Source organism: Macrotis lagotis, chromosome X (assembly GCF_037893015.1).
Source record: "Macrotis lagotis isolate mMagLag1 chromosome X, bilby.v1.9.chrom.fasta, whole genome shotgun sequence".
Lineage (NCBI taxonomy): Eukaryota > Metazoa > Chordata > Mammalia > Peramelemorphia > Peramelidae > Macrotis > Macrotis lagotis.
Window position 1 is genome coordinate 503,249,478 of NC_133666.1, and position 72,089 is coordinate 503,321,566.

The window sequence follows — 72,089 nt, forward strand, 5'->3', positions numbered from 1 at the left end:
TATGTATGTATTTGTATACATATATAAGTATGTATATGCTTGTGAATGTATATCCTTCTCTTCTTAAACCAGTTCAGATGAGAATGAGAGTCAAGTATTACTCACTCCCCTCCATATATCCTTCCATTGTTTAAACTTTCTTGCACACCACTTTTGATAATTTTCCTATTCCTCCTCTCTCTTCTTCTCCAAGTATATCCTTTTTCTTCCACCCTTTTATTCTTCTTTTGAGAGGATTCCAAGATAAGAGATTTATATTCATACCCTCTCTAAGTAGACTTCTAATTGCACTAAAGTGGTAAAGCTCTTAGGGGCTTACATGTATCATCTTCTGGTATAGAAATCTAAATTGTTTAACCTTATTAAGTCCCTTATTATTTTCACTTGTGTTTACTTATTTATGTTTCTCTTGAGCCTTGTATTTGAATATCAAATTTTCTATTTATCTCTGATATTTTCATTAGGCATGAATGAAAGTTCTCTATATCTCTCTATATTGCTATATATATATATATATATATATATATATATATATATATATATATATATATTGCTACCATAAAAAGAGCTGCTACAAATATTTTTGTCATGTCTCCCTCTTTTTTAAGATCTCTATGGGATAAAGACCTGGTAGTGGCATTGCTGGATCAAAGGGTTTGCACAGTTTTTATTGCTCTTTGGGCATAGTTCTAAATTGTTCTCCAGAATGGTTGAATCAGTTTACAACTCCAACAACAGTGCATTAGAGTTCTAGTGTTCCCACATCCTCTTCATTTTCCTTATTATCATGTTAGTCAATCTGATATGTATGAGGTTGCTCAGAGTTATTTTTAATTTGTATTTTTCTAATCAATAGTGATTTGGAGCATTTTTATATGCTTTAATTTCTTCATTCTTCATTATTTATCATTTGGGGACAAGTCATTGTCTTTTTCTGAATTAGTAGATTGATCTTTCCTGTCTTCATAGATGCCTTTTACAGTCAGTTTCCCCAGCTTATTTCCTTCCTTTTGGTTTTTATGTAAGAGTTGAGTTACCCTCTCCCCCAGGATAGGGAGGATGTTTGACCTGGGTTTGTCTTTTGTATCCTTTTTCTGCTTTTTACAACTCAGTGTGAGGTTCTAAGTCTTCAGTGCTTCTGATGTGGTGCAATTTTGAAAGGGGTTTCCTCACTGCTAAGCTGCACTTTGGCCTTTAGTCAGGTAGGGTCCCTACTTCCTCAGGATCACTCTTTTCTTCACCCTGGTACAGTAACGGGTTTCAGAGTTGTCAAATGGCTCCTAATCCTGTGCTCAGTGCAAGTATGGGGTTCCCTGGGATCTCTTTCTAAGTATGCTTTCTTCTTGCCATTCCTGGGTGTTAGGTTACTCCCTGACACTGCAATCATTGCCATACCCAGGTATTGCTATCGCCCTAAATGCTGATTCTGTCGTGCCATCCTCAGTTCCCTACTTCAGTACTATCCTTCTAATCTAATCTGATAGGTTTGTTTCTTTAAAGTGGGTTTCTTTAGAGTTCCCACCCCAGTACTGTCCTCAGATCCTCTTTTTGACTTCCTAAACTGTCCTAAGCTGACTCACTGTTATTTTCGATTGATATCCCTGCCCACAATTCCATTTTACTCATTTTTAGGGGTTTTGTGGGAGGAGGGAGCAGTATTGGCACTACTTAGAAAAATATTGCTTTTATTCTTATCCTGATTCTTCCCTCTATAATAATTCTACATCTTAAAGAATATCTTGGAAATAATAACTGATAGTCTAGGAAAGAGACAAGTAGCAGTGAGAAAAGAAAGGAAGATATGGATTTTAAGAAATATTTTGAAGAACTGGATATGAGAGGTGAGAAGCATGACAATGGAAACCCATGAGCTATAGACCTAAAGAAATAACTGCAACTCTTTAAAGCTAAGCTTAGTCAACTGAAGAGAAATAGTACCTGACTGCCTCAGAGATGTCGTGGAGAAAGGGTTTTGTAAGCCTGATTTTGTAAACCTATAGTTTACAACTTTGTTTATATGTGAGTTATCATTTTTTTGGAACTGTCTGCAAGTAGCAACAGTTGAAGTTCTGAGAGATGATGGATCTTAGAGAGAGAGAGAGAGAGAGAGAGAGAGGAAAGAATAGATCTGAGATCCCCCTAGCTACAGGCCTTCACTAGAGTAGCTGTCAAAATAATATTGTTTGGTTTTTTTTAAAAAATAAGTTTTTAGAGCAGCTAGACGGTGTAGTGGATAAAACACCAGTCCTGGAGTCAGGTAGACTCAAATCCAACCACAGATACTTGATATTTATTAGATGTGTGCCCTTGGACAATTTACTTAAGCCCATTGCCTGACCACCCACCCTCCAAAGTTTTTTTGACATTTTCTCTTTCTTATATCAGCATTGCAGCATCCTTTCCCCTCCCCCTCCCAGTAAGTCATTCTATATAACCCAAACTACTTTTGCTATGAAATGAATTAACCAAAATCTCAAGATTCATCCATGTTCAAGTTGACAACATCTAACCCAACTCAATCCCAATCTCTAATTCTAATATAAAAAAATATTAATATAATCTCAATATATTGTATATAGCCATTCTCAATAGCCCATTGAAAAGTATGGTGAAGGACTACTAGAACATAAAATTAGATGCATATATTCAGCTACTCTATCAGACATTTTTTCCTTTTTTCAAAAGGTAGGATTTGATATTAAAGGGGCACAAAATGACTGTGATAAAAATACAGAGCATATCTCTAAAATGTATTTTCCCCAGTTGATATTTCATTTTATTTTTCTGATTACATGTTTTTGCTTGACTTTTTCTTTTTTAGAAAGATTTTATTTATTTTGAGTTTTACAATTTCCCCCCATCCTTGCTTCGCTCCCCCCCACACCCCACGGAAGGCATTGTTAGTCTTTACATATTTACATGGTTATATACATTGATCTCAGTTGAATTAATGAAAAGTATAAGAGATAGCAAGATTACATAATTAGATAATGGGCTTTTTCCCCTAAATTGAAGGTAATAGTCTTTGGTCTTTGTTTAAACTCCACAATTCTTCCTCTGGATACAGATGGTATTCTCCATTGTAGATGGCCCAAAATTTCCCTGGTTGTTGCACTGATGGAATGACCAAGTCCATCAAGGTTGACCATTGCCCCCATGTTGCTGTTAGGGTGTACAATGTTTTTCTGGTTCTGCTCATCTCACTGAGCATCAGTTCATGTAAATCCTTCCAGGCTTCCCTGAATTCCCATCCCTCCTGGTTTCTAACACAACAATAGTGTTCCATGACATACATATACCACAGTTTGTTAAGCCATTCCCCAGTTGAAGTACATTCACTTAATTTCCAATTCTTTGCCACCACAAACAGGGCTGCTATGAATATTTTTGTACAAGTGATGCTTTTAACCCTTTTTCATAATCTCTTCAGGGTATAAACGCAGTAGTGGTATTGCTGGATCAAAAGGTATGCACATTTTTGTGCATAATTCCAAATTGTTCTCCAGAAAGGCTGGATGAGTTCACAGCTCCACCAACAATGCATCAGTGTTCCAGATTTCCCACATCCCTTCCAACACTGATCATTGTCCTTTCTGGTCTTATTAGCCAGTCTGAGAAGTGTGAAGTGGTACCTCAGAGATGCTTTAATTTGCACTTTTCTAATAAGTAATGATTTAGAGCAATTTTTCACATGACTATGGATTGCTTTGATTTCCTCAGCTGTAAATTGCCTTTGCAGATCCTTTGACCATAAAATATATTTTAAAAAACCAAAATGTGTATATAAGGAATTTAGAGAAATTTGGGGAGATAAATATGAATTGATATAGAGGAAATAATCAGAATCAGAGGGGGCAGAGCCAAGAAGGGATCAAGTCTTAGGTGCTCTCTGATAAAACTTGAAACTAAGGACTCTAACTAAACTTTTGAGAGACAGAGCCCACAAAGGGACCCAGTGAGGCAGTTCTCCTACTCAAGGTAACCTGGAAAAGAGCAGAAAGGCTCTGCTCCCTGGGGTTGGAGGGCAGCCTGCCAAAGGGGTGGCCTGCCAGAGCGAAAGAACCTCAGCCTTCCAGAGGCAGCCCCAGGGCGCTGGGAGCTGCAGCTCACAGCAGCAGGGGAGTCTCCTGAGATGCACCCTGGGGAAGCACCAGGCACAAAGTGGGGGAACAGCAGGGGACCTCTACCAGAGCGAGCACGTGGAGCCCAGCCCTCAGGGCACACAGCAAGCAGCTTGGTCTTTCGGCAGCCCAGCTCCAGAAACAGAAGCAGGCCAAGCCTGTAAGCAGGAGCCTCCAGGGCATGAGCCCATTGAGGTGAGGGAGGGGAGTGAAGAGAGAGAGAGACTGCAGAGCTCTGTCCTCTGCCTCTGGGACAGGACTCTGGGGCTCTGACCACATTCAGGTCCTGATAGCAGTCTAGGCCCCCCAATAGAACAGCAGGGCCCCCCCCACCTCAGCCCCATGGCAGAGGGGGGCACTTATGGTCATTCACAGACCAGGAGGGAGGACAGAGCCTCACACACTGAGATCCTTGTGGGAGTGTCCCAAAAGCTCAGGAAGCACCCCCCAAAACAGGCTTAGGCTGGGAAAATGAGCAAGCAGAGAAACAAGAGGAAAACCATTGAAAAATACATTATCTATGATCCCAAGAAGGATCAATATACTCAGTCTGAAGATGAGGAAGCACAAGCTCCTGCATCTAAAGACTCCAAGAAAAACAGAAATTGGGCTCAGGCTATGACAGAGCTCAAAAAAGACTTTGAAAATCAAATGAGGGAGTTGGAAGAAAAACTGGGAAAAGAAAGGAGAGAGATGCAGGAAAAAACATGAAAATGAAGTCAGCAGCTTAGTTAAGGAAATCCAAAAAATGCTGAAGAAAATAGCATGCTAAAAACCAGCTTAGGTCAAATGGATAAAACAATTCAAAAAAGTTATTGAGGAGAAGAATGCCTTAAAAAGCAAAATTGACCAGCTGGAAAAAGAGATAAGAAAACTCTCTGAGGAGAACAGATCCTTCAGACAAAGAATAGAATTCAGGGAGATTGATGAATTTACCAGAAATCAGGAATCAATACTTCAAAACAAAAAAAATGAAAAATTAGAAAAAATGTGAAATATCTCATTGAAAAAACAACTGATATGGAAAACAGACTTAGGAAAGATAATTTAAAAATCATTGGAATACCTGAAAGTCATGATCAGGAAAAGAGCCTTGACATCATTTTCAAAGAATTACTACAGGAAAATTGCCCTGATATTTTAGAAGCAGAGGGCAAAATAGAAATGGAGAGAATCCACCAATCCCCCAGAGAAAGAGATCCCAAAAAACCAACCCCTAGGAATATTATAGCCAAGTTCCAGAATTCCCAAGTCAAAGAGAAAATATTACAAGCAGCCAGAAGGACACAGTTCAAATATCATGGAGCTGCAGTCAGGATCACACAGGACTTAGCAGCAACTACACTGGAAGCTCGTAGGGCTTGGAATATAATATACTGGAAGGCAAAAGAGCTTAGAATACAACCGAGAATCAACTACCCAGCAAGGCTGAATGTCCTCTTCCAGGGAAAAAGATGGACTTTCAATGAACCAGGGGAATTTCAAATGTTCCTTTTGGAACAGAAGGTTTGATCTTCAGATACAGGACTCAGGTGGAAGCATGGAGATTGGAGGAGAAGGGGAAAATAAGAGGCACTTAATGATGATGAACTGCATGTATTCCTGCATAGAAAAATGACACTGATAATACTCATATGAACCTTCTCAGTTAATAGAGCAGGTAGAGGGAGCTTTTGTAGTTGAAGCACAGGAGAAAGCTGAATTCGAAGATTAAAATATGGTGTAAAAATGGAGTCAATAGAAAAAAAAAGGAAATGTAATGGGAGAAAGAAAAAGGAGAGGGGGAATAGGCCAAGATATTTCATAAATAAGATTTTTCTTTATTACAATGAGCTATTGCAATGATATGGACAGGGAGAGGCAAGGGGGAATGAGGGAACCTTTGCTCTCATCAGAGGTGGCTAGGAGAGGAAACAGCATATATACTCAATGGGGTATAGGTATCTGGAGTAAGAAGGGGGGGGAGCAGGGGGAAGGGGTGGGGATGTGAATAAAGGAGGAGAGGATGGACCATGGTGGGAGAGTGGTCAGATATAACACATTTTCTTTTTTACTTCTTGCAAGGGGCTGGGATTGGAGTGCCTGCCCAGAACCATAGGGCCAGGTGGATTCTGGGCCTAAGGGGTCGTATTGGGGCACAGGGCTTCTTGGCCCCAGGACCAGGGATCTGTCTGCTGCGCCACTCAGCTACCCTACAGTAGAGTCAGAGTGAAAGGAGAGAGAAAATATAGTACATGGTAGTGGAGAAATAAGAAAGGAGGAAGTTGCGATCAGCAATGGCAACATTGGAAAAATATGGAAGTAACTTTTGCTATGGACTTACCATAAAGAATGTGATCCACCCATGACAGAGTTGTTGGTGTTGGAACAAAGACTGAAGCATATTTATTATTATTATTATTATTATTTGGGGGAGGGTGCAGGGCAAAGGGGGCTGGGTGGCCTGCCTGTGGCCGCATAGCAGGGTGATCTTTGGGTGTCTGAGGCCGGATTTGGACCCGGGTGCCCCTGGCTCAAGGGCCAATGCTCTGTCCGCCACCCAGCCACCCCTACTATTATTACTATTTTATTTTATTTTGGGTCTTTTTTTTCCTTCTTTTTGGTTTTTGCAGGGCAGTGGGGATCAGGTGGCTTGCATGTCACACGGCTGGGTGATTGTTGGGTCTATGCGGCTGGATGTGAGCTCGGGTGCTCGTGGCTCCAGGGCTGGTGCTTTGTCCATTGCGCCACCTGGCCATACCTACAAATATTACTATTATTTTTTTAATTTTAATTTTTTTTGTCTCCCCTTTACTTTATCGCCCAAGCAAGTCTATATTCATGGGGGGAGGGATATTTTGTTTACTCTTAAACAAGAATATTTTATTAATGTAAAAAAAAAATTTGTACAGAATCAGAACAATATAACTACTACAATTTGAAAAAAAATACTAAAAGGAAGCCAAAATCTGAGCAATTGCAAAAGTCTCAAAGAACCCAAAATGAAACATAGTTTCCTTGTCTACAAAGAGTATAAGATGACCAGAAGAGAAGTATTTTGTAAACATCATCAAAAATGGTCACTATAGTAATAGTTTTTGTTTAATCATTTCTTCTTTGTTATAATAGAGAGTTTAATTTTGGGGGAGTCGGATATATTCAGAAAGGACAAGGAAATTAAAAAAAAAAAGACATCAATAAAACTTTAAAAGAAAACCAATCCCTAACAGAACAAAGAGTCTGATGTTGGATAAGGTCAGAACTATAGGTCTGGAAAAAAATATTGCAGGCATAGGTACATACACACACACACATATATATATATATACATACACATCATGTACACATACATACATATGTATATGTTTACTCATACATATATAATTACTGTCTAACAATCAACATACATATGAACACAAAAGACAGCATTTCTGAGCATTTCTGACCTGCTTCTAGTTTAGTCTTCAGAGCCATTATCCCAGAATGCTGATCCTAGGAAGAAGAAGCCATCCATTCCCAATTGCCAACCAACTGACACTCATAGGGCAGTTAAGTCAGTCTCCCTGAAACAGTACAATACCCTTAGGGAGAGGCAGAAAAGTAATATCATTACTACCTTGACCACCATTTCATCTCACATCCTGATGGAGACAATCTAGGACCTTGGATTGGAACAACAATGAACAATAAACATCCCATGTAAGCTATCATTCCATGAAGCATCCTCTGTGGAGATAACAGACTGGTATAGTATATACATAGTATAGCCATAGTTACTGAAGATCCAGAAGAGAAATTTTTATCCACCAAAATTCTTGGCACCATCAAATGGCACTATATAAGAAATGACATTAAAGAAGTGAAGGACCATGAGACTTTTCCATCTGATACAATTGAAAACCTTGCATATGCATTATCTCTTCCATTAAAATGTGAACTCCTTGAGAGACAGGTATTATCTTATTCTACAGTTATTCCTGCCACATCTTGGGGGTTAGAAGCATGGCAGTCCTGCAACATGAAAAATTAGGGCAAAAAATTTTTGACCCATCCCTTCATGCTAGAGAAGTCTTGAATTTTTCTTTTTTGAATTTTTTTTGAATTTTTCTTTTAAAATATGCTGATATTTTATAATAATACTATATATATATTATGCATTTCTGAGTTTCTAAACTTTTTCTGTGTCATTTTCTGGTCTTCACAAGTCATCTGTGGCTTCCACAAAACTATTTAATTTCTTATGCTGACCCACAATATAATACAATCAAGACTGGAAAAGTCATGATGTGGATAACCATACTTATATCCCCAGTATTTAACCCAATGCTTTACTCATAGTAAGCACTTAAGATATGTTTCTTTCGTTCATTCATCCATACTGCTATGAGTTGCAGAATATGGAAGTGCCATTATATCCACAATTGGATGATTTAATTAGTAGCACCTAGGAATCATATGAAGTAATTAGTGGAAAAGCTATATGATCAAACAAGAAAGGTACCAGAAAGAAGAGAAGTAATAGAGTCAAAAGATATTTGCTTGGGCAAAATATACTTGAAAACATTTTCTTCATCAGTGAGAGAAAGTTGAGGTGAGAGGAGTAAGATAATAGGTGAAATATATGAAATCATTCTACATGACTTCTTCAAAGATTGGAAACAGGTTATCCTTTGTGGCCCAAATCAGTATTCCAACTCATAGAGCTTTAGCCAAGAGAGGTAGAGTCACTTGTGTCTGGTTTCCTTGAAATATCACAGCCATATCACAGACTCTGCAAATACAGACATCCAGAACCATCTTAAGTTAAATAACAAGGAACTTGGTTTAGTGAGAAGGGTTATTTAATTTGTCTTTCAGAGAAAGTGGGTCTGCAAACCACCTCAACTACATATTGTGTAACAATGCTATAAATGATCTAAATGACATAGAACAAGACATTTACAAGCTTCTTGACCCTCAGTTTTTTTATCTGTAAAATTACAGGGGTGTACCAGAGAATCTCTAAAGACACTTTCGGCTCTAAATCCTATGACTATTTAATACATATTTAGTCTTATATTTACAACAGCAATAGACACATATTAAACAATAAAAATAATTTATTTGTCTAGGTGAGGGATAAATTAATTCAATAAGCATCTATTGAGAGCTCTTATATGTAAACAAACTCTGCTAAGTGATTCAAGGAACAATAAAAGAGTACCTGCTCTCATTCTTACCTTCTATGGGAAAATGCAATGTGTTCATGGATGTTAAGAGTTGGAAAATCATGAAAATAAAGAAGACATTCAAAGTGTTCTGAGAATATTTGAGAAAGGATATTTTTGACTAAGGTATATCTGAGTTGAATCTTGAAGGATCATGAAAAAAAACAGAAAAACCAGTCCCAAAGGATGGAATGGGCCTGTAAATCTGTACATATATACAGGAAGAGATGGCATGTCAGTTTTGAGGAACATCTTGGCTCAACCTTGACTACAGTTTAACTACAGAAATATAATAACTACTCCGAACTTACATAGCTCCCTAGGGTTTCCAGGGTGCTTTACGAATATTAACTCAGTTTATCATTACATATAATTCTGGAAGGTAGGCATTATGATTATTTTACAGATGAGGATTTTCAATTGTGTTCTCCTGTCTTCTTGTAGGTGCTTGGGTCATTCTGAGTTGTTAAAGCACTTTAGTTAGGCTCATAGAAGTAAGTTCATCCAACTCTTCCATTTTGTATATGTGGAAACCAAGGGGCTAAGTGACTTGACCAAAGTCACACAGCGGCAGAATGTGGGCCCGCATCTTTTACTCCAGAGCCGCTGCTTCTTTCATGGTACCTTGCTAATCAGAATACTTATGGGGCAAATTATAGGACTTTTTAAAGCTCAGGAACCTGAAAAACCCATAACCCCATTTTAAAAATCTCTTGGGTAATCTTGAGGTTGCCAAGCTCTAAGCACGCTTCATTCCATAGATGCCCTAGTCTTCGTATTTCCCAAGGATGAATATGCATGACTTAACATCAAAGGATTTTTAGAGTGGAATGAGATCGAGTTCAAAGCCCACAATTTACTCCCAAGGAAACTGGAACTAACAAGGAGAAAGGAGTCACACAGCTATCCAGTGACAGAGTTTAGATTCGAAAGCAGATGCTCTGAAGTCCAAATAAGTCTTTCCACTTATTTTTTCTCCTATTTTTTTGTGATTGATATTTTATTTTTCCAATTACAGTCTTTCCACTTATTTTAGCAAGAGTTGCTCACAGCTGCTAATTCTTGCTTATTCTTTCTCTCTCAACCCAGGAGAAACACTTTTCCCAACAGATCAAAGTAACTGGCAGATAGAGGCAAACAAATTAATTGGGGACGCCTATCCTCCGCCACCCCCTCTGTACTCTAAGCGGGCATCTCCAGCTCGCCGCTGCCCCCTCCCATTTCTCTTTCGCCTTCTCACGCCCCAGCAAATCTACTTCGATGCTCCGATCCCATTAATCATGCTCCTTAACCTCCAGTTCACGCGTGGGGGAGCAGGGCCTAGTGAGGGAGTTTTTAACGAGGATTCCTACGGGGGCAGGGAGAAGCTCTGGGAACTGGCACCCCCCCCCCGCCCCGGGCGCGTCTACACCTCTGAATTCTGTGTAGGTTGGAAATTTTTCGCTCCCGGGTCCAGAGACAAGGCACAGGGTTCAGACAGCAGGTCAGGGCTGCTTTCTCCGCTACGACTCTACCTTGGTCCAGGAGACCCAAGACCACCTGGGCAGCGCCATCTAACGGCCACCCGGCGCCCGGGAGGGGGATACGAGCCAATAGGGTCTGGCCGCTACTCCTGCACGATTTTCTTTTTCAGCTTCCCGGGCTCCTCCGATCCGGGGCGGCAGGTAAGAAGAAGGGGTGCTGGGGGGAAGCATTTCGGGATGGGGGGTTATGGGGGAACGATGTGGGTCTGGAAAGATGCAGTATCCACGGAAATCCCGGTCATGCAAGGGTGTGGGTTTGGGTTTTCCTTTCCGATCGTCCCAAAGTTGGACGAAAAGCTGCAAAGGAATCAACTTTGGGCTGGGAGCCGAATAGGTCGTCGCGCTCGGAGATCGTGCGTGTGTTTGTTTCTCCCCCCCCCCCCCAAAGCGGTGGGATGCTCGGGCTCCGGAGGGGATGGTCGGGGGCGCCCCGCTCCTCGGGGTCGGCTCCCGCCTCGCTGGCCGGAGGGTGCAGCCTTCTGAGGCCGGGGGGAGGCGGCCAGACTCGAGGCACTTTTTCCCCTTGGACTTGGAGGCGGCGGCGGCGGAGCGGCGTCTCTGCGGCGGCTGGAGAGGGGTTGCACCGCGTGCTGCAGAGAGCGGGGTGCGGAGGGCGTGGTCCGAGGGCTCTGCAGCCCCGCTGCACGTGCTGCGCGGGGGGCCGGGGAGAAGGGGTCGGGGGCGCCGGGCTGCCGAGGAGAGGGACCGGGCGCCGCTCTCGGGGCTCTGCCAGAAGAAAAGAGAAAATGAGACGCTTGAGTAAGTGTGAACATCTGGGGAGGGGGCCGTGTCCAACCGCTGCGTGTGTGTGTGTGTGTGTGTGTGTGTGTGTGTGTGTGCATGCGCGTGAGAGTGGGTGTGTTTGGGCGTGTGTGGTGTGTCAGAGGGATGGCATCTGGGGTTAGGGGCTTGTCACCCCGGCCAGCGAGCCGCGGAGTGAGGCTGGCGCTCTCCTTGGTCCTGGCGGCTGCAGAAGTGCCGCACACGTGCCCCTGGGCTAGGGCAGGGTGCAGCAGAGCTGCTGCCCTTCCGCGGGGTCCCCTCTCCACTACCTGAGAACGGACCCGCGGGGACCGGGAAAATGCCCGTTTTCCTCCTGGTGGAAAAGAGGCGCACCCCGGAGAGCCGCTGCCTAGATCCCCAAGCCTCTGGAGGGAGGAGGGCAGAGGAGGCAGGAGGCGGGGGCGGCGAGGGGGTGTCGGGGCGATGCTGCCGCCGCCGCTGTGGGGGACACGCACCGGAGGGGGCTTGTTCTCCTACACAGCTTCGGAGTGCATCCCAATTAGGGGAGCAAAGTGTGTTCGAATGGGGGAGGGGAGGCGCGGGGTTTTCGGAGGCGGGAGAGCAGTTGATCTTGGTTTGCCTTTTGGAGTAGGGGATGAGGGCAAAAAAAGAACAGAAAAACCTCCTGGTAATTTAAGGTTCTTCGGGGGAGAAAGGAGAGTGGAGGAGATGGCGAAGAGGGACCGAATCTTTTATAAATGCCCCGAAGTGATGGCTGCGGGGGCGGTTGTGCCAGCTTTTCCTGCGGCTATTTCTGACTGGGGCGTGGGGGCGGGTGCGGGAGGGGGGAAACCCACTGAGAATCGGAGCTGCAAAAAGTTTTAAGCTAGGAAGCCGAGATCGGCCTCTCCTCTTCATCTCTGTTGGCAGCGGAAGACGAGGTACAGGTACTGACTTGCTCCACTTTTCTTTCTTTCTTTCTTTCTTTTTTTTTTTTAAATTCTGCGAACCAGGCTGCTGCTGCTGCAGCTGCTTGGGTAGAGGAGAGGAGCGCTTTAGTTTTTCCTCTTGCAATGGGAGGTAGCCTGAAGAGAAGGAGGCTAAGCTAGATCATGGAGCTGCTTTAGGAAGCTTTGCCCCAGTTATCCCGAAGTCAATGGAGCCTTTTGGGCCCCTTGGAGGTGCCCCGGACAAAACCTCTGAGGGCAGTGCCCTCCAAGTTGGGCTATTAGTTATACGATCATCATAACGTTGTCTCGAGACTAGGTTTCTAAGATGCGATTTCTAGACTACAGAGAAAACAAGAAACATTTGGAAGTGGGGATATTCCTTGTCCTCCCCCAATGGGCACCTCCAGCTTCAGAGGACTTTCTTTTCTGGTATTCAAAAAACCCAAACCTGGATTTAGAAGTACTCATGTAGCGACACAGCCGAGTTTCTTCCTTCTTTTAAAATAATTTTTCTTTACTTTGTTGAGACCAAACCTGTGAAAACCCAATAGAATTTGTACAAAATTCAATAGGCTACACTAGTTCTTTCTAGACATGGATAGAAGTTGCTTGTTTACCCAGAGACATTTCATATTGGTTGTGTGTGTCTTCAGAGGATGTGAAAATTGTCATTTTATCATTTCTTACTTCCAAACTTTATCAAGGAAATAGCTCAAAAGCTTACACTTGGCTTGGTTTTGGTATTTCCTTCCAGAGTGGATGATCCACTCTTTCCCCAACTTACTAAAGGAGGAGCATTCATCATGAAAGATGGTTTGAAAGCTCCACTCCAAGAAATCTGTAATCTGAGTCTCTGTATTGATGCTCAATGTTACAAAATGAGGAGAATAGTCTTTAGAATCATGGAAATATAAATATGGTCATCCTCCTGTTTGTGATGCCTGGTAACTAAAGAAGTTTCCTGTCTTTCCACTTATTTGCACTTAAGTCAGGGTGATTACTTCTCCCAGTGAAGATCATAAATCTTCCACCATCACTTATGTTTTCAGGATCTGCTGTGGTTAAAAAAATCTATCACTCGGCTACTAATGTGATGATGAATCTCTCTAAATCATTATATTTATCTTAGACCAATAGATGTTCTAAATATAACCAGAGTCCATACTACTTTAATAGGGACACGCCAAAATTTGTGCTCTGCAAGACATAGCCTTTGAATAATAATAACAAGGCTAACAATAACAATAATAAAGCTTTGTAACTTTGGTCTGGTCATCAGCAATGGAAATTATTAATGTAGAAACTGCTTCTACTATGTAGATCAGCAGCTGCTCTCTTACCTCACTGAATATGTAGGCTCTTTGAGAGCAATACTTGACTTTTTAGCATTTTTACCTTTCATTTTAACCCAAGTCCTTACCACAGGACCTGATACATGATAAGCATTTGGTAAATGCTTGTTGATTGATTGAATTGTTCTTTCTGTTCCCAGAATCAAATCCTAGCTATGATGTGGACTCATAATATGACTTCAGTAATGAGGTCTTGTCTTTAGACATCTTAAAATAGCTCTGCATATGGAAAGAGAGAAAAGAAACAAATTTAAAAGAAATAGAATTTGCTTCAATTTCTGCTAATTTAACTAATTTGTGAAAACTTAGAGAAATGACTGGAAACATGGAAAGTACTATATTTAACAATGTAGCAACTATAATTAAAACCTCCAAACTTCAAGGTTTAATTTTTTTACTGAAAACCAGTTACTTCTTATGTGATGAGTTATTAATAATAATTCATGTGTATATTGCTTCAAGATACAAGGGGTTTTCTTCACAACTAGTGAGGTACAAGTGGTATCAAGCCCATTTTAAAGTTTAAAAAAAAATTGAGGAGATGCTTAAAAATTAAGGTCTTATGAATTTAAAGTTTTTTTCTCCCCAACAATGCTACCTTAATTATGTGACTTTAGTCTGAATTGAAAATGTCCTAAAGTCAGTGGAGAGGAAAAAAGGCTAGAGTCAGGCCAAGAAACACAGTGTCTCTAATAGATACTTCCCTTTCCTTTCTCTGTAGGCAAAGATGAGCCAAGGAGGCCTCACCTTGCAAGGTTGGGGGAAGAGCTGTTGAACTCTTTAAAAAAAATAAAGATCAAAAGAACCTTTATTAAATTTTTGTTTACTGAATTTAGCATAGTTCGTTACTGAATGTTTACTGAAAACTTTTCCAATTTGCTGGATTAATATAATTTATTTCATACCTATCTCCTCTTTTCACTTCTTGCCACCATCCCAATCCAGTTAATCATTACAATTCACTTCAGGTTGCACCCCATCCCTAATCTAATCTTCATACTATTGTCAGAAACAAAGGAAAAGGCCAAGGATAGAAGCCTGGAATTCATGCATATTATGATAAGTCATCAGAGTAGGACTTAAGTTGAGGTATATTTAGTTAGCATTCAATAAACATTAGTTTGTTGGCCTCAAATCACTAGGCTTTATTCTGAGTTCTCAAAGAGCTAGGATTTTTTAGTTATGTAACTGGCTTTGAATGAATGAATTTTAAAAACGTATGTTGTTAAGTGCTGGTGAATACAATAGAAAAAGAAGTATGTGTGAGCTGTGATGACAGGACTTATCCTCAAGGAGCTCTTACTCTATTTTAGACGACCACATATGAAGGAAGGAAGGTGCTTTTACAGAGTGAATGACAAGGTATTGCATCCTTTGGATATCTCAGGAGAGTGACCCACTCCTATTGGAAAGGGAAGGAAAAGTGATGATGATGTTTGTCCTTGGTTTTTGAAGAAGACTATGATATTAGGGAGGTGATGTCATGACAAGCATGTGAATTGGATTCGAGTGGGGTGCTCTGTGCTAAGTTACCAAACTCACTTTCTCCTCCAGAGCCTTCTGCGTCCAGATATGAATCAGGACAACTGGAAATAGACCTGGATTTGAGGCAATCAGGATTAAGTGCCTTGTCCAAGGTCAAACAGATAGTTAGTGTTTGAGACCAAATCTGAACTCAGGTCCTTCTAACTTCAGGGTCTGTGCTCTACCCACTGCACCACCTAAGTAGTCTTAAGGGATCATTAGTGGAGAGGATATTTTGGGTTTGCTTTGGCAGGGATGGAGATGGGGGAGGTGATTAGTCTGGCTCAAAAGGGGAAAGAAGAGTCTACTGATAGGAAGACTGTAGGTGGGGAAAAGAGAAAACATTCCCAGTTCTGCTATGGACCCTCCAAGCATCTATGATGTAGTCCCTCAGAGGAGGGAAAAGTTGACTTTTAACACTTAAACAAGATTTTCATGACATTCAATAAATCCTCAATCCTACAAGTGACCCATGAGACTAGGTTGTTTAAAAATGCCCCAAATTGCTTTCTGCTGACTCCACCATATTCCACAAAATGAAAACACAAAGATTCTTTCAAAAACATGGTGCTGTCCTTTTGCCTACATATATATGTGAATGTACAACAAAAGTGATATTGTGTATATCAAGAATGTTTACATGGCAAGACTAGATGGGTTTATAATACACAATATGCTGTGGGCATTGTTGTAAACAAACAGGTTAAGGACAAGATTCTAGCCAAGAGAATCAATGTGCATGTTGAAGACCTTAAAATAAGAGCAGAGATAGCTTCCTGAAGCAGGTAAAGGAAAATGATCAGAAGAAGGAAGCCAAAGAAAAAGTAACTTAGGTTCATTTGAAACATCAGCTTGCTCCACTAGAGAAGCATACTTTGTGAGAACCTATGACAAGGAGCCTAAGCTGTTGGAACCAATTCCCCTATGAATTCATGGCATAAATGACTAAAAATAAAAACAAAAACCCAATAAAAGATTCCTGGATTATGAAAAAAAATTGTCCCAAATTGGCAGAGGGCCAAAAATCACTACCTTTGACTTTATGTTAAGAGTTTATTGTCAGGGTGGCTAGGTGGTGCAGTGGATAGAGCATCAGCCTTGGAGTCAGGAGTACCTGGGTTCAAATCCAACCTCAGACACTTAATAATTACCTAGCTATGTGGCCTTGGGCAAGCCACTTAACCCCATTGCCTTGCAAAAATTAAAAAAAAAAGTTTATTGTTATCTGTTTACCATTTCCTTTATATAATTTATTCAGAAGTTCCAAGCCAAAAAAGATTAATCAAACAACAAAAGATATGTATTCATTTAGGACCACTATGTGCAAGGGGGCAGCTAGGTAGGTAGTGGATAGAGCACCAGCGCTGGAATTAGGAGAAGCTGATTTCAAATCTGGCCTCAGATACTGGACACCTACTGACTCTATGACTTTTGGCAAGTCACTTAACCCTGATTACTTTGAATCTAGAGCCATCTTCAGTTGCCCTGATTCATTTCTGGCCACTGAATTCAGATGACTCCAGAGAAGTGAGGCTCGTAATTTAGCACAGCAGACCCTCATCCAGGCAAAGACATGAGAAATAAATTGTGGTATTTAAGGAGCAGAGAGGAGGTTAATTTAGTTGGATCAGAGAGTGCAGGAAGGGGTCAAGGGGAGTAATGTTCAATGAGCTGAAAAAAGGTAGTTTGAGGCTAGGTAGTGCAGGGTTTTAAAAGAAGAGTTTGTATTTGAATTTAGGAAGTCACTGGAATTGGTTGAGAAATGGAATGACCCATGGTTAGATCTCACCTAAGAATTGGCAGCAGATAGAGGATGTACTAGAGTGGAAGGGAGGCTCTTGAAATAATCTAAATGAAAGGCGATGAGGGACTGAACTGGCTAGTTACCACCCTCCTAAACTATCTTGTATTTAACTATTTTGCATGTATTTGCATTTATTCACTTCATATTTCTGTTATGTGTAACTGTGTGCATCATAGGTCTTTCTTATTAGAATGTAAACTTAAGAGCAAAAATTGTTCCATTCTTTGGACTTGTGTTTCTCACTGCCTGGTATCTAGAAGGTTCTTAATAAATGATTGTTGAATAGTTATTCATATATATATATATATATATATATACATATATGTATGTATGTATAATCTATATTAGATTGCTTTCTAACAGGAGGAAGTGGGGAGGAAAGAGGAAAGAGGAAAAATGTGAAACTCAAACCTTACCAAAAAAAATTGTTGAAATCTATGTTTTCCTGTAATTGAGAAAATAAATAAATAAGTAAATTTAAAAAAAAATTAAAGAGTGTTGAGAAAATGCAGAGTGCTGATACTGGGTAGATTCATTTTACAGGGTCAGAGAGATTAAAAGTGACTTCCTCCAGGTGATATAATAGCAAGTGGGAGCTAGGATTTGAATTCAGATTTTCCTATTCCTAGTCCAATATGCTTTCCAAACTGAATCTAATATCTTAGTTGCAGTTAAGAGATTAAAATTAGCAGATATTTTGGTTTGACGTTCTGATTTCCAGATTTCCTTTTTTTTTTTTAAAGGGTAGTCCTTGAAGACTGGTTTCTATCCCTGTGATTACTTCTAATTCTTTTAAAAGATTGTGGGTGTTAGCTGTGTTTCAGAATTTTTATTTTTATTCTCATGTTCAATTTGGTACATGCTATAAGTTTCGTGGTGGAAAAATTTCATTGAAATTTCTGTGCTCTGCTCTTTCCCTTTTCTCCTCTATCTTTTTTAAAAGCTCTTTTGTGAGTTTATATATAGGCTCTGCATGTGGCCTGTCACTTTATTTTTAATGAATTCCTGTGGTGGGTCCTGAATAGCATGGTAAGTAGAAAATGAATTGATATATAACTGTTTTCATGGGAAATCATTTACTCAGCATGTAGTGCCCCCACTGTGTATTGTGGAAGAAAGAACGTTTTTCTGTCTCCTTTTGTCTTAAAAATTTGTCTGCATTTTCCAGCAATCTTACCAATATGATAGCATTTTGTGTTGTTGGCACAAGGTCTTTAAAGCAGTCTTTGCTTTTTTGACAGACATTGAATGAAAAATGGCTGAAAGTCCTATGTGGGAGCAAGTTGGAGCAAGTTTTGTGCATCTCTATTACCGCCACTTTGATGCTGACAGGGTACAACTAAGTGCTCTCTATGTAGGTACCAATTTGAATGTGATTAAACTTTTTTTTCTTCTTCATTGTTGATCTGCTTGAGTGACAAATTTTATTTGGGGACTGGTGGGCTTGGTGTACTTTATAAACTGACAGAAAAATTCCTTATAAAAGGTAACAATTTTAAGAGAAATGTATATATGAACAGAAAATTCTTCCTCCCAAACCATATGACCCTTAATTTTTTAGTCCAGTGCTTATATTTGATATCCTTCAGCAGAGCTATTTACATGTGTTTTACTTTTTTCCAATTTCTAATTGAGATTGGAATGGGAGCAGGAAGTTTATAGGAAGTGGGACGAAAGGAATCAGTTATTATAGATGTTCTCAGTAAATGAACAGTAAGATCTGATGTTATGCATTTGGTCTGGAGAATTGCAGTGTAATTGTGAGTATAGTGGGAATTAACTTGATTTTTAATTTTTTTCAAGTTTTTAGGGTCTCATATTAGCTTACAGTTATTGGAAGCTGCCTGTTTTTGGCAAATACTTGTTCACAGGTACTGCGGAAAATGTAAAGAGGAAATATATGGGGTTTTCTTTCCCCTACCTCCAACATTCTTAGGGTTCTGATCCTCTTGTCTAGGGTTTTATATGACCAGCTGCCTTTTTTTGTAAAGAAATATTTAATCATGACCTGCCGTCCACCCTGATGTTATCCACCCCCCCCCTCCAAACACTGTATTGAGGGAATTATCCCTAGATAACACAAAGAAGGGAAATAAAGTACCTAAAACTTAAATCAATTATTGTGTTCTTGAATAATTAAGCCTCTTTCTTCTTTTTTTCATTTAGACCAAATTTTATTTTCAGATCCACATTCTTCCCTACCTCCCCATCCATCTCAACCCCACCAATTGAGAAAGCAAGAAAAAAAAACCCTTGTTATAAATATGTATAGTCAGACAAAACAAATTGTTTTGTTGACCATGTCTAAATAGATAGATACACAGGTTTTGATAGAGAAGTATGCCTATACCCATATAAAGACATATATCAAAAGATATGGATATACCTATCTAGCTTTCAATACCTATCTATTTATCTATCTATTTAAACATAAATACAGAATACATAAATACATAGATACAGAAAACTAACTATATAGTATGTATTAATCTTCTCTGGATCTGTCATTTCTGTCTATCAGAAGGTGGGCAACATGTTTAATCTGGAGTGCTCTAAATTATGGTTAATAATTGTATTGATTAGAGTTTCTTAGTCTTTCAAAATTGTTGTCTTTCAATGTAATGTGTACATTGTTTTGCCAGCTTTGCTCACTTCACTCTATATCAGTTTGTACAAGTTTTCTATGATTTTAATCTAATACTGGTGGTTTTTCTGAAATTATCCCCTCCATCATTTCTTATAAAGACAATAACATTCCAACACAAACATATAATTTGTTGTCATTTCCAATTAACAAGAGATCCTTCAATGTCCAATTCTTTATCATCACACAAAAACAAGTTGCTATAACTATTTTTGTATATATGAGTCTTTTCCCTTTTTCTTGTATGTCTTTGGGGTATAAATATATGAGTGGTATTGCTATATCAAAGGGCATATACAAAATAACTGGGTCCATTCATAGCTCAATCTATAGTACACTAATTTACCTATTTTTCTGCAGTCCCACAAGTATGTGTCAATTTTCCTTTTAGTTGGTCAACTTTGTGGATCTAATGAGTGAGCTTCTTTAAATATTGTGTTATAGCCTGCTAGTGAGAAGTAGGCTCATTTCCCCCATTTCATTATCTTGATGAATAAACAAAACCAAAAACATATTACAGTTTTTGAAATCTAGTTTCTTCTTTGGACCTTTCATATTTTCTATTGCTTCTGTCATCTCTCTTTCTTGTCATTTAATAATTAACCTTAATAATTAACCTCAAGCCTATCATAGTATTTTGAATAGATAACTTCTATATATCTTCATTAGTATGACTAATAATTTCTTTGCAGATTTTACCAATTATGAAAACTTTCATATATTAACCCAGTTGCTACAACAGCCATATGAAGGGGGTAAATATTATTAATCTTATGTCTACAAGAAGGAAACAAAGGCTCAAAAAGGTGAAGTAATTTGATCAACTTCATATAGTTAGAGAGTGAAAGAGCTAGAATCTGAACCCAATCCTCTTGACTCTACCCAGAGTTCTTTTCAATAATTCTACAGGTCTTCTAAAATGACAATATTAATAATTATTTTACATCTCAGAAGGGAATTGCATCTTCTCTTGTCAACTGACATTTATTTCATACCCACTATGTGCTAAATACTGGAGATATAAAGAAAAGCAAAAAAAAATTCTTTCTTGCAATATATAGGGATCAAATTCTGAAGGGCTTTAAAAGCCAAAAAGAGGCTTTTATATTTAATCATAGAGAGATAATGTTGAATCACTGGAGTGTTTTTGAATAAGAGGGTAATATAGATAATCCTGTATTTTAGGAAGATCACTTTGACAGATGATAGATTGGAGTGGGGTGATTCATGAAGCAGGGAGACCAACAAGCAAACTATTCTAATAGTACAGGCATGAAGTGGTAAGGACTTGATAAACCAACTAGGAAGATTGCTTTAACAGAAGACAGAATGGGAAATATTTGAAAAATATTACAAAAATTGAAACAACTTTTCTGTGGGATAGAAAAAAATTATAGAAATTGCCAAGTCCATGGTAGTTCATTGGATATGGAGGAGGAAAGAGTGATGAATCAGTTATAAATGATATCTAAATTGCCAATCTAGGGGACTAGGATTATAGTGATGCCCTCTATAGTAAAAAGGAAGTCATGAAGAAGGGAGGGTTTTGGGGAAAAGGAAATGAGTTCAGTTTTGGACATATTGAGGTTAAAATGTTAATATCCAATTTGAGCTATCCAATAGGCAGTTGAAAATTCTAGTCAAAAGGTCAGCAGAGAGGTTAAGGCTGAACACATAGATCTGAAAATCATTTGCTTAGGAATGATCATTAAAGACATGAAATCTAATAAGATCATCAAATGAAATAATATAGAGGGAGAAAAAAGGGTCTTGGGAGATAGAACTTTGGGAGACCTTGATTAGCAGGCAAGGATGAAAATAAACAAAGTAGACTGAGAAAGAGAAGTTGGGCGTGCAGAAAAAAGAAATGGAGGAGAGCAGTCACAAAAACCAAAAGATAAGAGACTATCAAAGAGAATATCAAAAACTACACAGGGGTTAAGAAGGATGGGGGCTGAGAACATGTTAATGGATTTGGCAATTAAGGGGTTATGCGTAAATTTGGAGACAGAAGTTTTACTTAAATGATGAGGTCAGAAGTCATTCTGAAAGGAGTTAAGAGAAAAAGAGGAAAAGAAGTAGACGTACCTAATAGGCCGCCTTCCCAAGGAATTTAGCTAGGAAGGGAGGAGAGATTTGATGGACAAATCAAGTAAAGATTTTTTGAGGATGGAGGTAACATGGACATTTTTGTGGGCGGAAGCAAAGCAGTCAGTAATTGGATAGAGAATGATTATACATTGATGGAAGTAGCAATGACAGAGCAGGCAATATGCTAGAGAGAGGTGGAATGGGATCACTTGTGTTCATACAGAGATCAGCCTTGACAAGTGCATCTACCCCTTCATGTGCAATGGATATAGTTGGAGGTAATGGCAGAAGGCATCTCAGTAATGTGAGACGAAAAAACAGAGAAGAAGGAGCACTTAGTGAATCGCCTCAATTTTTATGGTGAAGTATGAGCAAGGGGTTTCACAGCTGAGAGTGAGGGCAGAAGGAGCATCTAGTCATTTATGTAGTACCTTCTATATTCCAGGCATTCATAAGCACTTTATAAATATTATCTTACTTGGTTCTTCCAACAACTCTGGGAAATAGATGATATCACTAGCCCCATTTTACACTTGAGAAAACCAAGGGAAACAGAAGGTAAGTGACTTGACTAAGATCACACAACTTAGACATATATGGCACCTTTTTTGAACTCCAGGACAAAAAAGGTTTCAAAAACCTGCTATGTAGAATGGGGTAGTGAAACAATTTTGGAGTCTGACAAAGATTGCTTTGCCAGTGTGAGGCCCCATTTAAGATTATGTAACAAATTCAGAGTGGATTCAGTCAGTTTCCTTGAGTACCTCTGGTGTAAGAGCAAAGCAGTGGGTGGTGGGAGTCATTTAAGGTTGGGAGTGGGAAGGGCAAGATCTTTGAAAAGAAAAAGTACCAAAGGACTCATGAAAAATGGATGATGTAAGGGTTAAAGTGGGTCATCAAAGGGTCAAGATAGGGAAGTAAAGAGAGTATAATGAATGAGTGCAAAGGTAAAGACCTAGGAAAAAATTGCAATGTGCAGGGTATTAGAGAAGGTGGTGGTGAAAAAATGAGGGAGTTTTGGACTTGCTACACAAAGTTAGAAAGGAGAGTGATAATAGATTATGAGCAGACAAAAGGAATTTTAGAGTTGATGATTTTAGAGCAATTATGGATGAGAACAAAATTAGTTATAAGACCATCTTTATGTGTGTTGCTGTGGTCATGAGAAATGAGGAAACTAAGGAAATTAAAGCATTTGACCAAATTTGGTATGTATGTTGAAATTTCTTAGGGTGAAGGCAGGAGTAGAGCAGAAGACAAAACTGTGAGCCAGGCACTAAACTCATGAAGGAAGCAAAGAGAATTTCCTGTAGATCTGGAAATCAAGGGATTGGTAGGGCTTCAAAAAAAGGACTGGAAGGTGCACAGGCAGAAGGAAGGTAAGCCCTTAGGAGTTGCAGATGGCTAGAGGATATGTTAACCTGAAGGTCATCTTGTCACTTGTCTTCTGTGGGTATAAGACAAAACAAGATGGTGTTGGCAGGAAGCACTAAGTAGTAAAGTAGTTATAAAGTTTCTTAGTTGTGAGTCTGTGACATGAAAAGATTACAGCAGTTGTCATATTTTCACTGCTTCTAGATTCCCTTTGCCTATGGGAATGGAGTTACTTCCTCCACTTTCTAAATTGAATGAAAGAAATTGTTCTTTTCTTTAGAAAAGAAAAAATGTTTTATGATTTATAAAACAATACAACATTCTGTGACAAAGAGAAGTATCAAAGGTAACACAGAATGCAGTTACTGCAGAATGTGCAAGCTCACCCGCTGATTAGAATATAAAATGGTAATTATATTGACTTGATCATCTGTTCACAATGTGCCATTGGAGTATATGTTCTACCTCATTTCAGCGTTGTAGTTTTTGTTTTGTTTTTTTAAGGATCTATGAGGAATAGATTGGAATTGCATCTTAAAATACATTTGAAGGGAGGGGAAATTGGTATACAAATATGTTAATAAACCTACAGATAAAATCATTAAGGAAATGAGCATTTACAGTTTGTAGCATCTAGGTCTTCCAAATGTTTCCCTTCTTCCAACTCTGCCCCTCTCCCTCAACCTCCCAAATATTTAAATAGGTAATACTGTAACAATCCAGTACAAGAATCATAGTATTGAGGCAGCTAGGTGGAACAGTAGATAGAGCACTGGCCTTGGAGTCAGGAGGACCTGAGTTCAAATTTGGCCTCAGTGTCTTAATAATTACCTAGTTGTGTGACCCTGGGCAAGTCACTTAACTCCACTGCCTTGCAAAAAAACCCAAAGAAAGAAAGAAAAGAATCATAGTATCTATACTGGTTTGAAATGGGAAAAGACCCAAAAGTTCAGAAATATTTGTGATTTACACAAATCTTCACATTTAAAAAAATAAAGTTTTCATTTTACCCACAATCCCAATTTATATATATATATATATGTATATATACATATATATGTATATATACATATATATATATCACCATGTAATATATAATGTTGTAATTGTATTATAAACAGTCTGTCACAGCACCAGTTTAAAAAAATGTATATAATTGTTGTGTTAAACAGCATCAAAATACCCAGAAATTCTCCTAGTCCTTATTTATTCTCCTTTGAATATCCTCTATTTTTTAAGTGGCATAAAAATGCTTTTTTAATTATTAGTCCTATTATAATAGATTCGGTTAGCATAAACTAAAAATCTTACTGATTGATATGATTAAAGAATATGACCTTTTCATTTCTTTTTCCTGTGGCAAAACAATGTTTCCTGTGTTCTTAGATTGAGATTATCATAATTACCTATTTGTAGTATGTAAATTAATTGCTTCTTACAATTATAATCATCTATGATTTCTCCCTCATCACATTCAATTTGAATCAATGCATACCATGGAAACAAAGTAAAGACTTGCAAATTGCCTTCTGTAGAGGGTGGGGGGGGTGGGAAGTAAGATTAGGGGAAAAATTGTAAAATTCAAAATAAATAAAATCTTTAAAAAATAAAAAAAAGAATTATAATCATCCTCCATTTATTCTCACAAGTAGATAGTCTCAAGGTGATCTCATTTTATAGTTGGAAAACTTGAAGGTCTTTTTGAGGGATTTTTTATTTATATTTTTAGTTTTATTTAAGGCAGTGGGATTAAGTGACTTGCCCAAGATTACACAATTAAGGGACTTTTTTTAAGGATTTGAGGTAAGTATAGGGAGAGTGACTTTTGCAAAGACCTAATCATAGAGATATATTGAGTTCTTCTATTTTTCAGCCCTACAAAAACATCCTCAAGAAATTTACTGTTGTTAACTAGGCTCAATTTGTTGTTCCACTCATATAATAAATGTCCACATGAGAGGGAAGGAGAGTGCTATGGTAAGACTGTCAGACACAGTTATTCTTCTGTGTTCTAGGATACATTTTCAGCCTGGCAGGTCCTGAAACTTGATGACATCCATTTTCCCCAAGGGGTGATCAGGCACTAAAAAACTGATTCATAATAATCAAATTCATAAGAGCTCATAGCCAATTTACTCATTTGCATGAAAAACTAAAACATCCCTATGTCAGCACAAAATGTACTTGGAAAAGAGAATTAGAATGAGAAAGTTGCTTGGTGAATATAAAATCAGAACAAAGAGAACTGGATGCTCTTAAAAGACACACTAATCAAGCTGTTGACTGTCAATCCTCTACACTTAAGAGCTAGTTATCAGGCTATTCTTGAATAGTATTGGATATACACAGTAACTTTACCTCCTGAATAGATTGTGGGATTACATTGATTTCCCTGAAAGATCCAGTCTCTACTCTTGGTCTTTGCTCAATTCATCTTAAAAAACTAAAGACAAAAATAAAATCCTTTGGTATTTTTTTAATGTCTATTAGTCTGAATGCCAGAACATGGCTAATATTAGAATCCACATAGTTCCCATTGTCCTTTGATCCCTTTGCTTTTCTTCCTTTCAACTATTTTTGATGGTGGTGGTATGGGAACATGTAAGAAACTAAGATTTTTACCTTTCTTCTTTATTATATCTACTACACATGCAGACAGAAGCTTCTTGTTTGTCATGGGAAGGAGAACAATTCCAAGGAAAATCAGCAATCATGGAGAAGATGCTGGTATGTGCTTTGGGTACAGCATGAAAGGGGAGTTGGGAGCTAATATACATAGCATTATACTTCAAGTCAGGAGACATGTTTGAACCATGGGTACTAACACAATTCCCATGTGACTTTGAGCAAAAGAATGGTTTCTGAGCATTCTGAGGGAAGCCATGATCACTAAAATTTAACTTAGATTCCCAAGAACAGATAGTCAATGTAATTAATTTTTGATAGCGTTACTAGACAGGTAAATCAGTGAAATGCTCTAGCATTTTAATCTAGATTTTAATAAAGTATTATGATAGAGTCTATATATGAGCTTAGTTGATGTAACTATATGAATTCAAAACAGAATGAATCAATAAGATACCCTAGAACAATTTTATTGATGATATGGAAAAAGATCTGGGTGGGATACTTGTCAAATTTGTATTTCACGTAAAGCCAAAAGGACATTGTGACATTTTAAAAGTTCAAGAGATGTAGTTTCTAAGGAATTTAATCATTTTATTACTAAGGCAAGCATGTTTATTAATAAAAAGAGGTCAGTGATACTCTCAAATAGTGGTGGGTTCATGGTTTATATATCCTTGGAAGAGCGGTGTTCCTGAGGGTTGCAATCAAATCTTCTTAGTTAACAATTAATGAGAAAAATGAGTATCAAAACAGGAAGTGGGCTATATTACAATAAAGGTGGGGGGTCCATGACTTGAATTACCTGTCTTATTCAAAGAGACATCAATTTTCATAGCATCTATCTGATAAAAGGGAGAAAGCATATTTTCCTAGATCTGTTTAAGTATATAAGCTGGAATCCTCCACTTAGCCCAAACTTAGAATTTCTTTGACTGTCTGATTAGATCTTGACCTGGATAAATCTTTGCCTAAGATTTTCCACACTGGTTGATTTCTAGATGTGGATGTAGAAAACAGGAAAAAAAACCTTTGTCTCAATAAAATAAAAAAGTTATTAATACAAGAGGGAAATAATCATTTTTCTCAGTTGTTAGCACATTAAATGATAGAATCAATATTTTTAAAAATCTGAAAAAAGTTAAAATGTTTATCTACTTCTAATAAGATGAAATTTATGTGTGAATAGATGCGCTTTTAAGTTTCCCATTTGAATTCTTAAAAAATCAACTTCATAGAGGTAGCATCATAGCTAAACAGTAGTGTCTGAAAAAGGTTGTAAGATTTAAGCGAATTGCAAATTCAATATGATTCAACAGTGTGACACAGAAGCCAAAAAAGTTATTGTGATCTTATTCTGCTTTGAGAGATAGAGTTCCAAGATCATGGAAGTGACCATATTTGAAGGATTTTATTCAGTTGTGTGTTCCATGTTTTTGGAAAAACATTGATTAGCTGGAATATAAACAGAAAAATGAAGCCAGAGACAATTTCCCATAAGAATGGACTAAAGGAATTATGAATTTTTAACTTGGGGAAAAGAAGAATTGAAGTTGAGGTGGGTGTGGGAAGGTATCATAGCTTTTAAAATACTTAAAAATGTGTTGTTTGTTTGAAAGAAGTTGTTTCAGAGGAAAGATTAAGCTTGATAAGCTTGGCCCCAGGAAAGGGAAGTGAAAATAAGGAGTGGAAATTACAGAGATGCAGACTTGGTCTTGATATAAGAAAAACCTTTCCTAACCATTAGAGATATCCAAAAGTAAAATGGTCTTATCTCCAGAAGGTTGCAGTTCTCTCTCTCTCTCTCTCTGTAGAAAACTTCAAACTATGTTAGGGATGTTGTTGTGTCCCTGTTCAGTGTGGTCAAATAACTTCAGAGTTCCTTCCTACTTTGCTTTTGTTGTCACTTGTACTCACTGGATTTCAATGTTTTCATCTGTAAAATTAGGACTTTAGATTAAATGATTCCCTTCTAATTCTGAATCCTATGAATGTGTAAGTAGAACAGTATAAATTAGATCTTTTCCCTCTAGTATTGAACTCTTACAATTAGTTAAAGGCAGCAGAGATAATTTTCATAATACCAGAAAAGAATCAGTATGTTAAAAAAAAAACATTTAAATGTGTGAACTGTTGCACTTTGTTCATGGCCTAGATAGATTTACCTACTAAGTGATAACTTTTAAAAATTATCGGGGCAGCTAGGTGGCCCAGTGGATAGAGCAGCAGCCCTGGAGTCAGGAATACCTGAGTTCAAATGTGGCCTCAGACACTTAAAACCTAGCTGTGTGGCCTTGGGCAAGCTGCTTAACCCCATGGCCTTGCAAAAAAAAAAAAAACCTAAAAAAATTATCAAAAAAGTTTCAGTGAAATGTTTAAAATTAGGGTTTTCTATTTGTAAAGAATATGATTGGAAGAGTACTATAATTAGATGGAAAAAATCATGTTTTTGATAGACTGATACATCACTTTATCCACATCTTCTTGACCAGACAGAAAGAATTTTTAGACAATGTCCATACCCAGTTCAATGAGAATATCCCCCAATCAGGAAAATTTATATTATATTTAGGTAGTCTCAATTTCCCATATATTTACATTATTAATATATTTGGTTGATATGAGGGTGTAAATTTCTGTAGGAGAGGAATAACTGTTCACACCTGCAATATTACTAGTCTTTTACAGGGTAGGAGTCCATAAGTACTATGGGTAGTGGATAATTGTTGTTCAGTTGTTTTCAGTCATTTCTGACTCTTCATGATCCCCTTAGGAGTTTTCTTGGCAAAAATACTGCAGTGATTTTTTATTTCCTTCTCCAACTCATTTACAGTAAGAAACTGAGGCAAAGAGACTTAGGTAACTTGCCCAGTTGGTAAGAATCTGAGGCTAGATTTCAATTTAGGAAGAAGAGTCTTTTCCTGACTTTAGACTCAGCACTCTATCCACTGTGCTACCTACCTGCCTTTGGGTAATGGGTAAACTATGATTGATTTATTTTGAGAATACAGAAAATATCTGTCCTGTACAATGATTATAATTTTGTCTCCTATTATTTCCATCTCAGTTGAGAGTAGAATAAAATGCGAATGATTTCTTAAGTGGGTTGACCAATATACAAAGTAATAGAGTATGAGTCACTATCCTACAAAGGCTTCCTGGTAATTTCTAGTCCACCTTCCCTTCTCCAAACTCCTAGACCACTTGTTAGTAACATTCATTTTTTTAATTCCCACACTGTTGTTTTTACCTTTTATACCTTTGTTATCCTTCACAAAATTTTACTTGGATGCAGAGGAAGTGACCCTGAATCTTTGAAGGTTATGCAATGGAGCACAAAGGCTAATCATTTCTAACATGCTGGAAGGGTTTTAAGTAAGGTAAGAAAGATTGTAGTTGTGTTAGATGAAAAACCTAGCTAAGCACACAGAGATATATATCATTAGGAGGATGGCTACATGGTACTGATTCCTTTGGTCAGTAATCCATGAAACAAAGAAAAATGCAAAATGGCCCTAAATCCAGTTGAGTACTCATCCACTTCTGCAGTGATGAGACCATAAGATGCTATGGATCATATGTGCACACACACACACACACACACACACACACATACACACACATATATATATATATATATTTATATATATATATGATTCGATAAAGATATTGTAAGTAGAAACTTAACTACGTATACCCTAAAAGTGAAATCTTCATCTAATGACTAAATAAACTTGTTTTGGGAGTAGCTTTATCATACTAATCTTGGCATTCTTGCTCTATCTAAACAAATCCAGAAGACAGAAGGAAAATGCAGCTATATTAAAGAATAGATCACAAATTCTCCTTGGAAAGACAAAAGCAGGATCTGATGTGATCATCCAAGGCAATAAGAAACTATTTCTTTTGTCACTACATTGGTCACCCTTAATTTTTTTTTAAGGTTTTTGCAAGGCAAATGGGGTTTAAGTGGCTTGCCCAAGGCCACAAAGCTAGGTAATTATTAAGTGTCTGAGACCACATTTGAACTCAGGTACTCCTGACTCCAGGGCTGGTGCTCTATCCACTGCGCCACCTAGCCGCTCCCATCACCCTTAATTTCAATATTTATGATCATTATTTGCAAAGTGATCAATATGAAAATAATCACATCTTATATATCTACATTTGTTGCAGAGGATGAAGAGATGTAAAAATACTACCAAAATATGTATTAAGACTTCTGAATTAAGTCAACATTTACTGGATTGTTAAGTCACTTTAGAATAAAGATGGGAATGTGAGAACTTAGGATGGGCAATATAGCATAGGAGTAAAGACTGGCAAAAGACAAAGTTTAGATCATTCAGAAGCTTCATGCCTTTATATCATGAATACTTTCTTCAACATCATATGACTAACGAGATGGCATATGAGATAGAAATTATGTGATAAAAATAAAGCAATTTCAGTTTTCTCAATAGTCTAGGAAACCAGGGATCTCAAAAAAGATTAAAAACTCCATGAACTAGTGCTTTATTTGACCTCAATCATAACTTTCTCCCCTACCGCTACCAGCAGCAAGGCTACACAAGCTGCCCCACCGCAGGCTTGCAATAAAATGCAACTCTGGTCCCTCTTCTCTCTTTCCTGTGCTCTAGAGAGCCAAGCTCCAAATTGTAGAAATTTGCTGAGGGTTCAATAGTCAGCACCATGGCATCATTCTGTGTTGTTAAAGGAAATGTATCAAGACATATGTGGGCTTGAAATAAAACTCAACCATATACCTTAACACCACGACCCTAGAATCAGAAGATCTATGACAGAAATCAGTACGGGCCACAATAATACCAGCATGACAATGTTCTATATTGTTGGGTCAGAGAACTGGAAAAAAGAACAAATAGATTAGGATACTGTAGGGAAGGGAGGGAGGGGAGAACTACTGGGTGGGGCTAAGTAGGCTTCCACTCAACCTTGTGGAAAGAGTCCAGCATTCATCTTGGACCAATTTTGTCCTCCTCAAAAATCATAAAAGATCTAAGCTGATAAACTGTGTGAATTGTTTAGTGTAATAAGAGACTGAGAAGGTGTGAAATGTAGCCCCCAGGGGAAACCAGAGAGGAATACAAAAGTGATTAATTGAAAATAAGGGAGGAATGCTAAAGATCTTAAGAAAAAATCCTTTATAGAACGTAATTCAATAAAACAGTCATTTGTTCAGGGAACACAAAAGGCACAGACTCAAATGGAGTAAAAATTTTATTTATTTTTTAGGTTTTTGCAAGGCAAATGGGGTTAAGTGGCTTGCCCAAGGCCACACATAGCTAGGTAATTATTAAGTGTCTGAGGCCAGATTTGAACCCAGGTACTCCTGACTCCAAGCCCAATGCTTTATCCACTACACCACCTAGCTGCCCCATAAGACTTTTTTTTGTATCTAGTGAGGTAAACATTTTAGTTAGGAATGTTTTGATTTTTTTTAAATTTTATTTAAGGCAACGGGGTTAAGTGACTTGCCCAAGGTCACACAGCTAGGCAATTATTAAGTGTCTGAGGGCCAGATTTGAACCCAGGTACTCCTGACTCCAGGGCCGGTGCTTTATCCACTGTGCCACCTAGCCGCCCCAAAAACAAAATTTTAAATAATAAGTGGAACAAAGAACAAATCACAGAAACAATAATAATATGAAAGAAACTGATAATATGAAACAACCTGGTAAAATTTCTGGGATAGAGGTAAAGCAATTCTCAGTGGACAAGGAATCATAACCCTACAAACATATTAACAAAATAGAAAAAAAATTAATAAATTGAAAATTCATTTAAATAATTAGAATCATAACAAATAAAATAAGCACAAAAGAAGAGATATTAAAAATAAAAGTAGATGAAACAGAAACCAAATTAACTGCATGGAAATATTAAACAAAACTAAAAGTTGGCTATCTGAAAGACTAATAAAACTGATATAAACTATTAGCTGATATAATTAAAAAGACAGAGAAAAGCAAATAAAAATAGAAAATGAGCAAGTTTAAATCACATAAAACCAGAAGGAATAAAAAGAATAATCAGAAAATATTTGCTTCTGCTTCTGTGATAACAAAACAGAACAAAAAATAAAGAAAATATCCTCAATAATATAAAATATTCAAATTATTAGAAGACCAGAGAGATAATTTAAATGACTCAACTTCAGAAAAAGAATTGGCATTAACTTTAAAGTAACTATCAAAGGGGAAAAAAACCTCTCTTCATTCTGATGGATTCATAGAATTTTTTCAAACTTTAAAGGAACAGTTATTAACAATACTAAGAAACATTGTTCCCAAAATTTGAGAAAGAAAGCACCCCTTCAGATTCTTTTTTATGAGACAAATATATTATCACAATATCCAAATTAGAGAATAAAATAAAGAAAATTGGCTATATTATTAATGAATATTGATTTCAAAGGTTTAAACACAATCCTATCAGATTGACTAGAGCAGTTTAATCCATGAAATCATTCATTATTGCCAAGACAAATTTATTCTAGACTGCAAGGTTGGTTCAGTATTAGGAAACGAGTCAACATAATCACATTAAAAATCAAAACATTTGGGGCGGCTAGGTGGCGCAGTGGATAGAGCACCGGCCCTGGAGTCAGGAGTACCTGGGTTCAAATCTGGCCCTCAGACACTTAATAATTGCCTAGCTGTGTGACCTTGGGCAAGTCACTTAACCCCATTGCCTTAAATAAAAGTAAAAAAAAATCAAAACATTCCTAACTAAAATGTTTACCTCACTAGATACAAAAAAAAGTCTTATGGGGCAGCTAGGCGGTGTAGTGGATAAAGCACTGGCCTTGGAGTCAGGAGTACCTGGGTTCAAATCCGGTCTCAGACACTTAATAATTACCTAGCTGTGTGGCTTTGGGCAAGCCACTTAACCCCATTTGCCTTGCAAAAAAACCTAATTAAAAGAAGTCTTAGAGATAGTATAACATGCATTTCTGTTCAAAACAAAACAAACTAAAAAATTCTCTACAAATATCATAAATCTTAATATCATAAAAAAGGATCCCTCTCAAACAAAAAGCATACTTTATATGCAATAGAGATACATTAGTACCTTTTTCTAATAAATATAGGAGTAAAATAAGGATGATTAAACTCCCCACTATTATTTGATATAGTGCTGGAAATACTAGTAACAACAATAAGACAAGAGAAAGGAATTAAATGCAAAAAGGTAGGTAAAAAGGAAATAAAACTATTGATGATGATATACTTCAAAAATTCTAGGGAATCAGCATAGATACTAATTGAGACAGTTTCTGCAAAGTTTCAAATTTCAAAATAAACCCTCAAAAATCAACTACATTGTTGGAACAACAAATAGAAGATTAGCATTGCCCCTCTACAAAGATTATATATTTGTAAAGTATTCCATATTTTTGTGTTGTTTATAAGAAGTACTCTTGAAAGAGGAAGATTTATAGACTTAAAATAAGGGAAAGTGCAGAAGCTATTATGCTTCAACCAAAGTAAAAAAAGAAAAGACAGGTGGCAATCTTACTCCCAGACAAAGCAAAAGCAAAACTAGACCTAATTAAAAGGGAAAAATAGTAAAATACATTTAGCTAAGAGGTATCATAGATAATGAATTAATATCAATTCTAAAAATACGTATATGGCATAGCATCCAAATTCATAAGGGAATGGGTTATAGGAGAAAATGTAGGAGGAAATAAAATTATAATAGTAGGGTATTTCAATTACTCTTTCAGATCTAGATCAGTCTAACCATAAAATAAACAAGAAAGAAGTTAAGAAAATGCAGAATTTTAGAAAACTTAGATATCTAGCTTTCCAAAGAATGTTGAATGTTGAAGGAAATATACCCATTTTTCAGCTTTGCATGGCACCTTCACAATAATTGGTTATGTTTTAAGGCATTAAAAACTCCATAAGCAAATGCTGACAAATAGAAATAGTAAGTACATCTTTTTTTCTTGCCATAATGAAATAAAAATAATATTCAATAAAAACCTATGAAACATAGATTATATAAATAACTTAATCCTGAAAAATTATAGAAACAATAATTTCATTATATATAATGACAATAATGAGACAACATATCAAAGTCTAGGGGATGCAGACAAAGCAGTATCTAGGGGAAAATTTATATTTCTAAATGTTCACATCTATAAAAAAGAGAAAGAGATCAGTGAATCAGGTATGAAACAAAAAAGAAAAGCCTTAGGAAAGCAACAACTTAAAAACCTCAAACAAAATAGAAATCCTAACAAAGAAGTAACTGATAAAAATAAAAGCTTAAAAAAATTAGTTGAAGGAATAAAACTAGGAACTACTTTTTAAAAACAACACAATAAAAGAGATTAAACTTCAGTGAGTTTAATTTTTAAAAAAGAAAATTAAATTACAGTATCAAAAGTTAAAAAATGGTGAATTTACAGCCAATGAAGATGAAATAGAAGCATTATTAGGAGTCATTTTGCCCAACAATATACGAATAAAATTGTCAATCTAATGAAATGGATAAATATTTACAAAAATATACATTGTCCAGCTAAAATACTTAATAAAAATTTTAGAAAAAAACAATGAACAAACCATAAATGAGTTCCCTAAAGAAAAAAATCTTCAAGGACTGGATGGATTTGCAAGTGAATTCTACCCAACATTTAAAAACAATTAGTTTAAATATTATATAAACTACTTGGAAAAAATAAAGATGTTCTTCCAATTTCCTTTTATTACATAAATATGATTTAGATACCTAAGCTATGAAGATTAAAAATCGAGAAAGAAAACTATAGAATATTTCCTCTAATGAATATCAATGTGAAATTTTAAGGTAAAATACAAATTTTTTGCATAGAGCCATTGTAACTAAAATTAGAAGAGCAAGAAACTGAGAATAACTCTTTGTAACAAGTTTCTTGGATAATTATCTCATTTTCAAAATATATTGTGATCTGAGTCAAATTTTCAAGAACAGCCATTCTCCAATTTATAAATGGTCAAAGGATATGAACAGATAACTTCAAGAGGAAGATGTCAAAGCTCTCAATAATAATATGAAAAAAATGTTCTGAATCACACTAATTAATCACACATTAAAATAACTCTGAGGTACTAACTCACATTCATCAAATTGGCTAAATGACAAAAAAAGAAAAATGACATGCTGAAAAGAATGTGGGTAAAACAGGTCTAATATTGCATTATTGGTAGAACTGTGAACTAATCTGATCAGTCTCTAAAGCAATTTGGAATTATTTCTAAAGGACTTTTAACCTCTCCATAGCTTTGTTCTATTATTACCAATAATGTTTGTCCTTCATTGTCAAAGAAGATTATATCAGGGCTGTGATGCCATGACAAGCATATGAACTGGATTTGAGTGAGGGTGTGCTGTGCTAAGTCACGAACCTCACTTTCTCCTCTAGAGTCATTTGGTCCAGTGGCCAGATATGAATCAGGACAACTAGAGATGGTCCTGGATGTAGGGCAATCAGGGTCAAGTGACTTGCCCAAAGGGATACAGCCAGTAAGTGGCAAATAACTGAGGTCAAATTCAAACTCCTGTCCTCCTAAATCTAAGGACAGTGCTCTATCCACTGTGCCACTTAGCTGTCTGCGTTACCGTTATTATCACTACTAAGTCTATATCCCTAAGACATCAAAAATAATGGAAAAGGATCCCTATGAACAAAAATATTTATAACAGCTCTTTTCATGGAATTGGAAACTGAAGAAATGGTCCTCAGCTGAAGAATGATTGAACAATTATGGGATATTATCTTGCCTTAGGAAGTGTTGAAAGGAATGTGTTCTGGGAAAAAAAAAACCTAGAAAGAATTACACGAATTGATGCAAAGTGAAAACAGAACCAGAACAGTTTACCTAGTAACATGAATATTATAAAAATAATAAACTTTGAAAGGCTTGGTAACCCTATCAAACAATAATCCTCTACAATTTCAAAAGACTCATGAGGAAACAAATTATCCACCTCAGCATAGAGAACTGATGAATTCAGAATGCAAATTAAAACGTCTTTGTTTCTTTTTGCTTTCTTTCTCTATATCTCTTTCTTGTCCCTGTCACTCTCTCTCAAAATACATGAAGTATATGAATATTATTCTATCAAAGAACATAGAATACTTGTGTAGATTTAATTACAAAGAATTCCTTAAAGAAATAAAGACTTAAATAGCTTCAAGAATATTCAGTGCCATACCAAAATAATAAAAATGGCAATGTCTAATAATATATAAATCAAATTGCTACATGAACATTTTGTTGAACTTAAAAAAAACAAAATTCATTTGGAAAAACAAAAGATTTGTTTGCCGTGTACCCTGAGATTGACTAGTCATGCTTCTACTAAAGATGCTGAGGTCCAGAGAATTAAAGTAATGTGGCCAGACACACACAGCCTCTGAACCCACAGCCAAGTAAATTTTCCACTTTATCTCAGGTACAGTGTAACACGGCTTAAGGTGCCAAGAAGCATGTAGCAGCTTCAAAGCACTGAATGCTGAATAACTTAACAAGAATTTTTGCTCCAAGACCATCCACAGGTCCCCAAAAGCTGAGAGAATGTCTCATCATTTTCCTGGGAAACAGACTTAATTATGCCCTGATTGGAGATGAAGTAAAGAAGATCTGCATGCAACAATTCATCAATATTGATGGCAAGGTCTGCACTGATATTACATATCGTGCTGGCTTTATGGATGTCATTAGCATTGAGAAGGCAGGTGAACACTTTCATTTGGTTTATAACACAAATGGATGCTTTGCTGTTTATCATATCACAGTTGAGGAGACTAAACATAAATTGTGAAAGTGAGAAAAATCTTTGTGGATACAAAAGGTATTCCCTATCTGATGACCCTTGATATTGATATGATCCATTACCCAGTTCCTCTCACTAAAGTGAATGATACAATATAGATTAATTTAGAAGCTGACAAGATCACTGATTTCATCAAGTTTGGTACTGCTAACCTAATTATAGTGACTGATGGAGTTAACTTGGTTTAAATTGGTGTGATAACAAATAGGGAGAAATATCCTGGCTGACTTAATGTTGTCTATGTAAAAGATGCCAGGGGCAGCTAGGTGGCGCAGTGAATAGAGCACTGGCCCTGGAGTCAAGAGTACCTGAGTTCAAATCCAGTCTCAGACATTTAATAATTACCTAGCTGTGTGGCCTTGGGCAAGCTACTTAACCCCATTGCCTTGCCAAAAAAAAAAAAAAACCTTAAAAAAAAAGATGCCAACGGCAATAGTTTTGTCCCTATGCTCTCACACATTTTTGTTTTTGGCAAAGATAATAAACTTTGGATCTCTCTTCCCTGAAAGGATATCTACCTTAAAATTTCTGAAAAAATAGAAAAGAGATTGACAGCTAAGCAGAGCAGGGGTTAGATGATTGATAAGAATTTGTCAACATAATTATATTGAAGTGTTATAATTTTTAACAAAAAATATGATTGTCCTACAAAACTATAAAAACAGAAAATAAGAAAAAAAGTAGCTTAAACAACTCAGTCTTAGAAAATAAAATTGAACAAGCCAAGAATGTTTTTCTCTTCTTTCCTTGAATTAAGGTATTATAGGCATAAATGATGCAAAAAATGTTAGAAGATGTAGCTGTATTACTTTTACTTACGTGCTTTTCTTTGTTACATGGGAAGGCTCACTGCTTGGAGGAGGGGGAGAGGCCCAAAATGACTGATGTAAAAAACTTCAAGAAAGAGAAAGATATAGAATAGCAAGAGAAATGTTGAAAAGGGATAGGAATGAATGGAGAATGACACCTTGAGACCTCAAATTATATTATAAAGCACTAGTTCTCAAAACTATCTTATACCAATTTAAAAATAGATAGACCAATGTTGTGAAACTGTTTGATAACATGTTGATATGGAAAACATAAATTACCTAAGGGAAAAAAACTCCTTTTTTGATTAAAAAACTGCTAGGAATATTGGAAAGCAATTGAGGAAATTGGAAAGCAGTCTAGTAGGAATGACATTTGGATAAATATTTCACATATTATTCCACAACACAATCTAAATGAATGTGTGTCCTTAACATTAAAAACCAATTGATTTTTTTAAAGACCAATTGATTTTTAAAAATTAAAAGAGAAGCAGATCATATACATTTCACAGCCATGGGTAAATAATATCTTCTTAACCAAACAAGGGATATAATTGCAAAATATGAAATAGATAACTTTGATATCATGAAACTTAAAAGCTCATGTAAAGACAAAGTTTATATATGTAAGATAAGGGAAGTAGTTGAATGGGAAAAACATCTTTGTATCAAATTTCTGATAATGTTTTTTTATCCAAGAAATATAAATTATTAATATCCTTCTGTCTGTTTAATAGTCATTCAACAATAGATAAATGCTCAAAGGTCATGAGTTCTTAAAAGAATCACACAGTATTCCCAAGCATATCAAAGAATGTTCCAAATCATTGACAACAGTAGTAACTAGGTGGCAAAGTGGCACACACTGGAATCATGAGGACCTGAGTTTGTATCCAGACAAATCATTAAAGAAATGCAAAACAAAAACACCCTGAGTTTTTACCTCATACCTTGAAAATTAGCAAAGTTAACTAAAAATGATAATAATGTTGGAAGGATTGTGGGCTAAAAAGAATACTGTTACATTGTTGATCAATCTGTGAATTGTTACAACCATTTTTGAAATCAAATTAGAGTAATGCAAATAAAGTGACTAAAATGTCCATACCCTATGCCTAAGGAAATCATTGATAAGGAGAAAGGTCTCTATAAACCAAAATATTTGTAGCAGCACTTTTGGGTATAGCAATGAATTGAGACTGAACTAGATGTTCATCAATTGGGGAATGGCTAAATGTGAATGAAATGGAACGGAATGGAATGGAATGGAATGGAATGGAATGGAATGGAATGGAATGGAATGGAATGGAGTGGAATGGAATGAACTAATGTAATAAAATATTATAGGACTGTAATAAATAAATGTGATGAATACAGAGAGATCTAAATGGACTGATATAGATTATAAGTAAGAAGAACCAAGAAAATGATATATACAAGGACTTCTGCAATGGAAATGGGAAGAACTACTAAATATACAAAATAAAAAGTGAATTAACAAAATTATAAAGATCAAGTATGAGTGCAGTAAAGAGATATGAATAAACCCTCCTCCCATATCAACCTACCCTTTCATGGAGAGGGAGGCCCATTAATATTGCACATTGTATAGGCTTTCAGACTTTTTCAATGCATTGATAGGCATACTGAATTTTTCCTTTTCCTTTTTCTTTTTTTTTTGTTTTTGAAAAATTCTATTTGTTGTATAGGATAGTTCTCTGAGAAGGGGAAAGGGAAATATTTCATTATTGATGTAGAAATTATTCTACAATTAACTACCTCTGAAGTTAGATCACCAGTTGGATAAAACAAAGACTGAAATTAATACATAATAATTAGAATAAAAGTGAAGCTATGGCATCTTTCCCTCTTTCTTATGGTCCCTAATCCAGTTTTTCATATTCATCATGACTTATAGTCCCTATAGCCTTCATTTCTTTCCCAAGTCATATTCTCTATACTTGTTAAATTTTCTCCCTTTCCTTCTTCAACCCTTTAGAAAATCACTCCCAATTCTACATTATCCTCAACACTTGAATCTCTCCCCCCCTTGTTCTGTCACTGATCATGTTTTGGATTACTCACACCATCAACCTTTCCTCTTCTCTTATTCACTTATTGCTGAATGGAACTAGGAAAAATTATGAAACTCCATTGATTGGGTCCACTTCAGTATAAATTTTTAGTACTTAATTTCACCAGGACCTTCACTATATTCTTTTATATGTCTTTAATTGATTTGCTCTTTCTTTTAAGTACAGTAGTTAGTTTTTCATCTATCTGCAATCCTCGCATGGCACTCCTCTCCTATTCTCCCACCCTGAGGACTTCTCTTTGTACATCACTAAAAAAATGGAGGCCATTTGACAAGAAATCCTTCTACCTCACATAGCACTCTGCTTCCATGATTTCCTCTTCCTCTGGTCTACAGGAAAGAGGTAGCCGTTCTCCTTTCCAAGGCAAATACTATATCCTTGATCACATTTTCTCATGATTCCTCAATCAAATTGATGATGCTGTCATCCCCACACTGTCCCTTATCTTCAGGCTCTTCTGGATCCCTCTCTGATTTTAAAAAGAAAAGAAAAATCCATAAACATTCCTCTGTCTCACTCACCCTTGAAAAATCCTCTCAATCTAATCATCCTTAGAACCTGTTATACTATATCTCTTTTTCTATTTTCAGTTAACACCATGAGAAAGAAGTCTTTAATTGGTACCTCTTTTAACTTTCTTTTCAGTCCTTTATTTTTTGTATTCTGGCTTCCAACCTCAACATTCAATTGAAATTTTTCTCCAAAATTACCAATTATCTCTTAAAATGTGCTTACATATTTTTTTGTTTTTTAAAAGATTTTATTTGAGTTTTGAATTTTACAATTTTTTTCCCAATCTTAATTCCCTCCCCCCACCCCCACCCCCCCACGGAAAGCAATCTGTCAGTCTTTATTTTGATTCCATGTTGCACATTGATCCAAATTGAGTGTGATGGGAAAGAAATCACATCCTTAAAGAGGAAATAAAAAGTATAAGAGATAATAAGATCAAACAATAAGATGTCTCGGTTTTTTCCTAAATTAAAGGGAATAGTCCTTGAAATTTGTTCAAACTGCACAGCTCTTTATGTGGTTACAGATGGTATTCTCCATTGCAGACAGCCCAAAATTGTCCCTGGTTGTTGCACTGATGGAACGAGCAAGTTCATCAAAGTTGAACATCACCCCCATGTGGCTGATAGGGTGTACAGTGTTTTTCTGGTTCTGCTCATCTCACTCAGCATCAGTTCATGCAAATCTCTACAGGCTTCCCTGAATTCCTGTCCCTCTTGGTTTCTAATAGAACAATAGTGTTCCATGACATACATATACCACAGTTTGCTAAGCCATTCCCCAAATGAAGGACATTTACTTCATTTCCAATTCTTTGCCACTACAAACAGGGCTGCTATGAATATTTTTGTACAAGTGATGTTTTTACCCTTTTTCCTCATCTCTTCAGGGTATAGACCCAGGAGTGGTATTGCTGGATCAAAGAGTATGCTCATTTGTAGTTCCAAATTTCTCTCCAGAAAGGCTGGATGAGTTCACAGCTCCACCAACAACTTAATAATGTCCCAGGTTTCCCACAACCCTTCCAACAATGATCATTATCCTTTCTGGTCATATTGGCCAGTCTGAGAGGTGTGAGTGAGGTGGTATGTCATAGAAGCTTTAATTTGCATTTCTCTAATAATTAATGATTTAGAGCATTTTTTCATATGTCTATGGATTGCTTTGATCTCCTCATCGGTAAATTACTTTTGCATATCCTTTGACCATTTGTCAATTGGGGAATGGCTTTCTTTTAAAAAAAATATGACTCAGTTCTCTGTATATTTTAGAAATGGGTCCTTTGTCAGAATCATTAGTTGTAAAGATTGTTTCCCAATTTACTACATTTCTTTTGATCTTGGTTACAGTGGTTTTACTGTGCAAAAGTTTTTTTTTTAATTTAATGTAATTGAAATCATCTAGTTTGTTTTTGGTGATGCTATCCATCTCTTCCTTAGTCATAAACTGCTCCCCTTTCCATAGATCTGACAGGTAAACTAGTCCTTGATCTTCCAATTTGTTCATAGTATTGTTTTTTATGTCTAAATCCTGTAACCATTTGGATCTTATTTTGCTAAAGGGTATTAGGTATTGATCTAATCTAAATTTCTTTCATACTAACTTCAAATTTTTCCAGCAGTTTTTATCAGAGAGCTTTTATCCTAATAGCTGGACTCTTTGATTTATCAAACAGCAGATTACTATAATTGTCTCCTGCTTTTGCAACTAGTCTATTCCACTGATCCACCACACTATTTCTTAGCCAAAACCAAACAGTTTTGATAACTGATGCTTTATAATATAATTTTAGATCAGGTAGGGCTAAGCCATCCTCTTTTGCACTTTTTTTTTCATTAAGCTCCTGGCAATTCTTGACTTTTATTTCTCCTTATGAATTTACTTACAATTTTTTTCTAACTCATTAATTTTTGGAATTTTGATTGGTAGGGCACTAAACAGATAATTTAGTTTTGATAGAATTGTCATTTTTATTATATTAGCTCTATCTATCCATGAGCAGTTGATATTTGCCCAGTTATTTAAATCTAATTTAATTTGTGTGACAAGTGTTTTATAATTGCTTTCAAAAAGATTCTGAGTCTGTCTTGGCAAATAGACTCCCAAGTATTTTATATTGTCTGAGGTTACTTTGAATGGGATTTCTCTTTCTAGCTCTTCCTGCTGTTTCTTGCTAGACATATATAGAAAAGTTGAGGATTTATGAGAGTTTATTTTATAACCTGCCACTTTGCTAAAATTGCTAATTGTTTCCAGTAGTTTTTTAGATGATTTCTTGGGATTCTCTAGGTAGACCATCATGTCATCTGCAAAGAGTGAGAGTTTTGTCTCTTCCTTCCCAATTCTAATTCCTTCAATTTCTTTTTCTTCTCTAATTGCTGATGCTAACATTTCTAATACAATATTGAATAGTAGTGGTGATAATGGGCACCCTTGTTTCACCCCTGATCTTATTGGGAATGCCTCTAGCCTCTCCCCATTGAATATAATGCTTGTTGATGGTTTCAAATAGATACTGCTAATTATTCTAAGGAACAGTCTATTTATTCCTACACTCTCTAGTGTTTTTGTAGGAATGTATGCTGTATTTTGTCAAAAGCTTTTTCAGTATCTATTGATATATCATATGATTTCTGATTGATATGTTGTTGATATAATTGAGTATACTAACAGTTTTCCTAATATTGAACCAACACTGCATTCCTGGGTTAAATCCTACTTGATCATAATGTATTATTGCAGTGATAATTTGTTGTAATCATTTTGCTAAGATTTTATTTAAGATTTTTGCATCTATATTCATTAGGGAGATAGGTCTATAATTTTATTTCTCTGTTTTAACTCTTCCTGATTTAGGTATCAACACCATAGACACTTTCATAGAAAGAGTTAGGCAGAGTTCCATCTTTCCCTATTTTTCCAAAGAGTTTATATAGAATTGAAACCAATTGTTCCTTAAATGTTTGGTAGAATTCACTTGCGAACCCATCAGACCCTGGAGATTTTTTTTTAGGGAGTTCAATAATGGCTTGTTGAATTTCTTTTTCTGAGATAGGGTTGTTTAGGTATTTAATCTCTTCTTCATTTAACCTGGGCAACTTATATTTTTGTAAATATTCATCCATTTCACTTAGATTATCAAATTTATTGGCATAGAGTTGGGCAAAATACTTCTGAATTATTACTTTAATTTCCTCCTTATTGGTGGTGAGTTCACCTTTCTCATTTATGATACTAGCAATTTGGTTTTCTTCTTTCTTTTTTTTAAGTTAAATTTATTTTTATTAAAGATAGTATTTGAGTTTTACATTTTCCCCCCAATATTGCTTCCCTCCCCCCTCCCCCCCACAGAATGCACTCTGCCAGTCTTTACTTTGTTTCCATGTTGTACCTTGATCCAAATTGGGTGTGATGAGAGAGAAATCATATCCTTAAAGAGAAGTCTAAGAGGTAACAAGAGCAGACAATAAGCTATCTGTTTTTTTTCTAAATTAAAGGGAATAGTCCTTGCACTTTGTTCAAACTCCACAGCTCCTTATCTGGATACAGATGGTACTCTGCTTTTCAGACAGCCCAAAATTGTTCCTGATTGTTGCACTGATGGAATGAGCAAGTCCTTCAAGTGTGAACATTACTCCCATGTTGCTGTTAGGGTGTATAGTGTTTTTCTGGTTCTGCTCATCTCACTTAGCATCAGTTCATGCAAATCCCTCCAGGTTTCCCTGAAATCCCATCCCTCCTGGTTTCTAATAGAACAAGAGTGTTCCATGACATACATATACCACAGTTTGCTAAGCCATTCCCCAATTGAAGGACATTTACTGGATTTCCAATTCTTTGCCACCATAAACAGGGCTGCTATAAATATTTTTGTACAAGTAATGCTTTTACCCTTTTTCCTCATCTCTTCAGGGTATAGACCCAGTAGTGGTATTGCTGAGTCAAAGGGTATGTACATTTTTGTTGCCCTTTGGGCATAGTTCCAAATAGCTCTCCAGAAGGGTTGGATGAGTTCACAGCACCACCAACAGTGTAATAGTGTCCCAGACTTCCCACATCCCTTCCAACACTGATCATTATCCTTCCTGGTCATATTGGCCAATCTGAGCAGTGTGAGGTGGTACCTTAGGGAAGCTTTAATTTGAATTTCTCTAATAATTAATGATTTAGAGCATTTTTTCATATGGCTATGGATTACTTTGATCTCCTCATCTGTAAATTCCTTTTGCATATCCTTTGACCATTTGTTAATCGGGGAATGGCTTTTTGTTTTAAAAATATGACTCACTTCTCTGTATATTTTAGAAATGAGTCCTTTGTCAGAATCATTAGTTGTAAAGATCGTTTCCCAATTTACTACATTTCTTTTGATCTTGGTTACAGTGGTTTTATCTGTGCAAAAGCTTTTTAATTTAATGTAATCGAAATCATCTAATTGGTTTTTGGTGATATTCTCCAACTCTTCCTTAGTCATAAACTGTTCCCCTTTCCATAGATCTGACAGGTAGACTAGTCCTTGATCTTCTAATTTGCTTATAGTATTTTTTTATGTCTATGTCCTGTAACCATTTGGATCTTATCTTGGTAAAGGGTGTGAGGTATTGGTCTAATCTAAGTTTCTTCCATACTAACTTCCAATTTTCCCAGCGATTTTTATCAAAGAGGGAGTTTTTATCCCAATGGCCAGACTCTTTGGATTTATCAAACAGCAGATTACTATAATCATCTCCTGCTTTTACACCTAGTCTATTCCACTGGTCCACCACTCTATTTCTTAGCCAATACCAGTTTTGATGACTGATGCTTTATAATATAATTTTAGATCTGGTAGGGCTAAGCCACCTTCTTTTGTACTTTTTTTCATTAAGCTCCTGGCAATTCTTGACTTTTATTTCTCCATATGAATTTACTTACAATTTTTTTTCTAACTCATTAATTTTTGGAATTTTGATTGGTAGGGCATAATTTAGGATAATTTAGGATAATTTAGTTTTGGTAGAATTGTCATTTTTATTATATTATCTCTATCTATCCATGAGCAGTTGATATTTGCCCAGTTATTTAAATCTAATTTATTTTGTGTGACAAGTGTTTTATAATTGTTTTCAAAAAGATTCTGAGTCTGTCTTGGCAAATAGACTCTCAAATATTTTATATTGTCTGAGGTTACTTTGAATGGGATTTCTCTTTCTAGCTCTTCCTGCTGTTTCTTGCTAGACATATATAGAAAAGTTGAGGATTTATGAGGGTTTATTTTATAACCTGCCACTTTGCTAAAATTGCTAATTGTTTCCAGTAGTTTTTTAGATGATTTCTTGGGATTCTCTAGGTAGACCATCATGTCATCTGCAAAGAGTGAAGAGTTTTGTCTCTTCCTTCCCAATTCTAGTTCCTTCAATTTCTTTTTCTTCTCTAATTGCTGATGCTAACATTTCTAATACAATATTGAATAGTAGTGGTGATAATGGGCATTCTTGTTTTACCCCTGATCTTATTGGGAATGCCTCTAGCCTCTCCCCATTGAATATAATGCTTGTTTCAGATAGATACTGCTAATTATTTTAAGGAACAGTCCATTTATTCCTACACTCTCTCTAGTGTTTTTAATAGGAATGGATGCTGTATTTTGTCAAAAGCTTTTTCAGCATCTATTGATATGATCATATGATTTCTGATAGGTTTGTTGTTGATATAATTGAGTATACTAACAGTTTTCCTAATATTGAATCAACCCTGCATTCCTGGAATAAATCCTACTTGATCATAATGTATTATCCTAGTGATGACTTGTTGTGATCGTTTTGCTAAGATTTTATTTAGGATTTTTGCATCTATATTCATTAGGGAGATAGATCTATAATTTTCTTTCTCTGTTTTAATTCTTCCTGGTTTAGGTAACAGTACCATATTAGTTTCATAGAAAGAGTTAGTCAAAGTTCCATCTTTCCCTATTTTTCCAAAGAGTTTGTATAGGATTGGAACCAATTGTTCCTTAAATATTTGGTAGAATTCACTTGTGAATCCATCAGGCCCTGGAGATTTTTTTTAGGGAGTTCAGTAATGGCTTGTTGAATTTCTTTTTCTGAGATAGGGCTGTTTAGGTATTTAATCTCTTCTTCATTTAACCTGGGCAACTTATATTTTTGTAAATATTCATCCATTTCACTTAGATTATCATATTTATTGGAATAGAGTTGGGCAAAATAATTTCGAATTATTACTTTAATTTCCTCCTCATTGGTGGTGAGTTCACCTTTTTCATTTATGATACTAGCAATTTGGTTTTCTTCTTTCTTTTTTTTAATCAAATTGACCAGAGGTTTATCAATTTCATTGTTTTTTTTCATAATACCAACTTTTGGTTTTATTTATTAATTCAATAGTTTTTTGCTGTTAATTTTATTATTTTCTCCTTTAATTTTTAGAATTTCTAATTTGGTACTTAATTGGGGATTTTTGATTTGTTCTTTCTCTAATTTTTTTAGTTGCGTATTTAGTTCATTGATTTCCTCTTTCTCCAATTTATTCATATAAGCATTTAGAGCTATAATATATCCCCTGAGAGCCGCTTTGAGTGAATCCCATAGGTTTTGGTATGTTGTTTCATTATTGTCATTATTTAGGATAAAATGGTTAATTCTTTCTATAATTTGTTTTTTGGTCCACTCATTCTTTAAAATGAATTTATTCAAGTTTCCAACTGGTTCTGGGTCTATGTCTCCTTGGCTCAATATTGCATATGACTTTTATTGCACTGTGATCTGAGAAAGATGTATTCACTATTTCTGCCTTTCTGCAGTTGACCATTAGGTTTTTTATGTCCTAGTACATAGTCAATTTTTGTATAAGTTCCATATACTGCAGAGAAAAAGGTATATATTCCTTTCTATCCCCATTCAATTTCCTCCATAAGTCTACCATATCTAGTTTTTCTAACAATCTATTTACTTCCTTAACTTATTTCCTGCTTATTTTATGATTCGATTTATCTAGATCTGAGAGTGGGAGGTTGAGGTCTCCCACTAGTAGAGTTTTGCTGTCTATGTCTTCCTGTAGTTCTTTCAGCTTTTCCTCTAATAATCTGGATGCTATCCCATTTGGGTGCATATATATTCAGTATTGAAATAACTTTATTGTCTATGGTACCTTTTAGGAGAATAAAGTTTCCTTCCTTTTCTCTTTTAACACTATCTATTTTTGCTGCTGTTTTGTCTGAGATAAGGATTGCATCACTTCAGCTGAAGCAAAATATATTTTTCTCCAACCTTTTACCTTTACTCTATATGTATCTTTCTGCTTTAAATGAGTTTCTTGTAAGCAGCATATTGCAGGATTCTGGTTTTTAATCCACTCTGCTATTCACTTACGTTTTAAGGGAGAGTTCATCCTATTCACATTCAAAGTTATGATTACTAATTCTTTATGGCCCTCCATGCTATCTTCCCTCTGTTTGTATTTCCCCCCCGCCCCCCTTATCCATATTCCCCAGTATTTTGTTTCTGAATACCACCCCCTTCAGTGTGTTTGCCTTCCTATATCACCCCTCCCCTTTCTTTCCCCTTAACCTTTTCCCCTTTTTCCTTCCCTACCTTTTATTAGTTCCCCTTTGTTCCCCACTGCCCCTCCCTTTCTCTGTTTTTCCCCCCTTACCTTTTCCCCTTTTAATACTTGAAAGGTTAGATGTTTTTTAAGTTAACTAACTATGTGTAAATTGACTTTAAGCCAAATCTAATAAGAAGAAGATTCAGGTGTTTCTCATCTCCTCCCTTCTTCCCCTCTATTATCATAGGTATTTTGTACCTCTTAGTGTATGAGATTTACCCCATTCAATCCCCTCCCTCCTCCCATCTCCTTCCTGTCCCCCTTTCTAAGGAGGTAGTGTTTTTTAGATCATTCTATCGGAGTCATAGAAAATTCTGAGTATCCGTAACTTCTAGCTAAGTACATTCTATCTAATAGAGTTAAAATTCTTGAGAGTTATTAGTGTTTTTCTCCCAAGTGGGGTTTAAAACCAGTTACATCCCATTAGATAGCAATCTCATGGATAGGTTATGAATGTCCATCACTTCTGGCTAGGTATATTCTCTCTGTTAGAGTTACAGTTCTCAAGATTTATGAGAATCTTTTCCCCCATGCTGGGATATAGCCAGTTTTAACTTATTGGATAGCAGGTTTTTTTCCTTTTACTGCCCCCCCCTTTTTTATACCTTTTCATGTGTCTCTTGAACCTCCTTTTTGATGTCCAAATTTTCTGTTTAGCTCCGGTCTTTTCATCAGGAATTTTTTCAATTCTTCCATTTTGTTAAATGTCCATCTTTTTCCCTGGAAGAGGAGGCTCAGCTTTGTGGGATAGTAGATTCTTAGCTGCATTCCAAGCTCCCTTGCTCTTTGAAATATCTCATTCCAGGCCCTTCAATCCCTTAATGTTGATGCAGCCAGGTCCTGTGTAATCCTTACTGTAGCTCTTTGATATTTAAATTGCTTCTTTCTGGCTGCTTGCAGGATTTTCTGTTTTATCTGATAATTCTGGAATCTTGCTACAACATTCCTTGGAGTTTTCATTTTAGGGTCTTTTTTCTGGCGGGGATCGATGTATTCTTTCAATAACTACTTTGCCCTCTGGTGCCATGATATCAGGGCAATTTTCCATCCCTAGATCCTGTAATAGTAAGCCCAGGCTTTTTTTTTTCCTCTTCAGTGTTTTCAGAAAGTCCAATAATTCTCAGGTTTCCCCTCCTCGACTTATTCTCAAGGTCAGTGGTTTTGCTGATGAGGTATTTTACATTTTCTTCTATTTTTTCTGTTCTTTGATTTTGTTTAACAGGCTTTTGCTGTCTCATGAAGTCATTAGTTTCGGCAGACTCCATTCTTTTTTTTAGGGAGGAGTTTTCTTCATTAACCTTTTACAACTCCTTTTCCAGTTGGTCAATTCTACTTTTGAAAGAGCTTTCCATGTGACCAATTGAGGTTTTGAGAGAATTATTTTCTTTTTGCTTTTGCCCAAATGAGGATCTGAGAGAATTATTCTTATTTTGTATTTGTCCAATTGATGATCTGAGAGATTTATTCTCATTTTGCAATTTGTCCAATTGATGATCTGAGAGATTTATTCTCATTTTGTATTTGTCCAATTGAGGATCTGAGAGATTTAGTCTCATTTTATATTTGTCCAATTGTATTTTCTAAGGATTTGTTTTCTTGTTGCAAGGTATTAATTGTCTCTCCCAAATTTTCCAGTTGATTTTTAAACTCCTTCCTTATTTCTTCAAGGAAGTCTTTCTGTGATGAAGACCAGATCATATTCTCCTCAGAGGTTCTAGGTCTCTCTGAATTAGGATCTTTTCCTTCCAAGAATTTTTCTATAGATCCACCTTTCCACTGACCCTCCTTCATTTTGCTAAGACCTTGAGTTGGGGAGGGGCTGGTTTACAGGGGTTTGGGATCACTAGAGGCTTTACTCACTGAATGCAATTTCTCTGGTTAGCCAGTAGGAGGTGCTGGTTGCTTTCTCTGGAGTGTCTGTGACCTTGATTGAGGCCTTCTCCCTTAGCTTGAAGGGAGCAATTGAAGCTATTGAATCTCTTTGCCTTCACTCAAAGGTGGGCTTTACCCTGGGGTGAGGTCATTCTTCTCCCTTTTGTCAGCTGGGCTGGTTCTTCTGCTCACACACCTGTGCCTGAGGCAGAAGTAGTCTGCAATTGTTTGTTCTGGAAAGAGGCCTCAGCCACAATGGAGGCATATACTCAGAGTTACTCAGACCTGATGAGCCCAGGGATGGTGTCCACAGCTCTCTGGCACCGGAACTCTCCCCCCCAGCCCTGTTGGCAAGCTCCAGAGGGACAGCACCAACACCAGTGCCTCTGCTCCCTAGTTGACTCAAGCCCCAGTAGTCTAGCCCCACCACTGATCAAGCAGGGCCATCTCTCAGGCCCTCAGAGTCACCGGCTCCAATTCAGCTGCTAATCTGGCTGATCTGGGGCTGATCCACACTCTGCACCCAGACTCACCTGCCCAGACTCACCCGCCTGAATTTGCCCAAGGCTGCTGCAGAAGACAAATCCTGAGGTAGATGTTCTTTCTCCTGGCTTTTCTTTCTGGGGTTTGTGGGTCGGATTTCTGTTAAGAGGTTTGTTTCATATGATAGATGGGGAAAGATCAGGAGACTTTAGAACTGTGCCTGTCTTCTCTCCGCCATCTTGGCCAGAACTCAAAATATCCTTACATATTTTAAAAATTTTTTGTCTCATCAAGAATTTATTTTCTCTCCTTTCTACTTCCCATTCCCATTGGGAAAAAAAGAGAAAAGTACAAATTTTGTAACAAATACTCACATTCAAGCAAAATAAACTCTCAAATTGTTTGTGGCCAGGAAGTTTACCTGGAAGTCAGTGGCATGCATCCTCTAGAATCACTGCTAATCATCGCATCAGTCAGAATTCTTAAGTCTTTCAACGTTGTCTTTATGAAGTTGCTGTTTTTACATAAATTATTCTCCTGGTTCTGTTTATTTTACTCTGAATTAGTTCATACAAACCTTCCCATGTTTCTTTGAAACCATTCTTTTGGTCATTTCTCAAGTCATAATAGTATACCATTTAGACATTTTCCAATTCATGAATAGAAACAGTCTATTACATAACAAATCTAATGGTCTGTTTCAGTCTTCATCCTTGACTCCTCTGTAGCTTTTTATATTATCGATCATCTCCTGGATATTTTCTCCTAAGTTTTCCTGACACTGCACTTTACTGGCTCTCCTGTTATCTGTCAAACCAGTCTTTTTCAATCTACTTAACCAGCTCCTCAATCTTCTCAATCCACTTTGCTAGTTAGGGCAGCTAAGGTGGCACAGTGGATAGAACTCTGGCCCTGGAGTCAGTAGGACAGGAGTTGGAGTCCTGTCTCAGACAACTGATACTCACTTGTTGTATGACTCTAGGCAAGTCACTTAACCCTGACAGCCTTGCATCCAGGATCACCTCCAGTCATTCTGATTTATATCTGGCCACTGGACCCAGGTGATTCTGAAGGTGAATGTAAGACTGATGACTTATCAGAGCATCACCTCACTCAGATACAATTCACATACTTGTCATGGCATCACCTCCCTGATATCATGGTCTTCTTCAAAAATGAAGGACAAATACTTTGCTAGGTGCTTTTTAAGATTGAATAATGGTGTCCCTGCTGTGGTGACAAGACCTTGAGACTATCTTCTATCAGGTAGATTTTTAAGCAGGCAGTTCTGACTCTGTTGTTCAAGGAAAGAGTTTGTTCCCAGCATTGAGGTAGGTCAAAGTAGAATGGTCTCTCAGAAGTAGGTCCCTGGCATCTCCCTTGTGGAAACTTCCATCTTGGCTGATCTGGGTATGTGCCAAAACCCCATCACAAGTTTTTGTTGATGCTTTTGTTTTATGCCATGGTTACTCCTCAAGAATCTTCTTCTCCCTCTATTAAAAAAAAGTTAAGAAATACCAATTGACACAGTATCCATGTCTATATTTTTATATTTGTAATCAACTCAAATTCAGCAAACCTTTACTAAGTTCATATTATGTTTAGGCACTGTGCAAAGTACTATCAATACAAATAAGAAACAGAAAAATAGTCCCTGGCTTCAAGTAGCTTACTATCTAATGGAATCAAGAAACCCACAAAAGGAAGCTGAAAATGAAAAGTACTAGGGTGGAACCAAGAGTGGAGTTATGATGTTCCATGGACCAAGCAAATGGTTCTTAGGTCTCTATAAAGGAAGGCTTTGGGAGGAATTTATTGCTCTTCCCTCCATCTCTCCCATCAGAGGGGAGAGGTACCTGACAGAATAGAGCTGTTGTTTTTGTTGTTGTTCAGTTGCTTTAGTCATGTCTGACTCTGTGACCCATATGGGGTTTTCCTTTTTCTTTTTTTTTAAAGTTTTTGCAGGGCAATGGGGTTAAGTGGCTTGCCAAAGACCACATGGCTAGGTAATTATTAAGTGTCTGAGGCCAGATTTGAACTCAGGTACTCCTGACTCCAGGGCTGGTGCTCTATTGACTGCACCACCTAGCCACCCCTATATGAGGTTTTCTTAGTAAAGATGCTGAATGGTTTTCCATTTCCTTCTCCAGCTTCTTTTTCAGATGACTGGGGCAAAGAGGGTTAAGCGATTTGCCCAGGGTGTCAGTTAGTCTAAGGCCAGATTTGAACTCAGGAAGAAGAATTTTCCTGATTCCATGTTCGACACTGGATGGGAGTTGAGAAAGTGTTGTAAATCAAAAACTGCATGGTGATGAGATTTCAGAACTGATCACCTGAACATGTTGCTGAAACCTAGTAGAGTTACTGATGGAAAATGGTCTTCTAGAATCAATATTGAAGACCACAGTCTGTAACTGATTCAGTACTTTTCACTAAAGACTGTCTTGAGCTGGCACTCAATCAGCACAACCTCAAAGAACCAGGATCCCTACCACAGTGAGGTCATCTGAATAGGACTTTTGAGTATATAATTTTAGAACATGAAATGATTCCTTTCCATTTATTTTCATTTTGATTCTTAAGATTTATTTCTTCTATCTTTGCAGTAATCCAACTTTGAAAATAGAATATTGAGTTTAGGTTTTTCGGAGTTCCATAATAATAGCAAACTAGAATAGTTTATGTTAGCTTTTTGAACAAATACAATGCAATCATTCATTTCGACCTAAAAATTATCCAGGAATTTAATAGTACTAATTTCTAAGTAAATATACTATTTGTTGTTTTTGTTAATGTAAAATTTAATAAATGTTTATTTATTTGAAGTTCAAATATTTTATGCCTGTGTTTCCCCCTTCCACTTCTTACTAGAATCTTCCATTCCAAAAAATCCAGCACAGTATCACATCTCAAGATCACCAACCAGCTCCAGATAACTGTATCCTTAGTATGGTTGTGGGTCAGTTAAAGGTAAGGATTTTAAAAATTGATGCTACTTAATGCATTTAAGAAAAGTATTTGGTAAGTATAAAATTTTATCATTGTTTCTTATTTCCTTATTATATTATTGACAATCGCTCTGTATTTCTCTGAATCTTTCCTTGACTCAACATTGACCATATATTCATCAACCCCTTTAGTTCTTCCCTTGTCCATTAAACTTGTTATTGTTGTTGTTGTTGAATTTCTACTTGCATAATCAGATTACCAATAGATTGATGAAACTTTGGCATAAACCCTCAGTCTTTGGGTGAAGTAATCTATTATTTAATCACCATATAATTTATCATTCATAGAGGGACCCATTCTAGCAACTTGGATATATCCTATCAAACCTTTTAGATTTATCATTTATCATTAAATGATGCCTAGGACAGGATAGAGAGGTAATTTACTGCACTTGGACTTAATTATTGACTAGAAACTGGACTGGGAATTGATAAGTAAATTCAACCATAGTAAGAGGAAAGAAAACCAAGAAATTTATTATGAAATAAAGGAAAAATGCAAATGTTTGGGGAAAAGACTGAGAGGTGGAATTGAAAAAGTCAATAACCTATAAGAAGCCTGGAAACTATGTAATCACTATATTAAAGACTCAGAAAAAATAAATATGGATTTATGACCAACTAGCAATAGTCAAGAGGTCATCTTAGTAAAAGGAAAAAGATTGATTTTCCTTAAAAATTAAAATGTCACATGAGAACAGGGAGGTCTCTGAGAAGGAGTATAAATATTAAAAAGGTTTAAAAATTCTTTGAAAAACAGTGTGACAATCCCTTTTTGACAATCCATGGGACAAATGTGTGTAAGAATAAAAAGATGATGGTTGATTTGGAAGAATGAAATCTCCAGGTATTTGAATGACACTCAACTTTTCTGAATAGGGAAGATGTCAAACTGATGAGAATTAGAATACCAAAATATGTTATGAGTCTATGCATTTATAAGTAAATAATCTAAATTATAGTTTAAAAGAAAAGAATCTGAATCAGCAATTATAATTCAGAGCAGGAATTAAGTAGTTATAGATAATTTCCTGAGAATATTGATCCACTTTTTTGTCAACAGATATAAATAAGTATAAAAACGTGATTTTACCCTTATTTAATAAATCCACATCTGAAATATTGTATTCTGCAATACGGCAATCTCTATTACCATACTTCAAAAAAAGCTAATGAAACTAATGTACAGAATAGGGCAAATGAAGTGATTGGAATTGGGGTGGCAGAGGGAGTGGGAAATATGTACTCTTCATTCACTAAAGGTCTAAAACATACATATCTTTTCAAAGATTGTGGACAGTGATAACATCAAAATGAAATACACTTCTGATGCATACTGTATCTATTGTAAAATTCACAAAAAAAACTATAAAAGCTTTCTGTCTTGGTAAGCATAAAGTATTTTAGTAAGAAGGGACATAGGAGAAATATGTTCCTCTATAGTCTGATAATGACATTTAATTTTACTAATCATGATTGGATGCCACTTAAAACACTATATAAATAGAACTAAGAAAACAATATATATATATAATGACTACAATAATTTAATAAATAGGACAAACATAAAATCAAATCAATGTTTCAAAATTAGAAAAAAGCACAAAGGAAGAGATATGAGAAAATATCCCTACTTCATTCCTTATGACTCTCTGGAAGATTTTTAAGTTGTAACATTGCACGTATTTTCAGACTTTTTCAATGAACTGATCAATTATGCTGATTTTTCCCTCTATTTTTTTGTCTTAAAATGCTATTTGTTATATGGGATGACTTTCTGGGAGGATGAGAGGGAGGGAAAGGATATTTACAAAATGGTAGTAAGGTTTTAAAAAGACAGTAAAAATTATTAAAAACTGAATACCATAGAATAACTTCCTCCCTTCTTTTTAAAAAGGTAGATGAAGAGCCTGTGATGGGATTCCACCAACTGTTTATTCTGAAGAATATGAATGACAAATGGATTTGCACTAATGATATTTTTAGACTGGCTTTGTACAACTTTGCTTAAGTATTTTGTATTCTTTCTACTCTCACACTTTCCCTACCAGGTTGTTCTTGGCTTGATTCAACATATGATAAACAGACAACATTGGATTTTTTCGTTTAGTTCTGCTGTGCTATGTGTTGAAAAAATAAAGAACATGGATGGCTGTGTAAAACAATCAAAGGGCAACTTCAGGGAAAGGATGGAGAGCTCTGCATCAAAATTTCACGATACTGGGAAATTGACTCAAATAGAAAAAGCACCAAAGTGCTGTCTTGGGAAAACAGATGTAAGCAAAATGTACCTTTTTTAAAAAAAGACCTTGTTTAGGGGACCACATTTTTATTTGTTAGAACTGAGGGGGGAAAATTCTTTCATACGCATGAATTTAATAATAATAATAACGATAGATACTTCTCATTTTAAAGGAACTCTGGATTGGAAAACCCGATTCACTTCCTTAATACCCCTGCTTTGTGTTCAGCCAAAAATTAGTTAGCAATGCAGTTAATTCTAGGCAAGTTATTTTTATAGCTGTACTCAGAACATCTGTGGGATGGTGGCTGACACAAAGTAGACTTTTACGTGTCAAATATTAGAATATAGGAAATTGCTTTTTCACACAGATTTATAATGTTTGTGTTACTGTTCCATCAAACTGAATCCTATCATCCTTATGTTCTTAAATATGTGAAGTTACCAATTTCAGTATATAATTTCAATGAAACCAATGAACCACAACTCTGGATACTAGGAATGATGAAATGCTATTTTTTTTTAAAAAACCATGAAAGAAAAAATTATCTAAAATCTACTACATTAAATGGGCCAAAAGAAGTGCCCAAGACACATGGATTTATTTTTAACTCTAGAGGAATGGCAACCTCTCTGAGCTTGGTTATGTCGTATTAATTAGAATAATTGCTAAGTATTCTGTAGATTACGAGCATACCATGTTCCCTTATACCAACAGAAGGCACGAAGAGCCAGACCCTTTTGCTTTTTTATTCTGGTTTATGAATTTTCTATTATGTTTAACACATTTTAAAAGAAAGTTCTACATATCAGTTTTGATATGTAAAAATTAACACAAAATATTGATTCATACTGAGAAAGAAATAAAGTAGCACTTTTTATGTTTGGTTCCAATCAATACCTCACAGTGTCAAAACTGGAAGAGAATTTAAAGTCTAACCAATTCCTTCATTTTTAGACAGGTTCCCAGGCTCAGAACAGGGGTGATTTGTCTAATTATTAGCAGAGCTAGAATGGGTACACACATCTCCTGAGCCTATAACCTTTCCATATTCACTCTATTCATTCCCACCCCACTGTCTTTCATTGTTCACAGATGCTTGGGGCATCTTTCCAGTTGCCCCTATACCTGAAGATGGTTCTCTTCCACACATCCCTGACAAATGGTCATCCAGGCACTACTTGAAGACTTCCAGTGAGGGGAACATCCTATAGATGCTCATTAGACTATTGAATGTCTCTGATTGTAAAGAAATTTTTCCTTACTTCAAATCTAAATCTGACCCTCTGCTACTTCCATCTGTTGCTCCTAGTTTTATCCTCTTCAGCCCAGCAAAAGCTGAATCATTCTTATATGTGATGACCATTCAAATACTTGAAGACAAGTATTGTATTCTCCCTTCTAACTATTCTTTTTGCCCTCTCTGGAAGCAGTCCAGATTGTCTATCCTTCTAAAATATGAGATTCAGAACAATATGCTATTCTAGATTAATTTAACTAAGACAGAATTTTAGGAGTTTTTCATCTCCCTTTTTCTGAGTACTGTACTCTTTTCAAAGCACTCTATGAATAGCATTAATTTTTTGCCTGTCATACACACTGTTGACGTAAATTGAATCTGCAGTCCACTAAAACTCCTACATTTCTTTCACATTAATTGCTTCCTATCCATACCTCCCATATTTCATATTTATGAAGCTGACTTTTTAACCCATATAAAACTAGTTTTATCTCAATTTGATCTTATTACATTTGCAACTCCCTCCTTACCTCCCTGCCATTCTACCCACTGAAATATTTCTGGTTCTTTGTTCTCATTTGACTTGCAAGCTATACTTCATAGATTTAAATCTTTTCCAACGTTCATAAGCATGACATCTGTGACTGTATGCAATTCCTTATAGAAAATATTGAATGGATTTGAGTTAAGGACAAATACTTAAGGCACTCCATTATATACCTACCTCTAGTTGACAGTATTCTTTGAATATGACCATTCATCAAGTTCCAGATCCACCCAACTTTGTTATAATCTTTTAATCTGGAAAAAAAGCAACCTACTTGAAGACAGGAATTTTTTGTCATTTTGTTCTTTGTATTGCCAGTACCTAGCACAGTGCTTTATGATGGTGAGTACTTACTAAATGATTATTGAATTAAATCTTGTCCTTATAGATCTTTGTCTGTTGACAAACTACATATACAACAAGCCTCTGAGCTATCAATAGACTGACCTAGTTACCAAAAAAAAAAAAAGAGGGTTAGCTTGGCATGATTTCTTCTTCATAAAGTCATGCTGACTCTAAGTGATCACCACTTCCCTTTCTGGATATTCACATGCTTTTAATAAAATGTTCCATAAATTAGAAATTATAGTCAAGTTCCTTGGCTTATATATTACTTCCATTTTCTTCTGTCTTTTGAAAATCAGGTTATTTGTCATAGGGTCATCTATTTAAAGCCTGAAGGGATATTAGATTTTACAGTTTCTGAGACGAGATTGGAACTTATATCTTCCAGACTTCAAGTTCAGTGCACCATCCTTTAGACAGTACTGCTAATTTTCCCAGGTCTAATATATCAAAATTTTCACTATCCTGGGATGTGTTGATTGGAACTTGCAGATAACTTCATCAAGGGCAGCTAAGGTACTCTTCATATCTACCTACCTTGGAATTCCATTCCTTATAGATAATATTTTACCCTGTTCAGTCCAAATATTGTCCTTCCTTGTAGAGGGAACAGAGGATAAATAAGAACTCAGAAATCCAGTCTTTTTGCTGTAATTCATTATCAGTATCAATCTACCCCAGATAGTGGTCTTTCCCCCCTCCCCTGCCCCCAAGATAGGCAGTTAAGTAATGCAGTGGATAAAATACTGGGTCTAGAATAAAAAGACTTGAATTAGATTACTGCCACTGGCTAAGTTGTATGACTCTGGATAAATGTAACCTCCGTCTGCCTCAATTTTCTTAACTTTAAAATAGGGATTAATAATAGTGCCTACCTAATAGAACTGTTGCCAGGAGCAAATGAGGTTAAATTTTAAAACACTTACTACAGTGCGAGGCACTTTTTAGGTGTTTATTTAAAGCTTATTCTCATTTTTTCCTTCTCTTGGTTTAAAAAGTTCTTTCATTAACATTCTTGACTGATTTCAGAACATTTTAGGCATTAGGCACCTGATTTCTTCCAGACTAATATTCTTTTGCATTGACCTTGGATTATCTGCTCTATCTTCCTCTGTTGTTGGAAAAAAATAACCCAAAGTCCATCAGTTAGTGTCTACAATGTGTCTATAATGATTCTTTCTGGAAAGTCTCCCTTAGAGGTTGTCATACTTGATAAGATTTAGGAGGCTTTTACATTGTGCCCCAGATAAGTGTCCTAGGAAGATAGAAGACTCTACTTTTTATGTCACGCTGTCAAACAGCTCCTCACTATTCCTTAACAGATTGCCTCTTATTTTTCTGACCATTATTAGGTGACCTTATGGGACTTAAGGATCTACATAATTTTTTCAAGCACAGAAAACTAGTTCATTTGAGATGAACCAGCTTCCTCTTAGAAGGAAGAATATCATAAGCTATTACTTAACTCAAGAATATTCAATGACTTTCCAATTTTAAGTGGCAATCAGTTCATTTCTGATATGTCCTAATGCAAACAGACCCTGTTCCATAAACACAAATCCAATTTAGATCTGATTATTCACTTTCTTTTCCTTTCTTTGCCACTTAGCTAGTGAATAGGAAGAAGTTTTAAGACAACTATACCAGATCAACTTGTGGAGTTATCTATTGATTTTTGCACACATGCATTGTGATTATAAAGTACTTTTTATGCAGAAAGCAGAAACTAATCCTACAACTTTATCCTTATAATAGTCACCATATACATTTATCTCATAAAGAATTTAAAATCATATTTTAGAGCTGGAATGCTGTATGAAACTGACCACATATTTCCAACTTGTGCTGAATTTAATAATCTAATTGTGAATTAATTCAATGGAAATATGTTCTCTATATCTGTCTTCTGATTGTTTGTTGGATAAGAATTATTCAGGTCTTCAGCAAGTTCCTGTTCTTTTTGCTTGATTGTCATAATCTGCATGTGTTAAATTAAACAAATTGATAACCTACATCATAATGAAACCTCTCCCACAAATGTGCTGATAATAACCCTTTGTGGTTAAAGGAATTGAGACAATGTGATGAGCTATTATATAGAACAGGAAAAGGTCATTATCGTAAGTAGTACATATGGCTCCCTGTCTTCTCCACTCCTTTACCACAAAGAGTGGAAAATAAAGATAACTTGGATACTTACGTTTAAGGTTGACTTGGTAACTGTTATCACCTTTTTAGCTTCAGAGGGGCAGGGACCCTATTTTAACTAATTGGGAAATACTGTGTAAGGGCTCAATGTTTGTTGAACAAATCATCGGGAAAATATGAATATTTGGGGGAACGTGTTCTCTAATAGTTCTTAGAAATGACTTTCTAAGGTGAAGGGGAGAGGATTGAAGATATCCCTAACAATTATCAAGGATTGTGCATCAGACTTGGAAATGACAATTTGTTTATTAAAAGAATTTATTCTGATAAACCTACAAAAATCATCTGCATTTTTGTATATATTAATTTTAAGAGAAATATACCTTCACAGTAATAAAAATATCAGTAGCATTGACTTGTCAAGGCATACAGAAGAGCTATTTAAACACAATACCAAACTGATTTTGACAGAAGACAAGGAAGAACTGAACAAATAAAGGACTATTTCCTGCTTGGTGTTGGATTTAGCAAAATTTTAAAAATGTTAACACTACTAGATTTATGGCAAATTAAAAATACTATGGATTATTTCACAAAATTAATAATTTAAAATTTTATATGAAATTAGGAATGAATATTTCTAAATACTTGGGAGAGAAAATGATGAAGATAGAATATTGATTGGTTAAATCATGAAATGGTCTAAAAAGCTACAATTATAAAATCTAGTACTACTAGAAAAAGAGTAGAGAAAAATGAGTGAATGCAACAGAACAGAGAACCTAAGAATATAATAGAGAATCCAATGTATATAAAAGGTTGGTATTTGAAAAGGCCATGCTTGAAGAGGCATTAAGGAATGCATAAACTACTTAATTAAAAATAACCTCTAGGAAAACTGAATAGCTATATGGTGGGGGAAAAAATGGATTTGGACCCAAACCTCAAAGCATATTTGGCAATAAACTCTTAAAAAGATGAGTGATCTTGATGCAGTCTGAGTAGATTGGGACTCTTTTCACTTCAGAAATATAATGATGATGATAATGATAACAAAAACTAACATTTATATAGGACTTATTATCTGCCAGGTACTAAGCTGAGTATTTTACAATTATTATCTTATTTTATCCTGACAATAATTTTCTAAGAAAGAAAATTAAGCAAGATCTATGTGATTCTCATATAACATATTCAGAGTTATTTTTTCAGGGTACCTAGGATCTGCTTATCTTAGAATTATGCATTTTAAGAGGTTCTATCTCTTAAAGTACTAAAACATTTATCCAAGTAATTCAGAGTCAGACTGTAGAGCTGTCTTAGGTTGATTTCCTCAAACTCAAATGTGCTACTTTTAACTTTCAAGACTAGAATTTTTTGGTGTTCTAGGTAATAGTGAGGCATATTGGGTCCATATTCTTTTTCTTGTATATTTATAACAGATAAGTTCATCATCAATAAAACCCTTAGTTAAATCAACTGAGTATGGGACTCCATTCTTTAAAATTCTAATTTGAACTGGTAGATGCCCAAGAAAATTGAATGTTACAGTTATCTTAACTACAAAGTAGCAGGACATTTTTATCAATCAGAAGATATTATTAGAGATAAAATGTGTGGATTTAATTACACAGAGATAGAATTTTGCACAGTAAAAAGAATTTCTTTAATAGACCAACAGACAAAGGACATGAATAAACATTTTTCTTTTTTTACTGATGACATTTTCATTTCCAAATATGTCCCTTCCTCACAGTGAGTCTTCCTTTGCAATGAAGATTTAAAAAGCAAAGGGGAAAAAATAGTTCATCAAGACCAGGATTTTGCCCATAGCAGACAGTATATTCAATATTTCACATTCATCATCCTCCACCTCTGCAGTACCTGTGCATCTTTGCATTTTTTCTCTGGGGGCCCAGCTTGGTCAAAATTACAGTGTTCATATCTGATGAGCATAAAGTTTTTTTTAATTAAAGATTTTATTTATTTTGAGTTTTACAATTTCCCCCCAATCCTATTTCCCGCCCCCCACAGAAATTTGTCGGTCTTTACATTGCTTCCATGTTGTACATTGATCCAAATTGAGTGTGATGAGAGAGAAATCATATCCTTAAAGAAGAAACATAAAGTATAAGAGATAACAAGATCAGACAATAAGATATCAGATTTTTTCCCTAAATTAAAAGGAATAGTCCTTGAACTTTGTTCAAACTCCACGGCTCCTTATACCTTTATGTGGATACAGATGGTATTCTCCATTGCAGACAGCCCCAAATTGTTCCCAATTGTTGCACTGATGGAATGAGCGAGTCCTTCAAGGTTGATCATCACCCCCATGTTGCTGTTAGGGTATACAGTGTTTCTCTGGTTCTGTTCATCTCACGCAGCATCAGTTCATGCAAATCCCTCCAGGCTTTCGTGAATTCCCATCCCTCCTGGTTTCTAATAGAACAATAGTGTTCCAGAGCATAAAGTTTTTGAAAGAGGAAATAAAAACTGTTAATAATCACATGACAAGATGCTTTGGGTCTAGACCTGTAGTTTTATTAATTTAGGAAACTGTAGGTGATGAAATTCCCAACCAGCGCAGATCAACAGTTGTTCTGTGATTTACAGTCTTTGTTGATTGAGAGATTAAATGATTTGCCCAAAGTCATATATTTATTATGGGTTAGAAATTGGACTTGACCCTTGGTCTTTCTGAATCTAAGGAATTGAGATATTACCAGATAGCCATTAGAATAGCAAAAATATTCCCCAAATGATGGAATTCAATATTGGCAGCACTTCAGGAAATGAGGAATCATTTTATATCATTGTTGGAACTATAGAATGGTGTGGGTATTTTGTGAAGTAAGATTGCAGTACATAATAGGAGTCATAAGGCTGATACATTAAAATCCAGTGATTGCATGGCTAAGAGATTATAGTACACATCTAATGGAAATAAAGTTCTTTTTATACAAAAGACATTCATATATACTTGATTTATAATAGCAAGAAATGAAAAAAATATATAGTTCAATAACTGGGGAATAGCTGAATAAATTGTAGAATATTAATGTAATGGAATAGAATAGTTCCATAGAAACTATAAATGTGAAACCTATAAAGAATTTAGAAAGAGCTGTACAAATTGAAATACAAAATGAAATCATTACAATAATTGCAATGTGTGTGTACATGTTTGCGTATGAATGTGTGTTCTAGAACTGTTGAAGAAAAAAGATGAAAGAAGAAGGAGGAGAGGGAGGGGAGGAAGAGGAGAAAGAGGAGCAGGAGGAGGAGGAAGAGAAGGAGGAGAAGAAAAGCAAGAAAGTGGAAGTTTAGGCAAAATGATTGGGGACATGAAACAAATTTTTTTGTTCAGTTTTTTGTTTCATTTGGGTCTACCATTTTAAGAGCTGATGGTTTTATATAACATTTTGTTTATTTTATATTTATTTGATTTTTCTATCTGTGGTTAAGTTTCTAATAAATGTTTTTAAGTTGTTCCATGTAATAAGACTGAACAATTTATACATAAATTATATTTTAAGTATGTTTGGTATTGTAGAGGGTTTGTGTATGTATGTGTGTGTGTGTGTGTGTACAGAGAAAGAGATCTATATCTTTATATATACATAAATATATTTTTATTCAGCATTCTTTCCTTTAATAATGGACCAAGGAATATCAGCTTTCTAATAATTATCTATGTATCCGAATAGCATGTCTTATCCTTTATGTGAATTACTGCATTTCCTTTTAATTATCCTCAACTCAAAAAAATTAAGATGAAGTATTTCACATCTATGCTTCTAGATACAGTGAAATATTGTAATGCATATTCAAATAGCTGGAATGCATCTCCAACTTTTTATTTGACTTTTCTCTAACTTAAATTTTTTGTTATACCCTTCACTTTTTAAAAAAATTTCTTTATTTGATTTTTGCAAGGCAATGGATTAAATGACTTGCCTAAGGTCATACAGTCAGGTAATTATTACGGATCTAAGGCTGAATCTAAAGTCAGGTCCTCCTGACTCCAGGGCTAGTGCCATGGCTGCCCCATGCCCTTCACTTTTTTTTGCAAGGAAATGGGGTTAAGTGACTTGGCCAAAGTCACACAGCTAGGTAATTGTTAAGTGTCTGAGGTTAGATTTGTGCTCAAATCCTCCTGACTTCAGGGCTGGTACTCTATCCACTGTACCACCTACCTGCCTGACCTTCACTTTTAATTTGAATTCATCTTGAAAAGCAACCTACAGTTCTAGTTCTTGTATAGTGGCAATATCACAAAAGGAATTTTAATTGTGATTGTAAAATAATCACAATTATAATCAATTGTAATACTAAAAAGATGTTATAATTGGTATATTGAAATTCCAGTTGAGTAAAATCCTTTTACCAACCCAAATTGGCACTTTCTCTCAAATTGAAATATTATAGAATTACCTAGCACACTGAGGGGATATGGGACTTACCCAGGGTTAAGTAATTATCAGAGGTAGGATTTGAACTTATTTCTCCCTGGCTTTAAGGTCAGTTTATAAGAATAGAACTTTTTTTTAAGTACTCCAAAGATGGTTCACAAATCCTAAGTATATCTGACCATCTGTGTTTTATTGTCTTCAGAACTGATTTAGGCATAACACAATATTTTTGGAATATAATCATAGCCCTTCAAAAAATAGTAAAACATTACACTTCTTGTTTCATGTATTATGCAATGATTCTTGCATATTTATATTTGGTATTAAGTGAACTTATGCCTCTTCCATTTAAATTTTTCTGAGTGGTTGGTTCTTGAGAATGAATTTTAGTTTTATAAGCCCAATGACTTATCAAACATACTTCTAAATTAACCTGTTTATAATCATGCAAGTCTTCACTGGGTTTCTCATCTATTCTGTTTGCAAATTTTATATCTTCTCCCCTTCCTTTTTGCCAAGAGGAAGAAGATCCATGAGAAAGTAGTCTTGAATGACTTTTGCATATTTACTTCCAAAGTGTCATGCATCCTAGGGCCATTTCTTTACATATGAAGGAAAGAGCTATCTGATGACAAATAAGGATGAAATAGAATGCAAAGCAATAGACTTCCTTTCAGAATTCAGGAAAGATTTCCAGGCTATCCCAGATAAACTGATGCCTTACTAATAATAAAACAAGTCTCAGGGTAGAGAAAGGCAAAGGTAAGAGACTTAGGATAGATGTAAGTGAATGAGGATGGCTATGTGGATAAAAGGAATAAAAATAGGAAAATGAAAATGTAAAAAAGATAAAGATATTTTCCTTTTCCTCAACAAGATATCTTTGAATGAATTATATAACTAAATAGAGCTAAGTCCAGAAACAAAGTTCATGTCTCTTGGATTCATTGTCCTACTTCACATTGCTTTAGCCACATGATATTAGAATCAGTTATACTTTAAAATGAAGTGGTTAAAATGTTATTTAAAAAAATTAATAAGCATTCATTTTCTATCCTTCCCAATTAAATAATGGTAACAAAAAATGAAATGAAAACCTTCATAACAGTTATGCAAGCCAAGTGAAGTACACTCCCCCGTTGATGATATCCAGAAATATCTCTCATTCTTAATTTTAAGTTCATTTCCATTCTCTTGCAAAATAAGCATTTTGATTTAGTTTTGTTCATGTGGAATCATGCTTTGTCGTTGCATTGATAAGAGTTCCAGCCTTTGACAAAGTTGACTTCCTTTGTAATGTTGTCTTTGTATAAATTGTTATGTTTCTACTCCACTATTGCATCAGTTCATAGAGTTCTTCCCTTTACTTCCTTCTGAAACTGTCTATATCATCATCTATTTGGCACAACATTCCATTTGACTGACATGGCATATTATGTTTAGTCATTCCCTAACAGATAAGCAGTCCTTAATTTTTAGCTTCTTGTTACTACAGTAGTATTGTTACTACAGTAGTACCACAGTACAACAATTACTATAATATTAGCATATATAGGTCTTTTTCCCTCTTTCTTTGATCCTCTCTGAATATATATAGACCCAAGAATGGCATCACTGGGTAAAAGAATATAAACAACAGTGTAATGACTGTTTTCATAATGGCTGTTCATTGCTGAGATTTCTTCTTTTGATAGCTGCTTATTCATATTCTTGAACCATTTATCAATTGGATGTGACTCATTCTTATGAATTTGAATCAGTTTCACATATATATATATATATATATATATATATATATATATATATATGAAATAAGATCTTTGTTAGAGAAATTTGCTGCAAAAATCCCCCCATTTTCCTGCTAATTTTAACTACATTTGTTTTGTGTACTTTCAAAATTATTGTGATCAAAATGTTCATTTTATCTTCTTTGACAATCTCTATTATGAAGTCTTCCCCTGCCATTAATTTTTCCTTCTTCCCCTAATTTATTATGCTTATATAAAATCATATATTCCTTTAGAATTTATCTTTGTATATGATGTGAAATTCTGGGATTTATCTAATTTCTGCCAAATTGTTTTCTAGTTTTCTTTTTTAAAAATTTTTTAGTTTAGTTTTTTTTTTTTGCAAGGCAATGGGGTTAAGTGGCTTGCTCAAGGCCACACAGCTAGGTAATTATTAAGTATCTGAGGCCAGACTTGAATTCAGGTACTCCTGACCCCAGGTCTGGTGCTCTATCCATTGTGCCACCTAGCTGCCCCAGTTTTCTTTTTCTTAATATGTGTTTTAAAATTTTTTATTTTCAATTTCCAAATCTCTCCCTCTTTCCACCCTTCTCCCAGTCATTGAAAAAGTAAGAAATACAATACTTGAGGTAGCTAAGTGGCACAGTGAAAAGAGCACCAACCCTGGAGTCAGGAGGTCCTGAGTTCAAATCCCAACTCAGATACTTAATGATTGCCTAGCTGTGTGACCTTGGGCAAGTCACTTAACCCCATTGCCTTACCAAAAAGAAAAAAAAAAGAAATACAATACTTATTCTATATATGAGATTATGCAAAAATTTCTGCATTAGTAATGTTTTGGGAAAAAAGAAACAATAAGAAAAATTGCTTCAATCTCTACATTGAAGGTAACAGCTTTTTATCAAAGTGGATAACATTTTTCATCACAAATTCTTGGATCAGTGATGGATCATTGTATTGATCAGAATTACTAAGTCTTTCATACTTGATTATCTTTACAATATTGTTGCTGCTGTGTAAATTGTTTTCCTGGTTCTTCTCACTTCACTTTGCATCAGTTCATGTCTTTCCAAGTTTTTTCTGGAACTAGCTTTTTTATCATCTATCTTATAGCACAATTTTAATTCATCATATCCATACATCATAACTTTTTTAGCCATTCTCGTTTGTTAGGCATCTTTCAATTTCTAATTCTTTGAACCACAAAAAAAAAAAGAGCTACTATAAATATTTTTGCCCATAGGGGTCACTTTTCTTTATCTTTGATCTCTTTGGATTATAGAACTAGTAGTGGTATTTCTAGATCAAAGAGTATGCACTATTGTGTAGTTCTGGAGGCATAGTTCCAAATTGTTCTCCAGAAAGTTCAAGTTCCATCAGCAGCCTTGGTATATTCATGTATTAATTTATATTAGTATATGTATGTTTGTATGTAGCCCATATCCCATCCAGCATTTGTCATTTTCCTTTTCTATCATCTTAGCTTATCTGATTGGTATAGGGTAATACCTCAGAATTATTTTCATTTACATTTCTCTAATTACTGTGATTTGGAGAACTTTTTTCATATGACTATTGATAACTGATTTTCTGAAATCTATTCCTATCCTTTGATCATTTGCAATTGAGGAATGGTCATTATTCATATAAATTTGGCCAATTTCCCTATATGTGTGAGAAATAAGACCTTTTCCAAGAAACTTAGTGGAAAAATTTCTCTCTTTTCCATTCCTGCTTTTCTTCTAATTTTGGTTATATTGGTTGATTTATGCATTTAAAACTATCCATTTTTCTCCTGTGTACATCTTTATTTCTTATTTGGTCATGATCTCTTCCCATATCCATAGATCTTAAAGATAATTTCTTCTATGTTCTACTAATTTGCTGATGATTTCACCCTTTATGTCTAAATTAAGCACTAATTTTGAGCTTATCTTGGTATATGCAGATTGAGATGCTGGTCAGAGTCTTGTTTCTGATTTTCCAGTTTTTCAGCAAATTTTGTCAAATAATGAGTTCTTTCCCCAACAATCTGGCATCTTTCAGTTATCACACAAATCTGAGTGTTATTTTACAAGACACTAAGTAAGATCAATCTTAGTCATTTCCTAAGGTAAACAAAGGGTAGATAGATGGTACAACGGATAGAGTGCTAGGCCTAGTATTAGGAAGACTTAACTTCCTGAGTTCAAATCTAGCCTCAGACACTTATTAGTTACATAACCTGGGCAAATAACTTAACCCTGGTTGCCTCAATTTCCTCAAATATACAGTGAGCTGGAGAAGAAAATAGCAACCTGTTCCACTATCTTTATCAAGAAAACTTCAAATGGAGTCACAAGAGTCAGATGTGACTGAAATGACTGAATAACAACATAAACATTTGCTGATGATTTCACCCTTTATGTCTAAATTAACATTTCTTATTTGGTCATGATCTCTTCCCATATCTAATAATGACTAAGTTTTACATGGGGATTTAAAGTTTACAAGGCACTAAAGTACCTTGCCATAAATGACTTCCTTGATTCTTAAAACAATCCTGTGAGAAAGGTATGACATTTATTATTAGCCACATTTTACAGAAGAGAAAATCTATACCCTGATACTTGACCTTGTATGTTCGACACAAAGCTAGTGTCAGAAACTGGATTTGAATCCAGGTCTTCCTGACTTCAAGTCCAGCACTAATTTTACAATGCCACTAAGAATTTCAATCTAATACAGTACTTTGTAATACTCTGTGACATAAAGATGCCTGAGTTTGTAATCCAGAACATCTAACTCAAATTTAGCTTCTTACACTTATTAGATGTTTGACCTTTAACAAGTCTTCTAGTTTTCATTCTTGGGTTTGATGTATGGGTGTTCAAGGAGAACTAGCACTTCCCATGTAAGGGCTAGCTGAACGCTTTTCAGGGTTGTTCATTCATCATTGATATCCAACAGTGCAATCCTTTTGGCACTCAATTATTACCTATGGCTCCAAGAAACTGTAGCATGTTTAGTGGTTACACCCTGATAAATCATCTCAGCAAATGGGCTAAACCAGGGTGAGGGTAACTAATAGGTCACAAATCAATGGATGAATTGGGGCATGGGGGGTGAAGGGGGTATCTCTCCCAAACATGTGAAGACTTCCCCTAATGGAAGGAATAGGAGAATAAGAACAATTTGTTCCAATAACCATGAAGGTAGTCATGGAATACTTAGACTTTGGTCAGACATTGAAGACATCAAGGTCATCTACTGCGTCCTGGGTCACCTGCAGTCATTCTGATTTCTGTCTTGCCACTAGACTTAAATGACACTGGAAGAGATATTTTGTGCAGCTCTGCCTCACTTTTATCCAATTCACCTGCAAGTCAACATCATTCTGTGATGTCATTGGATCTTCTTTTGAAAATGAAAGACAAGCAATCACAACAAAAAGTTCCTGCTTTCCTTAGCTAACTCCCTAGGAGTTTCCTACCAAGTCATGGGCAGATAATTATTTGCCATAGTTGGAGCGCCTTAATTTAACAAAATCATAGATTTTTCTGCATTCATCTGGATAAAATAATTGGTTATCAAAAAGAAGATGGTAATTTGTTCACTGCTCACTACTTTTCAGAGGTGCAGTCTCATTGCAATGAGAAAGTTCAGTTATAACCAGAACTTTATATAATTATAGTCTTCTGAAACTTAATGATGTACTATCAAGTTTTAAAATCAATTAACAAGGGCAGCTAGGTGGAGCAGTGGATAGAGCACCGGCCCTGGAACCAGGAGGACCTGAGTTTAAATTCAGCCTCAGACACTTAATAATTACTTAGCTGTATGAGCTTGAGCAAGTCACTTAATCTTAGAAAAAGCAAAAAAAAATCAGTTAACAAGAATTTTAAAATATCTACCATGTGGTAGACATTGAAGATATAATAAATAAATAAATAAACAAATAGATAAGTAAATAAGTGAATGAATAAATAAATAAATAAAATAATATCTATTCTCAAAAAGCTTGTTTTTATTCTGTCAGAAGAGATCCAATCCAAACTACAGTGGAAAAATGGTTATTGGTATTAATAAATACTAATAAGTGTTTTCACATACAGAAACTGTGTCTATTTGTTGTATAATCAAAATTAATAGATTGACTTAATTGTTTCAATTGAAAGGTAAGCATAAAACAAATTCTTATAAAGGGAAGGAAGAGGGTACAAAAATGAATTTCTGAGCTTAATGAGTCTATTATAACATAATAGACAAATCTATAAATGTGAAAAAAATCCAGTTCCTGAAACTGTTCTCTTAGAAAAGTCAGAAAAAATATATGAAAGGTTGTTCAAAATCACCAACAAAAGAAATACAAATAAAAATATCTTTGAGATTTTACTTCATATGTAATTGATGACAAAAGATGAAAATTTTCAACATTGAAACTATTGAGGGAAGAAAGGCACACTAATGCACTTTTAGAGCAGTTATAAATTGGTACCAACTACTCTGGAAAGCATTTTTGAATTATGAGAAAAAGCATACCTAAAAATGTGCATTCACTTTTGTTTCTCCAATAGAATGAGAATTATTGAGGGTAAAGTCAGAGTTTGGGGGTTTATTTTTGGGTTTTTTTGCCTATTCTTTTATCTTAGCATTAAAGTTGACAAATTGTTGTTACTATTTCATTTTTCATTAATGTCAAATTCTCCATTAGTTCATTTGGAATTTTCTATAGCAAAGATAATGAAGTGGTTTTCCATTTCTTTTCTCCAGTTTATTTTATAGATGAAGAAACTGAGGCAAACAGGAATTTGCCAGACTCAAATAACTAGTAAATATCTGAGACTGAATTTGAACTCTATTCACTGTACTACATAGCTACCCAACTGACATATAATAAGCACTTAATAAATTTTTGATGCTCTAAAGGTTCCTCTGATAAGCAGATCCCATGGAGGTCAATGATAAAATGAAAAGCCTTATTTAAGTGAAAGTATTTATAACAGCACTTTTTTTGTGGTAGTGAAATAACTGGAAACAAAGTAAGTAATCCAATCAAGTCCAGAATGGCTAAACCAATTATGAAACATAGATATAATGGAATATTACTAGTATAAAAATAGTTTATATGAAGAATTCAGAAAAAAATGGGAAGACATATGAGTGATGAAAATCAGGAAAACCATAACCAGGAAAACAAAATTCCCAATGTCTATAGCAATGAAAACTAAAAAAACAATGAATATTTTCAAATTATAATGAATAATTTGGCTATGGAGAAGAATTAAATAAATGTTCCCTCCTTTCTTTACATAAGTGGAGAACTATTGAGGACAGTAAATTTCATCTACTGTCAGAATCAGTTAATGTGCTCATTACTATTGTAGAACTACTCTTTTTTCTTACCCATTTAAATTTTTATTATTTTTTGACTTGTTAGTTTTACTGAACTGTTTATCCCTTTTCCTTCTAAAAAGATCTTTGTTAAAAGAGATGGTTCTCTCAGTGTGAGATATATTAGAAAATGTAGGTGATATGAAAAATGATATCTATAAAAATGTTCAAAAGATTTTTATAAAAGCATGACAGAAAGATCATAATGAGTTTTACATTTAAAAAATTAAAGTAGTTAATGATATGTTAAATGAACATAAATTTACTAGATGAACTGATATCTATTTTAAGAATACTTTCAAAATGAAATGATTCTTTTGTGCAATTAATCTATTTTTTAGGTTTCATATATCAAAAACTTTTTTGAATTAATGCATATTACATATTCATATGAAACCATGTGACCTAAAATTCCTTCAACATCTCTGGTCTCAAAAGCAGATATTCTCCTAGGGGTCTTAGAAAAACCCAGGTTGAATCTGAACTGATTAAGAATCTTGTACAAATTTAACTAAAATTGTGAGCTCTTTATTTTTCTGAGTCAATATTTTTTTAAAAGAGAGGACAGTGAGAAAGAGTAAAAAAAATGGCAGAAGGAAGAAAATAATGTGGAAAAAGATGTGCTAAGAAGACGAAATGTTGCGGAATGATGTGTCAATGTCAATATATTAGTAAAAGCTGAAAAATTATGATTAATTTGAGAAGGGAGAAGTAGGCCAGAGAAGGGAGTTAGAAGAATTGAACATTTTATTGAATTCTGAGTTTCAATTACTTAATTTTTGCCTCAAAACAACTTCTTTTGTTGAAATTCGGTGTCAATTGTTAAAATTAGTTCAGAGTTGTGTTCATTCCTTTCTGACACTTTCTACT

General features: G+C 35.6%; 1 protein-coding gene across 1 annotated transcript; it reads left to right on the forward strand.

Annotated features, from left to right (window-relative positions):
• The first annotated feature begins 18,438 nt into the window (after positions 1–18,438).
• LOC141501099 (nuclear transport factor 2-like) lies at positions 18,439–55,171 on the forward strand. Its single transcript, XM_074204780.1, has 4 exons — positions 18,439–18,537; positions 25,948–26,019; positions 53,024–53,122; positions 55,058–55,171. Exons 1-4 carry the CDS (start codon positions 18,439–18,441, stop codon positions 55,169–55,171), a joined length of 384 nt encoding a protein of 127 aa, XP_074060881.1.
• The last annotated feature ends 16,918 nt before the right edge of the window (positions 55,172–72,089 follow it).

Excerpts from the sequence above, each read along its gene's own strand:
- LOC141501099 (XM_074204780.1), top strand. The coding sequence starts at position 18,439 with ATGGCTGAAAGTCCTATGTGGGAGCAAGTTGGAGCAAGTTTTGTGCAT. Across the intron at positions 18,538-25,947 it reads TACAACTAAGTGCTCTCTAT|ACAGAAGCTTCTTGTTTGTC; the intron begins GTAGGTACCAAT and ends CTACACATGCAG. Across the intron at positions 26,020-53,023 it reads CAATCATGGAGAAGATGCTG|AATCTTCCATTCCAAAAAAT; the intron begins GTATGTGCTTTG and ends ACTTCTTACTAG.